Genomic DNA, 70,148 nt, shown 5'->3' on the forward strand with positions numbered 1-70,148 from the left:
TCAGGAGGATCACAATAACAGCAGCAATAGTCATGTGTTCTTCAGTGGAGAAGTAAGATCAGGGAAAACCTATGGGGTGTGTCAAGGCACATGAAGAAGCTGAGGCTCAAAGCCATCCAGATACGGGGCCTAAGCTTATGGAGCCAGCCAGGAGTCTGACTCCGGAGCAGTGTCCATCCGTTTAAGCTGCCGGAGGCCCCCCTGTGTATCCCTACCACTTCCCTGAACATAGAGGCATTCCCCAGGAGATCACATTTGACGACATCCAGGCAGGCTCCCCAAAGCCAGCTGACCTTTTCAGGCCGGGGCTGCGGGGACACCGACCCAGGAGAGTCAGGACTTGCCGGGTTAGGAAGGCTTCACGGAGGAGGAGGAGCAGACACGGAATCGTGAGGCTGTGGGAGGGAGACAGCAGAGGGCTTTCACGCTCTGGATACCTTGGGGAGGATAAAAAGGAGGGCGGTGAGCCCTGGGGAAGGCACCACTCGGAAGCCCGGCGACCAAGGGGGAGTGGTCCCCCCCCCCCCCTCCCCGCATCCTGTCCTCCCGGGTCCGCCGTGCAGCTATCAGCTCTCGCTGGTGTCTGCCTGGGCGAACGCGGCGGGCGGGGTCCCGCTCCCCACGTACCACCGCTCCCGGCCTAAGCCCTCCCCCGGGCGCCCATTGGCCTGCACCCCAGCCCAGCCTGCGGAGCGCGTGGGGGTGGGGGTGGGGGTGGGGGAGGTGGTGGTCTGTCGCCTCCCTCCAGCCCGCAGCTTGGCGGAGGCGGCGCCTCTCCCGAAGAGCAGACCGGGCTGAGCGGCGAGCGGCGCGGCGGGAGAGGGACGGCGTGGGTCACCGCGCTCGGGCGGTGACAGCGGCGGCTGTAGGCGAGTGCGGTCCCCACGCACGCACACGCACACGCCGCCGGGCAGGGACCCACGGCCCCGGGCGGCCGGCTGAGGCACGCACGCGGACACCCGCGATCGGCGCGCACTCCTCAGCGCACACGCTCCCCATCCCAGCGCGGCGGGCGCGGGCGCGGACTCGCCTCTGCGCGCCTCCCCGCGGAGTCTGCCCCGGGCCGACCCGCAGCAGCCCGCATCCCCGAAGGCCCCGCCGGGAGCAGGTAAGGCCCGCTGCCCCTGTTCCTCCACACCCTGTCCACCCTCCCAGACCCCAGAATCCTCGCCCCTGGGGACTGCGGACCCCCTCCTCCAGGGCAGCGCGGGGCCAGCCTCCGAATCTAAAATGAAGCCCCCTCCCGTCGCTGCTGCCTTCCTGCGCGACAATCTGACACCCCCACCTCTTGGGGCGACGGGTCCCTACAGCCCTTAGCGGGTGGGGTCGACCTAGCTACCTCTCGACCCTTCCCCTTCCGGTGCCAGAAGAGAGGACCTCGGGCTGGGAACGCACTGCGGCCAGAGAGACCTATAAGGACCCTAAGGACCTGCCTCTCTACTCCCAAGGCACAAGACGCGCTGCGTGAATTGGGGAGGTGACGCCGAGGGTCCCCGGGGGCTGGATGCCGCAGGTCTCAGGAGGCTTGAGGGCTGAGCAAGCGATGTGCTCGGTAGGAGGTGGGATAGGGGCCAGAATAGAATGCCCGCTTGGGGACACATTTGGGATTGTTGTCTCTCGGTTTCCCGCAGCGTGGAGGGGCTGGGTCAGGATGGGTTTGGTGGTCCCACCAGGAAAGGCCATCGGGGCCTGTGGGAGAAGGGCACCTGCCTGCCAGGCTGAAGTGGGCCTGACCCAGACCCCTGCCTGCTGCCTTAAAGGCACAGGTCCTGCGGCAGGGGTGGGAGGAGGGGGCCTCATCCTGTGAGTTGGGGCATCAGAAGGGGCCAGGGCTCCGATGGATGGAGCTAGATGCTCAGAAGGGAGCTCAGCAGAAGCTGATTCTATTTCACATGGAGCTGGGGAGTGGAGCCTGGCCCCTGGAAGGAGCTCAGGCCTCCTTGGAAGGTGCTGGAGGGGGGTACGAGGGATGGGGGGAGACTCCCGCTAATGCTCCAGGCCATGTGCATGCTTTTCATGCAAGTGCGTCAGTTCCTCTTTCTCCACCTCCCCCAGCCTCACAGTGTCCCACCAAGCCCCCCTCTAAATAAACCCACGCACGCAAAAACAAAAAACCAGGCACGCATGTGGCTTTTCCTGTGAGCAGCCCTGTGTGGTGGGGGGCTGGTGAAGGGGGCTTGGGAGGGATGGGGCCACACACATCTGTGGAGAGCTGCCTGCCTTGAGGCTGCCATTGCACCAGGCTGAGAAGCATCCTGAAGGCCAGGCTAGAGGCATTTGAGTGGCTGTGGGCTTCAGAAGGGGATGAAACACTGTTTGAGCCTGGGGGGTGGGGTGGGGGTAGCAGCAGCACCCATATTCTCCCAGGAGGCCCCAATCTGAGTTGGGTGCTGGGTGCAGGTGGGTTGTGTTGGAAGAGCTCACAGGTACAGATGAATCGGGCTCCTGATCCCCACTGACCTTGGAGAGGGCAAGCAGAGGTGCCAGTCTGGACACAAGCCGCAATTTGAACGTCTAAATTAGAGACAGGCCCTGTGCCAGATCTGCCAACCAATCCATCAACAAGTGTGTGTGGGGTGACCAGGGAGGCGGCCCATCCCTTCCTCCCCCACCATGGGCAGTTCACCCGCGGTTCTGCGTCTGGGACAAGACCTGGGAGTCTGCCCCCCTGTTCACAGTGAGGGGACATGGCTGTGGGGAGTCTCTGGAAGGACCCTTTTCTGCATTCTCAGGGCTAATCAGGCTAAAGACTGGCAGGGGGTTGACACTGGAGGAAGCTTCAGAACCCATTTTCTCTCCTGCGGCCACCCTCTCGGCCAGGCCCCTACGCTGGGATGCTCTCTCAATTTGTGTTGAATAAGCAAACACACAAAATGGGTATTTACAGTCAGCATATGGAACCAAGAGGCTAGGAAAGACAGGCGCTAAGGTGGCTTTCTTTCTGGGGATGTGGCCTCAGGTCTCCAGGTCATTGACTAAGGGCTGGCAGTGGCTAAGGGGAGGACAGACACCTGGTGCTGTCTGCCAGAGGGCAGAGCCAAGGCTCAGCGCAGTACCAGGAAGGCCACCCGGCATGACGCCTACACCTGCGCGACAGTGGGTTTCTCGTCCGGGAGGCGTGTGAACCGGAGTTCGGTGCCCCAGACGGAGCTGCCTCGGGGATTTTCTACTCTGGGAGGGTAGAGGCCCTGGAAGCCTCGGCCACGTCTGAACAGAGGAATCCGAGTCCGGAGTCTGAACGGCTGGGCCTAGTGGTCCAGCTGCCAGGCAACACGCAGGCAGCGAATCAGCTGCGATGTGTTTGTACCGAGCCCTGGATGCCGTCACAGGCACATGGTGACAGCCACCCCCACAGTGACACACAAAGAGGGGGTGACACACCGCCGGGGAAGCATAAAGGCTTCCCGTGACACCGGCCAGAGAGCCGGGACAGAACATGTGACAGCAGAAAGACAAATGGACATTGGGGCACACACCCTCAGATCTAGATGTACCTGGGACCCTGACGTTTGCCCAAGGAAGGCCACAAGAATCCTCCTAATGCAAGCCCAGGTGCACGGGAACTGAATGCAGGAAGTGCGTGTGGCATGAGACGAGGACAAGGGCTGGCGAGCTTTCTGCAAAGGGCCGATTGTCCGTATTTTAGGCTTCGCTGGCCACACACTGTCGCAGCCACTCAGTTCTGCGGTTGCAGCGTAGAAACAGTCACAGATGATATGGAAACAAATGGGCATCGCTGTGTTTGATGCGCTTATTTATGGACTGAGATTTTGAATTTCATGGCTTTCATGTGTCGTGAGATGGGAGTCTTTTCATTTTTTTTCCTGACCATTTAAAACTGTAAGCATCATGCTTGGCTCACTGGCTGTCCAAAACTGGATGAGGGGCTGGGTCTGACCCGCCGGAGGGGCTGCCAAGACCTGGGCTGGAAGGGAGAGCTGGTGTAGGAGGTTGAAGAACGGAGGGGCTGAGTGCAAAGGTCTGGAGCTGCCCTGGGGGGCCTGGGATGCCACCCTCCACTCAGCCTGGAGCTCAGAAGGCCCCTCTGTTTCGTGGGACAGTGCCCGGAGAGGCTCCCCACCTGGCCTGAGCGCCCGACCCCAGACAGGCCTCCGCTTTGTCCATGTGATGAATCTCCCACGCTGAGGACCCCTGGAGACCACATTCGGGACTGAAAACAAATCAGCATCACATCACTGGGCTTCACTGGAGCCTCCTTTCCCATTCACCCTGTGCCCAGGTTTGTGCCCGCCTCCACCAGGACCGCGACTACAGGGAAACCTGTGTGCCCCCCTGGTAGGGGAGGGTGAGGTGCTGCTCTCCCACTATGGGGGCGCCCAGGAGGCTAAAGAATGCCTGGAAAGACACACTGGAAAGATATTAGAGCTTCTCCCCGGGGACCTGGACCAGCCACTGGAGAGCGGGGAGTGTCCCATCCCAGGAGCTGAGCCCTCTGCAGCTGCGGTGCTGTAGAAAGAGTGCTGCAGGGGTTGGGGCAGTGGGGGTGGCTGGAGGGTCTCTGAGGAAAGTGGGGAACCCGGTGAGTCACCACTGGCCTGGTGTGCTGACTGATGACGCTGTTTTTGCGTCTGTCTGGCAAAGTGGCTCATCTGAGGACTCGGCTGCTCTTTTCAGTTCCCCATCCAGGTCTGTGGCTGTGCTGATGGGGCCTGAGGAGGGCAGGCCTTCCCGAATCTGGATGGGGACGCGGACTCCCTTCCAGCCCAGAAATCTGTCACACACCTGTTCCTGCCAGGCCGGGGCCACGCTCTGCACTGGGTGACTTTGGGGAGTGTCGCCCCCTCTCTAGTCTGTTTCCCCACAGGAAACTCAGTACCACTGGGAGGTGGCTTTTAAAGTCCATTTGAGGTCTGAAATGCTGTGCTTATAGTTGCAGCTTCCTAAGGAGAGAAGTATGGGCAGGGGACAGCAGAAGGGCGTGAGAAGGGTCACTCATGGGGTATCAGTGGGTTTTGAGCTGATCTTTCAGCAGTAGCAGAGGCTGGCAGAAGCATAGGGATGGAGTGCACAACCTTTGGAGCCAGGTGGCTTGGGTTCACTTCCCAGCTCTACCACATATTTGCTGTGTGACCTTAGGGAAGTTGCATAGCCTCTCTGTGCCTCAGTGACCCCAGCTATCGTGTGAGTGAGGATAATGCTAGTAACTACTTCACAGGTTTGGCTAGGTGAAATGCGTTAATGCGTATTTATTGCTTGGAAGCATGCCTGACACATACTGAATGTTTAATAAATGTTAGTCATTAGTAAAGAAAGGTGCAGCTGGCCTGCTATTTCCATTTTGAATGTTACACGGGGCTGTGGGGGGATAGAGGTGTCAGCAAGAGAGTGCAAAACCCTGAACACAAGTGGTAAGGGAATAATAATAGGTAACATATGTGTAGTCCTTACTGGGAGCCAGGCTAATACTGTATAAATTTGTTGGTGTCTCACAGCAGTATCTATGAGGTAGATATTACTATTATTCCCGTTTTACAGATAATCAAATTGAAGTGCAAAAGAGCTAAGTGGCTTGTCCCTAAGTCCACCACAGTAAACGTCAGGAGATAGGGTTTCTTGTCCTCACATCAGGTGCTAAATTGCCCCAGCAGAGCCTGGACCCAAGGGCGAGCCTGGGAAGGTCGGTGACCAGGTCATCCTGACCACTTGTGTGGCTGGGCCAAACGGCCCAGGTCCACCCTGAAGGAGGGGAGAGTCCCACCCGAGGCTGCAGTAGCCGGGCCCTGCCCTGTGAGGGGGTCGCTGGCAGCTGGGGAGAGTCAGAGGAGGGAGGCAGCCAGGACGAGGGGGGGCAGCCACTGGCAGGGCTGTGGCTGGCAGACCCAGGGTTGCATCTACAGGGCAGAAGAGCCATTTGCATGGCCCAGGGGAGTACCAGGTTTGGGGCAGGTGGTCTAATATTGTAAACTTGGAGAGCTGTCCAGCAAGGGTGCTGGGGGCGGGGGGAGGGCGCAGAGGAGGTTGCTGTCTTAGAGAGGCTGCAGGAGGTGACCCTTGAGGTCCCCAGTGGAGGTGGGGGAGTGGGAAGGCCGGGGCTTGGGAGCTTCCGGGGTCTGTCTTGCTGGTGTGTCCACATCCGGTTGGGCAGGGGTGGATGTAGTGGGGGAGGGTGGATACGTAAGGACAATGGTGGGCTAAGGGAATAAGTCATGAATGTTGGCATCACAAGGAGAAAATTGTATAACTAGGTGATGGATGTTTACCAGACTTATGTGGCCATCACTTGCAATATATAGCTATTGAATCATTATGTTGGATGCCTGAAGCTAATATAATGTTCCATATCAATTACATCTCAATAAAAGAAAGAGAGAGAGGACAATAGTGGGAATCGGGAACCTGGCCAGGCCTAGTTCCACAGGCGGCTCGTGTTGAGCGGATCCCACCCGTCCATCCTGTGTCCCTGGGCTTGGGCCACACCTGCTCCTGGATCACCTCGTGGCCTGAGCAGCCCGGTGACAAAGCACTGGGGGATAGTGGGTCAGCCCACTGCAGTGGTGGCCGCGGAGCTGCTCTGCCGGGAGCGGGGTGAGCACCTGCCTGTCCGCCTCCCCGCGTGAACATACGTGTGTGCACGCGCGCAGGCCTGGAGTGCGTATGTCTGTGTGTGTCCCTCCTGCATCAGAATCCAGACAGATCTCATTGCCTCTACCTCGCTGAGTGCCTTTGCGCAGTGAGCGTGTGTAAGTGCGTTATGATATGTGTCACTAGGCTGATAAACATACCGGTGTGACTGCATCTGCACACATCTTTGTTCTCGGTTGGGTGAGCGTGCTTCTGCATTGCTGGGCAGGAGAGTGTGTGTGTGTGTGTGTGTGTGTGTGTGTGTGTGTGGTGGTCTGTCAGCCCCTGAAGGCATCTCCTCCTCTCCTCCTTTGTGTATTCCACACAGGGCTGTTTGTATTTTGTATTGATGCTTTCAAGTGGGTGCCCTGGGGATAAATGTCTTTATGATCTTCTCTGTGGACTTGTGTCTGTGTATATGTGTGTGTGTGTGTGTGTGTGTGTGTGTGTGTGAGAGAGAGAGAGAGAGAGAGAGAGAGAGAGAGAGAGAATCGGGCATCAGCCAATCTTCAATAGACTAACCCCTTGCTTGCCGGCTGCCACCTGCTTGCCTGTAGAACAACCAGAGCCAAGGAAGCCACTGTCCTTTCGGGGCTAGCAGTCTTGGTGCTGATGGAGGTTAAACAGGTTCGTGGTTCTGCTCTACGTGAGAGTGAGAGTCGCCTGGAGAGCTTTAATCAGCCCCGAGGCCCGTCCCGGCCCTAGAGCACCCGCTCAGTTGGGCAGGGGTATTTTAAACACACCTCAGTGGTTAGGGGGAGCGTGCAGCCCAGGTTGAGCACAGGGCTAATAGGTTAGAGTGCATCTTGGGACCAGAGTCGGCCCCGGCTGCTGGCCTCTGGGCCAGAGGGACTGGCAGAGGTACTGGAGGCCTTGTCTTGGGTGGAGGCCTCCCTGACTTCGCACCTCACCATCCTTTGGCCTACGTGCCTGAGAGTCAGCTCCACATCTCAGCGACCTCTGCCTGTGGTTCTCCTCGGAGCCCCCTGCTGGTGGGGAGAGCCGGCCTCCTGCATCTGCTGAAGGTGGGCCAGGCATTCCCATGGTCCCGCCAGGCGTGTCGGACAGGGCCTGGAGCTCCCCAGGGATAGTGGAGGTGACCAAGCCTCCGGGGACTGCTCGTGCCAGGTCATCCAGAGGCAGCCTGTGACAGCAGGGATGGGAGAGCCCTGTACACAGCTGGCACCCAGAGTGCTGGCCAGGGACTGCCCAGCCCAGGTAGCTTTTCCTGAACCACAGGTCAGAGGCTGGGCCAGCATCCCCATGGCCACTGGGCTTCTCAGAGCATCTCTTAGGGGGTACAGAGGCCGCCTTCAGCATCTCTGAGTGGGCCCTAAGCAGGCAGAGCAGCAGGGGCCTAAGACGGGCCCCTTTCATGGAACCTGCCTGTGGCTCTTTTTCTTTCACTGCTTTGGTTGCTTGTTTGTCCCCCAATTTAGCTTGGAGGGGCTGAGGGCAGCTTGGAGGGGCAGAGAGAGAGGGAGGGAGGCATGATGGGCAGAGAGCCTGGGCACAATGGCCCTAGGGTAACGGCAGCTCTGCCCGCTGGTGGGGGAGTGCAAGGCTAGTGGTCTGAATGTAGTGCCCATGGGCCTCCCGAACCAGGCACCTGTGGGCTAGGGGTGACCCTGACACGGGTCTCCTCAATCACTATGTAATTGAATAGTAATAAACATACGTTTTAAATGACCGAGTCGTATTGCAGTGTATGGCTGTGCCGGGCCTGTGAACAGCGCCTGCAGGATGGGATGGAGGCCTTGTGGCCCCTGCTTTGTGTGGGTGCTGTTGAAAATGGTGCCAATTTCTGTTCAAGTGCAAAGGTTTCTCCAGGAGAGACTTCCAGGTGCGGGGTCCCTGGGTGGATGGGACTATGTGCTAACGATCAGTTTTCGAGGCGACCAGACTCATCCCCTGCGACTGTGCGGGCCTCGCCAGCCTCTCCACCGGACTCCCCACACACTGCCGGCCTCAGTCCTGGAGGACCCCGCGCCCCTGCAGCGCGGAGGCCCAGCTCCCTGGGCAGCCACTTCGTTGTGCGTGTCGGAGCTGAGGGCTCTGGCCTGGAGGCCCAGCGGGTGGAGGCCGGTGAAGGAGGCTGTGGGGTTAGGGGACCAGCTCGGCAGCTGGAACCAAGCGGCCTTCCGTGAGTGAGCAAGGTAGAGGTGCGCTCCTTTCTCACGTAGCAGCCTGGAGCTGGGGTGGCCCCACTCCACGAGCTCCCTCAGGCATCCTGGTTCCCCCCGGAGTGTTGCCCCACCGCTCAGGGGTCATCCTGGCTGCCCTGTCAGAGCGGGTGGGTCCGGCATTGGGAAGAGCGTAGGAGCAGGACAGCGTGTGATGCTGTAAGGACATGTGGCACATGTCACTGCTGCCCCTTCCATAGGTGGGCACACGTGCCCTCACCTGAGCAAGAGGGATAGGTGGGCACACGCGTGACATCTAAAACTGTCGTCGTGGAGGGAGATGGGGGAGGCAGCCTCCTGCCGCAGAGGAGAAGGCCACCCACACCACCCCAGTTGTCCACTGGGGGCCTTCCCGGTGTGCTCCCACCGTGTCCTCTGTGCCTAGCAGATGTGGGTGCTCAGCAGGTGGTTGTGGGACAGAGAATGAAGAACAGCATGGACGAAGGCATGAGGGGTTCCCTGTGGAGGCTGAGAGCCTTGCCGCCGGAAGGGGAGGCATTGGGGGGAGAGCAGGCTGTCCCGCAGGACTCATGCCTTTCTTTTCTCTCGAACCCTAGGCACCTTGGGGCTGACCAGTGGCTGCTCTGAGTGGGAGGTGAGCGGTGCTGGCCTGAGCCTCCTTGTGGCTGAGAAGCGCCATGGCCAGCATTGTATGGGCCTCCCTGGCTGCTCTCCTGCTGCTGCCTCTGGTAAGGACCCAGGTCCATACCCTGTCCCCCCTACCCCCACCAGCTGGAGCCCCCAGCTCACCTGAGCCCCCACCCCAGAGAACCCTGTCTTTGGCCTGCCCTCAGCTGGTATCTCTGCTGGCACCCTCACTGGACCATCCAGCACTTTTGTGAATTAGAAAGGGTGTCGCATCCTCAAGGCCTTCAACTGACTTGGCCAGAGATCCTTACACAGTTTAGGAATGTATCGTGATGCTGACGTGGGTAGTCTCAGCGCTGTGCATCCTGCGCCCTGCAGGGCCCCGGCCAGGCTGCAGGAGGCTCTTTGGCCCCAGGCCCCTGCTCACCAGTCTGCCAGGTCAGAGCTCAGGAGCCTGCTCTCTGCTCATGTCTCTCCCAGAGCGAGGGCGGTGGGGAGGGTTCCAGGCCCTGGCCCCCGCCCCGAGAGGGGACTTCACACCAGCAGTGGCTCTCGCTGTCTCCGAGATCTGGATCCGAGCCCTGCCTCTGCCCTGCCTCACTGTGTGGCTACAGACAGCCTGTCCCCGGCCCTGGAAGCCGTCTGCACCTCTGTGAACAGAAGGGGCTAGACCGAGCATGGGAGTCCTGGATGTGCCTGCCTCCATCTCCCGACATCCCCCTACAGAACTGCTCCTGCCCCCGAATTTTGAGTTAGTGGCGACAGCAATGCCAGGGCTTTGAAGTTACTTCTCCTGCGCTTGAATCCAGCATCTGCCACTAACCAGCTGTGGGACCTTGGGCAGGAGTTTTCTTAACTTCTCTGAGCCTCAGTTTCCTCTTCTGTAAAATGGGGCAAGAGTAAATGGGAGTGGTTCATAGGCCCACTGAATGCTGCCACTGTTCCCTCGCCTGCACCTCCTTCCCCAGCCCCCAGAGGAGAGAGACAATGAGCGATCAGCTCCTCCTCTCCCCCAGCCCCTGCTCGCTCCCCTAAAGTGTAGCAGTAGCCTCGTGGCTTCTGGGGCTACACTGTCTGGGGCCGAATCCTGGCTGTATAGTCTACTATGCTGTGTGGCTTTGAGCAAGTTACTTAACATCTCTGGGCTTAAGTTTCACATGTGTAAAATGAAAAATGCCAAAAATACTACCTACCTTGTAGTCCTCTGGATATATATGTATACACATACAGTATATGACAGAACAGTGCAGAAGGTCATAAAGTGCTATATCTGTGTTTGCTGCTGTTTTTGTAAGACTTGGAAACTGAGGCCCAGGGTCAGGGTAGGATCTACCCAAGGCCACACTTTGAGTTGGTCAAGAAGAACCTCATGGTGTCTGTGACAGAGTGGATGTCAGGGTCCCTGCTGGCCCTGAAGTTTCTGTCATCATCCTCATCCTGCTTCTGCCCCTCCCCCCCAGCCCCAGGGCTTATAGTGAGCCTTGCTGCTCCCTCCCACCATCCCTCCTGTTCCCTGCAGATGGCCGCCATGCACTCCGACTGCATGTTCAAGCAGGAGCAGGTCCTGTGCCTGGAGAAGATCCGGAAGGCCAACGAGCTGATGGGCTTGAACGCCTCCTCCCATGGTGAGTAGGCTGGCGCGGAGGACATGGTATCCCAGCACGTCCATAGCCATTAAAACTGGTGCCCCAGCCTGCGGCCACCTGGGAAGAAAGGTGGAGAGGACGGGTCTCTGGGTCCTTCAGAGAGCCCTGTGGGGTGGTGGAGTCCTGGATGTGCCCTGGGTAGCGACACTGGGTTGCCCTCGTTGGGGACAGCCTGCCCTGGATGCCTCCCTGTGGGAGGGCTGTTCTGAGTGGCTGGGTGTGGCTACCTTAGATCCCAGGGGGGCTAGAGCTGGGTCTGGCTGTCAGAGAGCTCGTTAGCAGGCAGCCTGGGCCTGGCAGCAGCAGGGACACAGCTGCTGCAGGTGCCCGAGCTGGAGAGCAGGTGGGCAGCCCCAAGCAGGAGGTGTGGGGCCCTTTCCCCCTCCTCTCCTCACTCCACCAGAAGCCAGAGACAGGCAGCAGCGGGAACACACCTCGGCCTGTCTGGGCAGTACTCCTCCCTGAGCTGCTCTTAGCCTGGGGCGGGGTGCTGCCTCCTCTGCGGGAGCGGCCACGCACTGAGGACAGTTAGCAGCCGTTATTTCCCCATCAGATGCCCTGGCTCCCCTGATCCCAGTGACACCCCGGAATGCCTCGTAGCATTTCCAAATGTTCCAGGCAGTGGCGTGGCCCTGGCTGAGAGCCAGGCGTCCTGTGTGGCCCCTTCCTCCTAACTCCCTCGCTGTGCAGAGAGGACACTGACGCCCACAGGGCAAAGGCGCCCTGGACTTCCTGACCCCCAGCAACCAGAGAGAGGGTCTGTGTGGGGAGCCAGGGACTTGGGGGTGGGGGCATCCCTGGAGGCCTGGCCGGCCTCACTTACACCTCCGTCGCTGGAGGGTGGGGCTCTCTGCCCGGATGAGAAGGATCCACCTCTCCCTCCGGATCCTCTCTGCTTATAGGGAGCTCTTCTGAGCACCATCTGCTTAAATACTCGATTAATCTGCAGCCCAGTTATGTGGAACGGTCCCTCCAGGCCAAGCTCCCTGGCCAGACAGTGAACATTAACTGCTAATAGAGCTGCTCCGGCCATGCTGGACTCGTTTGCCCTCCAGCCGAGCTCTGGCTCAGCCCTAACTGAGGCTGGAAGTGGATTCTAGGCCTCACCAGCCAGGGAAACTGAGGCAGGGGCCCCAAACAGGTGCCCAGTTGCAGGAGTCCAAACTGGTATCTGGCCCAAGGCTCTGGTCTAGGAGATGGGAAATGGGGCCATGAGGTGGACCTGGAGCCCAGCTGTCCTGCCTCCTAGCCCTGGGCCGCCGTTCCTGCATCACGGGTGTCAGGGGCATGTGGGATGGGGCATAAGAAGCATCCAGGAGGAAAGGGTAGAGGTGGGAGGCGGGCTATTGCACAGATGTTTGTGGAGCCCCAGCTGGGGGAGGACAAGCAGGCTAGCCCTCAGGGGCGACGTGAGCATGAGACAGAGGTGAGGATGGACACCCTCCCAGGAGGGGGCAGGCCAGTGCTGGGAGAGGCTGCACCCCAGGTGTGCTCAGGAGAGGAAGAGAGGAATTCTGGGAGGGTTCATGGACAAGATGGTATTTATACTAGGTCCGTGGTTCTCAAACCTGGCTGCACATCAGAATCTCCAGGAGCTTTTAGAAGAATGTGCTCACGCTACAGTCCAAACCAGAACCGCAGTCACTCACAGTCACCGTGACTTCAAAGGCTCCGGGGCGACGCTGGCGAGAAGCTGGTCTGAGAACCCCCTAGTTGGGCCCTAGGGACCAGTAGGCCCTTGACGTGAGAGCTGAGGGCGAGTGAGTGGGGAGAACATCCTTGGTGGGGGCACCATGGCAGCAAGAGCTCTGTGCCTCAGAAGCTCCACCACGAAAACAAGCAGGCGGGACGAACCTTATCAATCGCCAATGCTTACAGAGGTTTTCCATGTGCAGGCACTGTACTAGTGCTTTTCCTCCCACTGCAGCAACCTGGCGGGTAGGCTCTCCTATTACCCCTGTCTTATAGATGAGGACGCGGAGGCCCCTGCACCTCTTAAATCCTTGTCCCTCCCAGGACCTCCGCCCCCCAGAGAACACCAGGTGGTAACGTGCACTGTGGCCTCCAGAGGGAAGCTGAGGGACAGGTCGCGCTGGGGGAGGCACGGGAGCCGAGCAGGCAGGTGAAGGAGGAGGATGCGTCGGCAAGGTGCTGGAGGGCGAAAACAAGCCCTCTGCCTGGCGCTGCTGTCTGCGTCAGCCTCGGCATGTTCTCAAGATGTTTATTGGGACTGTTATTGAAGAGTTGTGTTTAGTGCTTTTGTCCCTCATTCCAAACCTCTGAATGCTAAGTGGGACTCAAGACAACACGGAGTCCAGCTCTGTCACGTGACACGCAGAGAGGCTGAGGCCAGAGGTGGCAGTCCCTGGCCAAGTTACACCGAGGGCCCGAGCCAGCTCGGGGACAGGCCCCAGGTCTGCGGCCCGGGCCAGGGGTGCCCTTTGTGCTGCAGTGCCCTATGCCAGAGAGAAGGAAAAAGGGGCCCTGGGCCTGGGAACCTGACTCTCCACTCCTGAGGGTCCCAGACCCACGCAGGTCACAGGCCCTGCCTGCTGGGCGGGCCTGTTTGCTCTCTGCTCTGCCCAGGCAGCCTGGCTGTCCTGTGTGAGTCCGGCCAGAGCCTCCCCTTCGCAGGGTTGCAGGCTTCCGTCAGCCTGGAGGCCTGGCCTGCATTTCAGCAGGGCCGGTCAGGTGTGGTCCTCGGGGGTCCCCAGACTCTGGAGGAGATGGAAGAGGGACGCCTGCAGCGGCCCTGGCAGGGGCAGAGGAAGGAAACTTGTACAGAAGACGAAAGCCTCTCATGGCTCTTCTGACCCGGCCTCTGAGGCCAGTCCAGGGTGCACAGTGCCTGGTCCCAGCCACTCCCCCCCCACCCCGCCCCCACCAGAAGAGGAGAGGCCTGGAGGAGGGAACCACTGCAGGGCTGGGCCCAGGCTCCCATCCTGGGAGCAGAATCAGCCTCTTGCCTGCACCTCCCAGCTGCTGTGAGACGAAACAGGCGCCCAGCATGGGGGAGAAATGGGGTCTGCAGGGACCCCTCGCTCCCCAAATCTGACTTGAACCTGCGTCAGAATCTTCTGGAACACTTGTTCAAACACAGATGGCTAGGCCTAGCACCAGAGTTTCTGACTCAGTGGGTCTGGAGGGGCCTGGGCATCTGCATTTCTGGCGAGTTCCCAGTGGAGTTCCTGGTCTTGGGTCCACCCTTTGAGAGTCGCTGAGCTCGAGGGGAAAAATACCTCTCAGTAAATGGACATCGTGCTTTACCCTCGAACTGGATGCTAACACGGGGCTTAGCATACGCATGCATCCTCGGCGGCTTCTCAAAGGGACGGCTGTGCCTTGTCTGAGTCCCTGCGGTGCCTCTGCTCTCGCGGCTTTGAACACGCTGTGGAACTGGACAGGATCGTCACCATGACAACCCGAGATGAGCGCCTCATTCTGTTCCAATTGAGGCTAATGGCTCCCGCGTCCTCTCTGTTCAGCCTGCCCGAGTGGTCTTTCCTCCCGCTGTTGTCACGAGGCGCTGCCCCTCCTTGCTGCTTTGTGTGGGTGGCTTAGTGGGAGCAGCCCGGGAGATGGGACCTCTCCCACCACTCAGGCATCTCCCCCACCCCCCCTTCCCGCCTGAATTCCTCTGACCAAGTTCCATAGAGGCTTGAGGGGGAGGGAAAGAGGCAGAGCCAGGAGGGCACAGTGTAGAGTTGGGCTACAGCAGGAGAGGAATAGGGAGGTGGGGTGTCCCCGTGGAGCGTCCTCCAGGGCTCAGAGCAGTTCCAATTCCCGACCTGCTCTGCAGGGGCGAGGAGAGGAGGGAACGTTCTCGGCCTCTCAGCAGTGGCTGATGCACTGGACCGTCGCCGCCTGGAAGCACGCGTTCCTGGCTGCTGTCACCAACCTCTCCTGGTTTCCTCCTGCCTCTGGCCTCCCCTCCTCAGCCTTCTCTGCCAGCTGCTCTTCTGCTGTTGGCATGCCTTCTTTTGTTGGGGCCAGGCGCTTTCTCTCTTCTTCTTCTCAAATCCAGGCCTTCTCATGAGACAGATCAGCCAGGTCCATGGCACTGACCACCCCCTCTTCTTCCTCCATTTCCGACTCCCCCCCTGCACTCCAGACCTTCATCTCACTGCCTGTTGGAAATCTTGGCAGATGTGCCTCGGGAGACACTTGTCCTGGCTGTGGGGCCAGAGAGGCGCCCCAGCTTCTGGGCATTGGCAGATCTCGAGTGAAATCTCTGTTCCTGATTGGAGCTCTAGTCGCTCAGAGTTGGGAGTACCCTCAGAGTCACCCAGCCCTCAGTGTGCACACAGGGAAACTGAGTCAGGGTGGAGGGGTAGAGACTTACCAGAGTCATGCAGTGAGCCCTGGGCTGCAGTAGACAGAACTCCAGTCTCGTGGCTGACATGCAGAGCTGAGGGACACCTGCCCTTTCCCACTCTCAGTCCTCAAATGCAAACTTCCCAAATGTTTTCTCCACGTCTGCAGCCCTGGCACATGGCAGGAGCTCAGAAAATAGCTAAGAGAATGATCGCCTGCCCTGCCTCCAGGCCTGGGACCCCCACCCTGTGAGCCCCTTCTTCCTTGTGCCATCCTCACCCGAGCCCTGTGCCCCTCACCGCCCCGTCATCCTTGTGACTGCTCGCCTCCATCTGAAGTGCCCCAGGGCCTCAGGAGTGTCAGCTGGCAGTGGCAGCTGGCTGTGCCAGGGCCTGCTGTTCCACGATAAGGGAACATCTGTTAACGGGGCACCTGGGACATGGGCTGGACGTTCGATGTGACCATACTCCGTGACTGTTCCCGGCCAGCAGGGGCCCTGCAGCCCACACTGAGCTGCTGGGTCCCCTTTCAAGTACCGGATGTCACAACCAGGCGTGTGCGGCTGGAGCCCTGCTGGGGTGGGCGGTGGGCACCATCAATGGCTGGCCTGCTGCTGTGAGGCCTGGGACACGGTTCCTCGCATGTGGCCCCCCGTGACCTTGCCATCTTGGTTTGTGGTCCTCAGAGCTTGCTTTCTTATTTTCTTTTTTAAAAAATATGCTTTTATTGATTTTAGAGAGAGAGGAAGGGAGAGGGAGAGAGAGAGAGAAACATCATGTGAGCGTGAAACGTCGATCAGCTGCCTCCTGTATGTTCCCTACCAGGGACTGAGCCAGAAACCCTGCAACTCGGGCGTATGCCCTGAATGGGAATCAAACTGGTGACCCTCTGGTGCCTGAGACAATGCCCAACCAACTGAGCCACACCAGCCAGGGCGCTCTGAGCTTTCGATGGTGTTTCCAGCTCCCAGACTTGGTCATTCCAGGAGTAGGATGCTATACGTTACTGTGATGGGGGATGAATTCCAAAATAGCCAGGTGTCAATTCTGAGAGACAGACCACTTCTGGCCCACACAGCACCCAACAGCTCATGAGGCCGGCCCAGGCCCCTCTCTGCCCAGGCTGCCTCTGTGACCTGTCGGCCCTCCGCTGGCCGTCTCCCCTTGCCTTCTCCCCTTGCCGGCCTCTCTCCAGGGAATGATTCCAGGGACACCTAATTGACATGAAGTTATTGATGATAACAGTAGGGGGCGTGCGAGGAGTGAGCTTGGTGCTCTGCTGGGTAATGAGTGTGAACTCATTACTCTTCCCAGCAGCCCCGGGGGTTGGGAGTGGGGGGTGGTGAGGGTGAAAGGTGGGGGGGTGAGGTGGGGGGGTGGGGGTGAGAGGTGGGGGAGGTGGGGGTGGGAGGTCAGTTCCACTGGCTGTACCTTACCTGGCAGAGAGGCCCTCTCTGCACCAGTGTGTATGGACCCTTCTGCAGCATGGGACCCTCTCCCGACTCTCCATGCTCTGCTGTCACTTCCCCCTCCTCCTCCATCTCTCTGTCCTGATCGGTCATGGTCATTACAGGCACTTCCTCTGCGCCCCCCCCCCCCCCCCGCCCCGAGTAAACAAAGTCCACAGGGTGCCCTCCTCCCCTCCTCCCCGTCCTTTCCTGGTGGACTGCCATCCCATCGCCTCCCCCACACCCATGATGCTGGGCCTAGGGGCCGTCCAGGGAGCTGAGGGAACCAGCCCACGGAGGTGCCCGCTGCCAGGGCCAGGCTCACATGCTCTCTTCCCCACAGGCTGCCCTGGGATGTGGGACAACATCACGTGCTGGAAGCCCGCCCGCGTGGGCGAGATCGTCCTGGTCAGCTGCCCCAAGTTCTTCCAGATCTTCGATCCAGACCAAGGTGGGTTTCGCCTCTTCAGGCCACACTCAGCCCCGCCCGCTCCCCGCAGGGGCCCCAGACCTCCCTGGGACACGAGCATCCAGGACACGGCTGCCCTACAGGCTGATAGCTGTTCCCAGGGACGCGGGGATGGACCACACGCCACCCCTACACAGGGACACACAGGCTTCCCTCGGGCGTGGCTGCCCGGTCCACGTGGGGGGTGTGACATCACGGGTGGGGCACAGCTGGGCTTTCACACACAGCCTCCATCACGCACCCCTGCTGCAGGCCTTGGGCAAGGCCCTCACCCCTGTGTCCCCTAGTCTGTCAAATAGGAATGTGGTGGGTCACTGGGGACTCCAGTGATACACGGGGGAGTCACTTAGTCCAGGGCTGGGCACGTTTTAATACTCAGTGGTAATTGTTAACGGATGTTATTGCCATCACCACTCATCTGGAGACCCTGAGGGGCCCAGGGAGACACACACAGACACACAGGGAGACACCCTCAGGCAGTGGACACAGGACGCTCCCCCACGTCCACACTTGCCGGTGTCCACACTCGCACACCACTCAGATCCAGGCACAGGGCCGGCCTCACCGTCAGGCAGGCGCACTCATGCGCATTAAGCAGAGTGTGTTCTTGGTCCTCCCTGACCTCGGGCAGCGATGCGGGCTCAGGAGAGGAGGAGCTGGGGTCCTGTCCCCCAGGAGCCCCTGGGCTGCCTGGGAGAGGACGCTGGGCACACGGGAGCTGTGTGACATGCAGAGGCCGGCTTGGGTGACCGGTGTCTGATGGCTGCCTCCCTGTGAGGAGAGGCTGGGTGGATGCAGTGTCATAAGGAGCTCAGCCTGGGGCGTGTCTGTTGAGGTGTGTGTGTGGGGACTACTGCAGTGCCCTGGAGTTACTCAGGGGCCCCAGCCGATGTGGGAGACCTTGGGGTGGGCAGTGATGGGCTTTGTGACTCAGGATATAGGGAGGCGGGGCGGGGAGAAGGCAGCAGGCTATCTGCAGGCCCCAGGCTGTGGTGACCACATCTCTGTGGGGAGCGGTCTGAGATGGCATCTCTCCTTTGGGTGTGAGATGGTTTCCGCCTTCCCTTGAGGCCTTGTGGGCTCCCAAAGAAGGTTGGTGTCTGACCAGATCACTGTGACCCAGAGAAGAGCCTAGAGCCAGGCCCTGGCCCTCCACCGCACCCCTGTGGGTGTCAGGGGTGAGCTGAGAGCACTGTTGGGGGCGGGGCTCCAGGCAGGTGGTTTACTGAGAATGATGCGGGCCGGTGCTGACCACTGAGCCCTGGGCAGGGGCCTCGTGGGTAAGAGGGTCTGAGTCACGGGTGTGGTCATGCACAGGTCACTTGCCGCCTGGGCCTCGCTTCCTCCTTCACCTGAGACTTCGGTCGAGGTCCTAGAAGTAGGGAGTTCCCAGACCCCAGGCCACTACAAAGTCCTGCCAGCCCAGCCCCTGTCCTGCCTGAGACAGAAGCAAATTCTGATTTCCCTGGAGTCCTGCCAACCTTGACTCTGCCTGGATGGCAGGTGCCTGCAGGAGACAGTGGCAGCATGTTGGGGTGCCAGGCCTGTGTCTCAGGGTTCCATCCTACGACCAGAGAAGGCAGGATGTAGCTGCAGTGCTCCCCACCTTGCCTCTCCCTTCCCCCGCTTCCCCTTCTGTAGCCTGTTAGCCACACCCCCTACCTTCAGACCTCCTGCCAGCCCAGAAAGAGGGTGGCAGACAAACTCTCCCATCCTGACACCTCGGGCCTGGGCATGACCACGTGCTGTCTAGAACGGGACAGGAGGTGAACTTTGGAAGCTGAGACGGAGGAGGGAAGTGAGTGCAGTGTGAGTGGTGGGACGTCAGGCGTGTGGCAGCCCCGTGATGCAGCCCAATCTCTAATCCCTTCCTATAGAAGCCAGGTTAATCCCATCCTCCGTTCACGGACTCCTGTCATCCGTTCATCTACTTAAAGTTTACTGAACATCTCCTCTGGGTCAGGCACCATGGCAAGACTGCTTCTTTCCAACAATGAAAATAAGGCAAAAGGAATCAGCAACAAAATAAGATCTTCTTGAGATAAACTTTCCTTCAGACGCCAGCCCTCCCCCTGGCAGTGGCACCATGAGTGTGTTATTTGCACCTGACTTATAACAGCTCATTAAGGCAGGCCCTTTAGCATCTCCATTCGCACAGCGGAATTAGTGAGACTTGCTACAAGCACTTGGAAAGTTGCGAACGGCATTTCTCTTAGCTCTGGGTTAGCTCTGGGTTCCCAGGGCTGCCCCTGGCGTTCTCATCGGGGTGGTTGCTGCTTTGCAGGCCGTGGAGCGACAGGAGAACGCTCTGTTCTCAGGCGCCTCTGCTCATTTCTCTAACTGTGTCCTGTTCCCGAGGGAGAGGTAGATGCCGCCAGTGTCTGGCCGGCCCCAGCGTGTAGTCCTCATGGCTCTGGGCCCCAGCAGACCCTCGCGCCAGCGTTTGGGGGTGAGGTGGGGAAGAGGAGGGGGAGGAATTGGGGCCCAGTGAGAGCAGACCCCACTTCAGCCCTTGCTCACCTCTGCGTTCTCTCCCTTTCTCTGTTTCAGTCTGGGAGACAGAAACCATCGGTAAGAGGAACCCCGGAGAGGACAGACTGCTGCTCATCTGTCCATCTGTCCACCCAGCTTGATAATCTGTCCATCTGTCCATCCAGCTGGAGCCCAGCTCTGACTGCTGGGAACGGGTGGGGGTGGAATGAGAGGCTTATCAGGGACCAGGTTCTCCCCTCCCCCCTTCTTGCCCCCTTGGCCATCCTCGAGGTGGGTTGGGGTGGGGAGAAGGGGAGACACAGGAAGATGGAAGATGCAGCCCTTGGCCTCAGGGTGCTCATGGGCTTGTTTGGGAGGACGAGACTCACTCATGGAGGGGTTAACAAGCCCACCACACGCATATGTGCAGGCCTGAATGTATGCGCGAGCCCACACAGATACTGACACCCCCAGTGGCTGCAGAGTTGGAATGTACAGCAAACTCCAGAACAAAAGAGACCTAAGGATGCCGCATGCGGGCAGAACAATGTAAAAGTGCAGGGAGACTTCCTGGAGGAGGTGGCATGTCAGCTGGACCTTGGGAACAGGATTTAGAGAAATAGAGGGGAAATGGAGACTCATTGCTAGTACGGGCGTCAGCATGGGTGGAGGTGGGAAGAAAGAGTCAGGAGAGGAAGAGAAAAAGGTCTGAGGATAAAGTCTTTGAAGTTCTGGGTTCCCTTTGATGAGAGCGGTTTGAAGGGGTGAGCGCCAAAGAGGAGGGGACCAAGCCCAGGACTCGTGTGGTTGTTCCTTGCCTTGTCCTTGAAAAGGCCCAACCATCCCTTTTCCTTCCTCTCCCACTCTGGGGGAGGCCCTCTCACCGTCCTGACAATGTCCCATTTCCACTTCCTGTGGTCCAGGGAGGAGAACTGAGTCATCAGCATCATTAGAGCGTAGAAATACAAAGCCAGTGGATTGCCGATGGGATGTGCAGTATGTCAGGAAGGTGTGGGTGCAGTGCTAGGCTGCCTCCTGGCTGAGACCCCACCCCTCGTTCTCCAGACCAGGGGAGCTTGGCCTTCCCGCGTGGGGGGCCTGCAGTGGGCAGCCTGGCAAGCTGATGGCCAGGTGTTCTGACTCAGGCCCGTGTCTCTGTTTTTGCAGGAGAGCTTGGTTTTGAAGACATTAAGTCCTTGGACCTCTCAGGTACGTTGGGATCAACCACCTGCTGGCTAGAGGAGGGGCGTCGGCTGACCTGTGAGCAGGGGGACCCCTCTAGCAGGCCTGGCTCTGCCTCTCTGTGGCTGTGTGGCCTCTGGCAGTTCCTTTTCCTTCTCTGAGAAGCTGTGGGTCTTCTCCGTGGAAATTTGTCCGCAAGTGCCCAGACAGAACGCCGTGCCTACAATGTTAGGGGAACACAGATCTCTCAAAGCCCCATCGTGGACTCCAAATAAAAACCTCCTGGATTAGGTGGCCCCTGACAGCTGGGAGCTCCCCTGTGTAGAATGGTGGTTCTCACACTTTCCCGGTGGCCGCGACCCCCCAGGGGGCTGGTGGAAACCCAGATTCCTGGCCCCCCCCCCCCCCCCCCCCCGCTCACTCATCCCGTGGGCCTGGGTGGGGCCTGAGAAGGTGCACGTCCAGGCAGTCTCCCAGGTGATGCTGATGGGCTGGTCTGGGGAGGCGCCCACTTGGAGAAGCCAGGCCCTGAGGTCTTATGCTCCGAGGAATCGCTGGAGGGAGAGAGCCGGTGCAGTCACCGGGGCCGTCACTGCGGTGCTGACCGTGTGGAGGGCAGTACAACAGTGGAGTGGCCAGTTCATGGAAGACTTCGGAACAGAGGCTTATGCTGTCCTGCGCCCACACAGTGTTATTAAAAGGAAATGTAAAGAAGGAGAATAAGAGGAAGGAAAGAGCGTATACCTCCAGGACACTTTTTAAAAAATTGTTATTTTGAAGCAACTTCCCTTTCTTCTTCCCACCACCCTGACGTGGACAAAGTGGAGAGGTGATGAGGCCCAGGCAGGGGAGGAATGTGGCCAAGGCCACGGTCCTCTGGACACCCGGACTCTGAAGAGGTGGTCTCGGGGGCTTGGGAGGAGCCTGCCAGTAGCAGCTGAGCTGGGTTTGCTGGAGCAGGAGCAGTTGTCCTGGAGTTGTGAGCAGAAGCGATTCTCTCCCTGGGCCTCCAGACGCCCTGCTGCCCTGGGTCACAGGACTCAGAATCCCAGGCACGTGGAGGCTAGTCTTCCCGCTGGGCCAGTCCCCACTCCCCTTGTTACGAGAGCAGCTTGCACCTCCCCCGACCCCCATGCCCTTCGTAAAGGCCCAGCCTGAGGTCATCGACAGTCACTATTCCCCGGCAGACAGTGGAGGATTTCAGGAACCTGAGTGGCCATGCTCCCCAGGAACCCCAAGTATGGAGTGACTTTCGAATAAGAATTTCAGGGCCTCTTAGATCATCTCTGTGCCTGTGTCTCCTTCCGCCGCAGGCATGAGGGTGGTGAGCCGGAACTGCACGAGGGACGGCTGGTCGGAGACCTTCCCTCACTATTTAGATGCTTGTGGGTTTGATGAATATAATGAATCTGAGTCTGGGGACCAGGTGAGTGTGTGCCCCCCGGCGCCCAGAGGCAGTGGGGGTGGAGTTGAGGAGGCGGGTGGAAGGGTGTTCCCAGCAGCGGCTGTGACTCCTGGTGGGACGATAGGCATCTCAGGTCCCCAGGCAGCATGTGTGAGCACCCACCGTGTCCAGATGCTCGGAGGGTAGGACTCTCATTCACGCATTCTGGACCGAGAAGCAGCCGGTTTGCTGCCTGAGCTCCTGCAGGGCTCACCATGTGCCCCCACCTCCCCGGCTACTCCTCTGGGACACCCAGCCTTCCTGTGGCCCAGCAGCAGGAGGGTCATTGCTGGGCCCAGCAGGGGGCCTCCTGGACCCTTGTCCAGGCTAAGGGGTGACTGGATTGCTCAGAGCTCCTGTGGTCAACAAGCATTTATGGAGCATCTGATGAGAGCAGACACACTACCGAGGGGAGGAAGCCACTCAGTGGGGGGTGGGGGCTTGGGGAGGTCCCAGAGGTAGAGGCACTGAGCGGGGAGGAGGTGAGATCAGCAAGAGGAGGGAGGAAGGAGGGGCTGGGCGGCGGGCCCAGAGGGGGGAGACTGGGAGACGGGGCTGGGGCCGGCAGACCCTACATGGAGCCCCGCCCTCCTGTGCCCTGCCCCAGAATTACTACTACATGTCGGTGAAGGCCCTGTACACAGTTGGCTACAGCACGTCCCTCGCCTCCCTCACCACTGCCATGGTCATCTTGTGTCGCTTCCGGTAAGATCTCCAGCAGTGATCCAGTGAGCGTGCCCACTCCAGCTCAGAGTCCTCGCCATGCCCCATGGACGTCAGCCCTGGAGCTGGTGGGCGGGGCTTCCCCCACTCCCAGGATAAGGGCTGGGAAACCTGACCCCAGAGAGGGCAGCTGGCCTGTCCAGGGAGGAGGCCTGCTTGCCTCGCTTGTGCCTTCCTGATCTACACAGAGGGTCATGGGCTGGGTGATGGGGGCCTGCAACTTAGAAAGCAGGAGGGTAGGGGTGGTCAGGGTGGGAGCCCATAGCAGCCCTGAGTGCGCCACCGCCATCCTGTGGGTCACCCGCCTCAAGGCCTCTCCCTCGCTGGGCAGGAAGCTGCATTGCACCCGCAACTTCATCCACATGAACCTGTTCGCGTCCTTCATGCTGAGGGCCATCTCTGTCTTCATCAAGGACTGGATCCTGTATGAGGAGCAGGACAACAACCACTGCTTCATCTCCACCGTGAGTGCCCGGCCAGGGACACCCGGGACGTCCGAGGTCCAGGGCTTTCCCGCAGGTTAACACAGTCCCAGCGAACAGGGAAACCCAGGAGAGATCACCAGGCCACCGGTAGCCAGGGACTCCCCTGCCTGAGGCCATGGCCTGGCCCTCGGCACCTGCGTGCACTCGGCAGAGCAGTTGGAGGTCAGGTGGAAAGGCCGGGTCCCACTTGGCTAGGATGCACACAGGCTCACCGAGGGCTGGCCTGGGCTGGTTACCGACCGCCCATGACCGAGCCCAAGGCCTGTGGGCTGGCATCTTCCTAGACCACCTCCCCAGACCTCAGACCTCAGGTCAGCAGAGAAGATGGGTTTGGATGGGGCAGGAGGGCAAAATCTGCTGAGAGCACAGGGCCTTGGCCTGGAGGCACACTTAGAGCCTGCGTTCTCTGTGAGATTTCTGGGGTGCCCGGGGTACCTCCTCTACCCCTGTGATGTCTAAAGCCCTCATTTGACGAAGGGGCCTCACATAGGGACCTGCCTACTCACCTAGCCTGTGGGACCTGGGAAGGGGCAGGAACATGGGGAGAATGAGCCTGGGGAGGGGGCTCAATGCTCACCCCCACCCCGTCCTTTGCTGACATGGGCAGTGTTGTCTCCGTGGGTAGCTTCGACTCTGAATCATGGGCAACTTTAAAGTTTTCGCAGCCAGGAATATTGAATGTTTCCGACCCATGGGGTGTGAACCTGAGCAGGCCAGAGCTGAAGGGCCCTCGGAATTCTCCCCGCTCCCGGGGCTGGTTCTCAGGGCTCGGCGGGGCAGGGGATGGGGGCTCATGTCGCCCTCCCTCTCTGGCCCCCTCGGCAGGTGGAGTGCAAGGCCATAATGGTTTTCTTCCACTACTGCGTCGTGTCCAACTACTTCTGGCTGTTCATCGAGGGCCTGTACCTCTTCACCCTGCTGGTGGAGACCTTCTTCCCCGAGAGGAGATACTTCTACTGGTACACCATGGTTGGCTGGGGTAGGTCTGGCTGTGGCCTCGGGGCCAGGCATGTCCTCAGGGCCCCGTGGGGGAGCGTCAGACCAGAGGAGGAACTTCCCTGTCCCCACCCCCTTGCCCCAATGCCACACACCTGCTGCTTGCACTCTTCCCTCTCTTCCTGCCCGCAGAAAGCCCACCTCTGAGGGGACATACTCTGTAAGGCGAGCCAGCCCATGGTCTGGGGGAGACATGGACCTCTTGCTATAAGGGACAGTTAGGGTCCCCAAACTCCAGGTCTGAGAGGGAGCCATGCCTGTGGGTCAGAACCCCATGTCTGAGTGGGGATGATAGCCACAGGGAGCCCCAAGTCTGAGGGGGACATGGCCTGTTGGCGTTCCTGTTACCAGGGGCTCCTTTGTTGCTCCTGCAGGGTCCCCAACCATCTGTGTGTCGGTGTGGGCTGCGCTGAGGCTCTACTTTGACAACACAGGGTGAGTGCGTGCCCGAGCGCCGGGCTGGTTTTCTGTGTGGTTTCTCCATGGGGGACCCTGCTTTACCGGCCCCAGACAGACGATACCAGGCTGGGCACCCACTGCGCCCTGAGCCGCCCACAGGTGGGTCCACCCAGCCACACCTCAGCCAGAAGGCAGTGGGAAGGAGCGTGGCTCAGAGCCCCGCTCTGCTCCTGGGCCGGAGCGGAGCATCCGCTTCCTTTCAGGGATGGGAGGACGCGTGCAGGGGAAACTCGCCCCCCAAGAGTCCTAGGTGTGAAGGGGAAGGCGGCCCTTGCCCAGGAGCCCTGTGGTGACCCTGACTCTTGGGCTGCAATCCCTGCTGAGGGAAGGCCCGCGGCACCTGAGACCTCTCCTTCCAGCCGCCCCTCCTCAGGGAGCTGCAGGGGAAGCACCAGCCAGGGCCAGAGACACGGTCCTGCAGGGGCCCTGTCCCTGAGCATAACCTCGCTTCTCTCTCTCTCTCTGTCTCTCAGCTGCTGGGATATGAATGACAGCACTCCTCTCTGGTGGGTGATCAAAGGCCCCGTGGTTGGTTCCATAATGGTGAGTGCCCTTAGGACAAGGAGCAGGGAAGAGGTGGCGGCAGCTTGGGCACAAAGGCACGACGGGAGAGGAAACCTACACCAGCCTCCTCCTTCTCATGGCTGCATTGTACTCTGCAGCATGGATGTGCACATGCTGCACTATCCTGAGAGCGTTCGCCATTTATATGCTCCCATTTTTCCTCATCGCAAAAGATACCACTAGAGAGGGTTCTGTGCATAACTGTGGGCAGTCTTTTGGGGCAGGGGGTAATGGTTGCTCGATGCTTTTATAGGCATTTTTCCATGTTGCTAGTGCCTCAGGGCATTTCCCAGATATTTGTTGACAATTTGTTTTTATTCTGGTAATTACCTTTTTATTTTTTGATGCTTGTCTAGCCCCGTTGTTGTCTCTCTTACTGTTTGAAGGATAGTAACACTACATTCGGTACACGTGTTGTAAGTGTGTTTCCAAGACGGCATAACTCTTATGCAGTCAAACCTTCAGGCTTCCTCTTTTCACATTCCGAGCCTTGTTTCTTGCTTAAGGAGGATTTTCCTGACCTATGACAGAAAGATATGCTTCTTAATTGTTTTGTCACATTTTTGTCGATTGGGTTATTACATGGTTTAGTCCGGCTGAAATTTTATTTCCTTGATCTGAAATGATACCTAATTTTATTTTTTTTCCCCCTAGTGGATAGATGTTCCAGTCTCTGAATTATTGCTATTGAATAGATTATCCTTTCTCCATTATGTTGAAATGTCATTGTATCTTAAACACTCACTGTATTTTATTTGGTTCCAGATTTTCAGTTTGATGTTACTAATCTACTAGCTTCTTCCATGGTCAGTACCCCACTGGGCTAGTTACTATGACACTGTAGCATGGTTTCATATCTGGTATGCTAATTTTCCCTTCTTTATTCTTTTTTCTTTAAAAATCTTCTTGTAGATTTTCTTTTTCAAGTGATTTCAAATCTTTTGGCAAGTTGCAAGAAAATAGTCTAATTGCAATTTTTATAGGAATTAAACTGAATTTATAAACGAATTTGGAAGATACCGTCCCACCTTTCCCCCAGTTATCCACTGTTTTGCTTTCTAAGTTTTTAGCTCCCTACAGTCAACCGTGGTGTGGAAACAATTTTTTTTAAAAAATATATTTTTATTGATTTCAGAGAGGAAGGGAGAGGGAGAGAGAGAGAGAAACATCAATAATGAGAGAGAATCAGTGATCAGCTGCCTCCGGCCTGTCGCACACTGGGGATTGAGCCTGCAACCCAGGCATGTGCCCTGACTGGGAATCAAACTGTGACCTCCTGGCTTATAGGTCGACACTCAACCACTGAGCAACACTGGCCAGACTGGAAAAAAAATTCTAAAAGAAAAATTCCAGAAATACACAATTCATAAATTTTAAATTGGACGCTATTATGAGAAGCATGAAGAAATCTCGCCCTGGGTCACGCTGTCCTACCCCAGCATGGACCGTCTCTTTGTCCAGTGTATCCTCACTGTATAGGCTACACACCTGTTAGTCAAAGCAGCCATTTTGGCCAGTGATCAGACTGATTATCATATTTTGAGGGAGAAAAAGACCACATTCACATTTACTACAGTGTATTGTTGCAATTGGTCTATTTTATTATTAGGTATGGCTAATCTCTTACTATGCCTAATTTATAAATTAAACTTTATCACAGATACGTTTGTATAGGAAAAAACATGGATATGTAGGGTTTGGAATTCTCCACGGTCTTAAGCATCCGCTCAGGGTGAGGAAGGAGGGATGACTGTAACTGATATAAAGACTTAAAATATTGAGTCTTTCTCTCTAAGAACATGCATGAATCTCCATTTATTCAGTCTTTCTCATAGAGACGTTTTGTACAGTTTTTTTTCAGTTGTCTTTGTAATTTACCTACAAGATAAATCCAGCCAGTCTGGATTTATTCTTTCATTACATGTTTTAGTAGATTACTATTGATAGACAGGGAAGCTTTTAGTGTTATTGTTTTTCTGATTACATTTCCCCCTTTGAATGGACTTACGCAGTTAGCAGTGTTTACTGAGCTAAAGTCCAGGTACCGATGAGGGCGGTAGAGTACCTGATGAGCAGCACCCTGCCCTCACATGGCATGCTGTATAATCCCACAGCTCTGTGGAAACAAACGAACAAGACCTAAAATGGAAATGTATTTTTATTGACCCGGTCTACCTTATTTCCCTGTTTTTGTTTTTTTTTAATAATGAATTTTGGTCTTTCTTAATTTTCTTATATACATTACCTTTGTGGTACTCTTTCCCTAGCCTTCGATTTGAATGCTTAATTATTTTATCTTCAGCATTTATCATTTTTTACTAAGTGTTGGGCTATTATTTTCCTCGGAGCGCTGCTTTGGCTGCATCCGATGTTGCCGTGTGCTCCTCTTGTGGTGCCTCGTTTCTATTTATTTGCTCGCCTCCCTCCTTCCTCACCATACACACTGCTCCCCACTTTGATTGGAGTGCCCTGATCTGTACCTGCAGGTAAATGCTGCTGTCACCATTCCCAGGCCTTGGATGGATAAGGGGTATGGTTGTCCATTCTGGCCCCCCATATTCAGTGACTGTGACCTTGGCGTTCCCAGTGGCCAGCTCTCACCTCTGCAGCAGCCTCTTCTCTTTCTGTCTGGCATCGGAATGATTCCATCACCTCAACCCTGTCTGCTCTCTCTCTCTGCCAGAAATTACTCACTTTCCTGGCTCACTAATGATATATTTCCCATTTCTCGGTACTCCTGTGGAATTCTTCTGTGTCTGTCTCTTCTGTCATTTCAACCGAATGAACGCCGTTCCGAATTCTGGGTCTAGCTGGGATCTCGGCTGGATGGGGCTGGGGGGCCCTGTTGGAGGGATAGTGGCGTATGCAGAGGCAGGGGTGTGGACAGGCTCTGCCGAGCATTATTTCTATCGGCTTTTCCTTTGCTCCTCAGGTGAACTTCGGGCTCTTCGTGGGCATCATCTTCATCCTCGTGCAGAAACTTCAGTCTCCGGACATGGGAGGCAACGAGTCCAGCATCTACTTGTAAGTACCACCATGTGAACGCCATCGTCCCCTCCGCCAGCTGAGGGGGCCCTGACGCAGGCCACCGGAGGACAGGCCTGGGTTTGGGGGACAGGGTAGCCTAGCGTGGGCTTTTGCAAGATTCCTTTCTGATTAAAGTGCCTTTGGAATCTAGTTGCCCATCTCTCCTCAGCCAAGCCAGCAGCTCCTAATCCACATGGCGATGACATGGAAGGGAAAGGAGATTGGAGGAGACTGGCCGATGACATGTCACCCTAGGAAATCAAGACGGAAATTGCCAGGTTCCCGAGGGTAGTTAGGGTCTGGGTTGCTCAGAAGTCAGATTTCCTTTGGGGATCTCGGTTCTCTGGGAAGCTCATGAGCGCCACTGGCTGCCTGCTGGCCCCATCCCGGCCCTTGTGTGCAAGTTGCTTCAGCCCCACCAGCAGGTCACGTGGACGTTCTCGCTGCTGGGTAATGGAAGGAGGGAGTCTTTTTCTTCTCCTCCCCTCAGAGAGGAGCTGTACTTTGGGGTCTGGTCCTCCCCCTGGAACTCCCTCTTCCCTGAGCAAAGGAGCATCTGATGCATTTTGGACTGATGGGGTTCACAGGCCGCCTCTTAGCATTGAGTGTAGGGTTTTCTTCATTCACCTCCACTGCTTTATGGTTTGTTCCTACAAGTGTTCCTGCAGTCATGTCCCCAGCAGCGTATCCCTGCTTGCTGTGGCCCACCCTGTCCCACCCCGTCCCAGCCTGTCCCAGCCCTTGACCCACCCTGAGTCAGACTGAGTACCTTCTACCTGACTCTTCTTGCCTCGTGATCAGAAGCATGACCATGACCAGCTAGGTGTGTGGGGAGTGGAGACACTTCTGATGCTGGGGCGAAGGCCAGTCCCCTGTGGGTGGCCGGAGGGGCCAGATGGGCACAGAGAATCTGGGGGCAGTCTCTGGGGTCTGTCCGTGGGCGGGGGATGAGCCACAGGTGTTGCTTCCTTGGCTTTTTAAGAGGAGAGCAGGTTAGATGGAGCTGAGGTATTCTCATTGCATCTGTGGGGAGCTTTGTCCTGCCTTCATCAGAGACCCCAGAATTTTAATAGCTGCTCAGTGGACAAGTGGGGCAGCAGGCAGACCCCAGCAGAGGGCTCCCCGACCCAACCATTCTCCTGAAGAGAAAGAGAGAGAGAAAGAGAGAGAGAGAGAGAGAGGCAGAGACTGCTCAGAGAGCCACCCTAGGTCCTTCCCTCAGACTCCTCGGGGCTTCCCTTGTCTGTCTGTGCAGCCCAGGCACCACCCCTTGTGGAGCCCTTCCCCTGGGGTGGGGACCAGCTCAGGCCTGGTGGGGTGAGCTTTGTTTCGTCTGCATAGAGGACGATTCCATTACGTTGGGAAGGAACCCCCTCCTGTTTTGTTATTCATTTACTGTTTTTTCCTTTTTTTCATACTTTTGCAAGTTCCTACCAACCTCTGCTTATACGTATATGTCATGCAGTAAAAAAATTATTCACCCATAATGTCATTCAGTCTCCCAGGCCTGTCCTCTGCAACGAACTAAGTGTCCTATTGAGGCCATTCCTGCCTGTCCCCAGGTCTGGCCAGCAGGGCCCTGCTGCTCTCCTCCCCCTTCCCTGTCTGGTGGTGTCAGGATCTGTGTCCTTGTGTCTGGTCCCAGTTTCCTGCTCAAGGGTGGATTGGCTCCCACCGAACTAATCTCAGATCCCTGACGCCATTGTGTAGCCGAGTCAGCCTCATCGCTCCTTTGGGCTCTGGCAGCTTCGGCTGCCCGGCCCCGGGTCCTGGTAGAATCCGTCTCTTCTTCTGAGGTCCCGGGACCCCTTCTCTGGGCTTCTCCCCGCGCCCCCTCACTCTGCCTGTGCAGAGACACACAGGCCCAGCCACAGCCCGAGTAAGGACACGTCCATGTTGCTGTGTCTCGGGGAACAGGGGCCCGAGGAGAGGGAGAAAGACTGGGGAACGGGCAGTCGCTGCAGCAGTCAGAACACTCAACATCTGTCGATTGTTTGTCTTCTGAGGGCCTGGCGTGTGGGCTCCGAAACAACTACCATGGTCACATCAAAGGTCACTGACCACAGGTCACCACAACCAATGCAGTGATAACGACAAAGTTGAAATATTGCAGGAATTACCAAAAGTGACAGACACGGAGTGAGCAAATGGTACCAATAGACTTGCTCAACTGAAATCAATAAAAATATATTAAACAAACAAACAAGCAAGCAAACAAAAAACCTTTTAATCTGTAAAAAAAACCCACATCATCTGTGAAGTGTACATGTGAGCATATATGTTTAAAGAACCCGCGAAGGGCTTGCTTCTCTCATGTAAAAAGTCTCCAAGTCCTTTTTATAGAGAAAGCGAAGCATGGGCTCATCTTAAGGCCTAAAGGTTAAACCCTTGGATGGATGTGGTCTGCACACGGGGGGCGGGGGTGTGTGTGTGGGGGGTGCGTGGGGGGGAGGTAAGACCCACGCAGGACAAGGGTCAGCTTGATCCTATTCAATTCAGCGAGGGTCTGAGTCAAGGAGGCCCTGCTGCGGGACTGAGGGGTCATGAAGGGGACGGTGCCTCAGAGGGTCTGGCGAGATGGGCGCAGAAATGTCTGCATGCGCATGTAACCCCCGCGTCGCAACCGAGGGAGCTGCTTATCGGTGAAGGGCAGGGAGTCCAGTGGGAAAGTGTGAAGGCATAGCTGCGCTGCAGGCAGGCAGGCCCTGCACCCCAGGCTCCACTGTACCCCCATTCCCGGCCTCAGGGACGTCCCAGGCAGAGGAGGGTGGTAAGCAAGTCTATAAACAAGGCTTCCTGGAAGAAGAGGCCCCGGGGTTCCAGCCTTGTGTGAAACTGCCCACCGGAGGGCATTGAGCTGCAAGGGGTCTGCTGTGGGCAGGGAGACGGTGGGGGATTGGAAGGAGCAGGGCCCGTGGGAGAGGGTTTGAGGGTGGTGCCCCTGTCCCCTTGGGCCACCAAGTTTGTGTTGGGCTGAGAAGCCCTTCAGACCTACCTATAGCTTTTTGGTTTTTTCCTCTGTTTCCAGAACAAATATAAGCCTGGGAGTCCCCAAGAAAGCCCGAGAGGACCCCCTGCCTGTGCCCTCAGACCAGCATTCACCCCCTTTCCTGTAGGTTGGTGCCAGCGGCTCAGCTGATAAGGGTGTGTCCTCCGTAGACCAAGACGGCGCTCTCGGCCCAGCCTCTCACGGACCTGGGGGCCGGGGTGGGGCACTGAGCCCCCCACACTCTCTCCCTGGTGCTCCTCGTACAGTGAGCATCCGGGGCCAGGACTTGGGCGTGGAGTGCGGGCCTGGGTCAGGGCTCGCCCTGGTCTTGGGCAGGGGTTAGGGCTCAGCCCGCCCGGGGTCAGGGTTAGCCTGCCTTTCCCTGGGACCAGCGTTTACCTCTGTGAGAAGCAGGGCTCTGAAGCGGGAGGGGGAGGCTGCAGGGCAGACAGGATTGCGCTGAGCGGCTCAGGCCAGGCCCTGAAGGAGAGCTTTATCCCCGTTGGGCTTCCCACGGCACGGTGGGCATCGGGAGCTGCCTCTTGGGTCTGGTGTGGGGGAGGGAAACCCCATCTGCGTCCCCCCCAGGGACCCCACAGAGGGTCTCCACGGTCCCCGGGTAAAGGAAGGAGCAGAGAACAGACACGGTGATGTCCTGGGTGGCTCAGCAGGGCCGTCATGTACCCAGGGTCAGGAGGATGACATTCATCTCTGCAGACAGGCCTTTCCGGGCTGGGCGGAGTACAGGCAGGATGCTTCCAGTCGGGGACTCAGGCACCCCGCACGGTGCCCGGTTCTCATGGGCTCCATCTTCCACTACTAAAGCACCCGCTCCCCTGTCTCGGAGCACCCCAGCATCCCAACTTCTGTTAGGGATTGGCAGCAGGGAGTGGTTACCCCCATTTTGCAGAGAGAAAAACAGGCCCAGAGAAGGAAAATGGCCCCACCCAAGGTCACAGCTGGGCTTCTGGTAGTGGTACCAGTGTGGGGTGGAAAGCCCCCCTAGGGACTGGGTTGGGTTCTGGGGGTTCCCAGCATCTTAGCATCAGGGGGAGCCTCTAGTTCAGACCACGACATCCTGCGGGCTGGGCATATCCAGTGCCACACTGGTCACTAGGATGAGGGTGCACAGACGGGGCTGCCCACGGAGGTCTCCCTGCAGGGGTCTCGGCTGTATCCGGTCAGGTGTTGCCTAGGCCCACAGCCCGGCGGCCCCGCCCTCGAAAGGCACTGAAGCATCCTGGAGTCTGGCCTGAGACCAAAGCAGGGGCCCAAGGAACCAGGTGCTGCATTGCTGGTTATAGATGGGAGAGCCCAGACCTGGAAATGGCTTTGACCTTCCTGTGGACAGACAGCAAAGCCTGGCAGGACCGGGCCGGGAGCGGGCTCTCTGCCTTCCTGCCACGGGGTCTCCCTCGGAGACTGGCTGGTGCTGGTCGCCAAGAAGCCCCACCCAGCACCCTTGTCTGAGTTTCTTATCTTCCCTCGGATCCAAATCGGAACTGAGTGCGTGCGTCGGCCTGGGCTTCTCTCTCCCTCGTGGTTATAATTCCTTTTCCCTCCTTCGCTAGTTGCTGTGGCTGGCAGGGAATCTGACGTCTTTCTCACGCCTGTCTCTGGCTTCCTGCCGCGCTCTCGTGTTTCTTGTCCGTGGGTCCCTGTGGGCAGTCGTTGAGGATTTGGGGGAGGGGTGTGTTTGGGAAGAATAGCCCTTCCCTTTGTCCCTAGATCCTTCTGAGAGCCCTCCCCAATGCCAGCGCCCCCCCCCATTGCTCTCTGCACCCCACTCCCCATCAGAGGCACAGGTCTCCCGGGGGCTGAGTTCCGGCCTCCAGCCCAGGAAGGGGGAACGTGTGGGAGCGCCAGGAGAAGAGACCTCAAAGGGGAGCAGCTGAGACTTTAGAATTCTGTGTGCAGCTGTGTCGGAGGCTCAGGCTCTCGGGCTCCAGGACCCTGGTTTCTGTGCCACACGTAGGCCAAGGTTGAGGGGCCAGGCCACTGACCTTAGGGGAGAGTCGCCACCCTTTCAACTTGGGGGAGGCAGCAAATCCACGTGAAGAGTGGGATGGCTTCCATTCCTGAAAGCCCAACCAACCTTTTACAATTACACTTCCATGTGCATGTGATGAGAGGAACAGCAGCGTACGTGCGTCCATCTGTCCCTTAGTGTGCATACGAAGCAGACCTTTGATGTTCATTGAGGACACAGGAGGAACCGTCTCCAATGCAGGACTTGACTTGGGCCACCGGGGGATCGTGTGAAAGTGCCGGTTCAGAGCCGAGGTGTGGGTGGCACCCGAGATTCTGCTTCTCAGGAGCACTGGGCGGGGGGGGGCTGCTGCTGGTTTGGGGACCCCACCCTGGGTAGCCGAGCATCGTGTCCCACATCCTCATCTATAACATGGGCTGTTCCGCCCACCTCACAGCGCGGTGGGGATTGAGAGATGCTGTTTATTGAGAACCCCACCCCCACACTGGGGCACGGACGCTGGGGGACCTCGGTTGGCTCCATCTTAGGAATGTATGATTCGAAGGTTTGCCTCAGTAGAATGAATGATATGTCCCCCAGGCCAAGGACCCGCAGACTTGCTCTCAGAGAGCTGGACTCACAAATGACGAAGCTGTGATCCCGTCCTGCATTTCTCTTACTGTATCAGGCCCCTCAGAGCGGCAGCCACGGGCAGGTTCCCGGGCTCAGGCCACGTGGTGCCAGAGGAGGGTGTGTGAAGCGGGCGTGTCTATTGCAGTCTTAATCCCCCACGTACGTGTTTGTCCGAGGGGGAAGAGAAGTGTCCAGGTGTGTGCCACCCCAAGCACCCACAGGGCAGAGAAGGGCTGGAAGAGATGGGCGTTCCGCGTGAGCCTCTGCAGAGGGAGGCTCGGCCTCGCCCACTGGCATGTCCAGCTAGACTGGACCCCGGGCCCACACGTAGATGCCCCCGCAGATGACTTGTTTCTGCAGGCAGAGGGACAGTGCCCAAAAGACGCCCTCAGCCTCGGCCCCTGCCCATCAGACTTCCCTCAGGAGGTTGAGCCCGACCAGTGCTGTGCGCTGGGACTCAGTGGCGGCGGATGCCCACGGTCTGTGCTAACCCCGTGGCACCCACTAGTACATGTGGCTGTCGAGTCCTTGCCGTGTGGCGAGGGCCTGCGAGGAGGTGGCTTTTTTATTTGTTTAATTTAAACTCAGCCACAGATGGGTAGTGGCTGTCACCATGGATAGGTCGGGTCTGGACTAAGTCTGTTCTGTCCAGGCCACCTCTGTGCCCCCGTATGCCCGCCCCGAAGTGCCTGGGGGCTCAGGAAGGGTCGGGTGGAAGAAGAGAGATGTAGAGGGGAGACGGCCATCGAGTCAGGCTCCGTAATGAGCCACAGCTTGCCCGGGTCCAGGCTCAGTCCACCAGGGCTGGGCACCTCGAGTCCATGGTGTTTCCAGTTGCTCAGCTCTCTGGGTGACCTCGGACAAGGCCGCGCCCTGAGCCCAGAGCTGCCCATGGCGACAGCTTCTGGCTCAGAGACCCAGCCGAGCCCCACCTTCTGAACACGTGTTCTCTTTGAGCCTCACCCCCCACGTCGGTGGTCCCAGTGTGAGTGCTCATGTGTGTGTGCATGTCCATGCACAGACGTGTACATGTATGGGTGTGTGTTTCCCTGTCCTGAGCTGACCCTGTCTTGGCCCTCGGCTTCCTCATTCTCCATGTCACTGCCCGGTCCTGTCTCCACAACCCCGGCTCCTCTCCCCGCCCCTCCCCGCCCTCCCCGTGGACTCTGTGGCTCTAAGTCCCACCTCAGTTTCTCCATGGCCCGGTGCCCCGGCTGACACCAGTGCTGATCTTGTCGCACCAGCAGCTGCGTGCAGAAATGCTACTGCAGGCCAGAGCGGGCTCAGCAGCACTCTTGCAAGATGTCAGAACTGTCCACCATTACTCTGTAAGTGTGCGTGGCTGTGGCCCGTGTCCTGGAGGGGAGGGGGGCGCATGCCGCCACCGCCTGGAGCCCGCGTCCTGCCGCTGGATGGGGAGAGCAGAGCACAGTGCCCCAGCCCCGAGCACCCCTGGCTGTTGCATGTTGACCTCTGTGTGTCTTGTGAGTTCTCTGCACTCTTGGGGGCGGGGGTGTGGCCTGGGAAAGGAGGCCGTGGGGATGGAGCCGCTGGGGCTTGGCTGCTGCCTTGATGTGTGGTCTTTCCCAAATGTCTTACTTCTCTTGGCCGAGTCTTTGGAACTGCTAAATGATTTCTGCTAGTCTTAGAGCTCGAGTTCATAGGGTTGGTTCCCCACCCGGGACAGGGACTCTCACTGCAGCAAACCTCACTTACACTCACGTGCCCGGTCTGTGTTCACTCTCTGAGTTCCCACCACAACCTTATGAGGTGGGTACTTGTTTATCCCCATTTTGCAGATGTGTAACTGAGGCAGAGAGAAGTGAAGTGACCCACTCCAGGTCACATAATTGGCAGGGTGAGGACTTGAACCCAGGGAGTCCTGTCACCTGGCCCCAGGGTGTCTCTGGCCGGAGCAACCACCTCGTTGGACGTCCTTTTAAGTGGGATGAGCATCAGTGACTGTGGGAAGCTGTTTTGGGTATTTTTCTGCCATGGATGCCCCTTAGGGGCAGGGGACAGACGCCAAGGGCCCATGTCACTGTCTCTGGGTTAATCAGATCAGATGGTGATTCTGTGACTGTCCTCAGAGGGGCGCTGTGAGGCTCACACCGTATGTCCCCATTCCAAGGCCTCTGGCCAGCTCTGAAGGGCAGAGGCCCCAGAACTCTGGGCCCAGAGATCTCCCCACCTGCCTCTACTTCCCCATCTGCCAGAGGGTCCCTGGGATGTGCTGGGTCCCCAGCAGACTCCCCGCCTGTTCCGGGCAGCCTTAGGGCTGCCAGAGGGAAGGTGCTGTCCCTGGCTGTGCAGCGGGCACCTGATACCAGTCGCCACACTGGCAGCCCATGCCTGAAAGGTCACTGTGTCTCACACACTGACCCCTGGTCATCCACTGACACCACAAAGGCTGGAGAGGGTGGCCCTGTGGTGTCCAGGGTGCTTTTCAAACTGCAGGGAAAAGTCCCTGGGAACGGGCCCATTTGTGGGAGAAGAGCTGGAGGGAGGAAGGCAGGGACCACAGGCACGTCCCAGGGCACCTTCCCTCCTGAGCCCCCCAATTAAGCTGCTCTTGCAAAGTAGCCCCTGTAAGGAGTGTCACCGAGGGGCCGCCTAGATAAACACATGTCTACAACCCGGGCATGTGCCCTGACTGGGAATCAAACCGTGACTTCCTGGTTCATAGGTTGATGCTCAACCACGGAGCCACACCAGCTGGGTTTAAATTTTCATTCTTTAGCTAGCACTCCCTGCTGTCTTTGGTGCCAGGCCCCGGGTGCCAGCAGAGGACCGAGTGCCCAGGTCACCGTCAGTGTCAGGACTGAGGCTTTCAGACCGGCTGTGCGGCCATCTGTTCCTCCATGGACAGGCCCGGGGGGTGGGCGCTGTGCCAGCACGTGCTGCCCCGAGGCTAGTGGGGATAGTGAGGTGCCAGCCACCTTCAGGAGCCGCAGCCTGAGAGGGGGAGCAGACGATGGAGGGATAGACCCTGCAGCACCGTGCCTGGGCCCAGATGGGTGCCTGCTCAGATCCTGCTGGCACCAGCCCAGGTCTGAGGATGCCAGGCCTTGCAGAATGGGCTTCCCGCAGGGGGAGAGGGGTGGGCACCCAGCCCTCGAGGGGCTTCATCTCCCCAGGTTCTCCTTTTCTCCTTCCCTCCGTCTTTTTCTTCCCTTCCCTCCTTCCTTCCTACTGGGAAGCCAAGGGTCTTATTCTGGCTCCAGGGATTTGCTTCTGAGATCCGGAGCCCAGTATCCACAGAACATTCTGCCCCAGAAAAGCTGGGTTGGGGAAGAGGAAGGGATGCACGGTGTCAGTGCCCCAAATCCCATGTCAGCTCCCATGCCCAGCTGCCCACCGTGTGGACCCAGCCTCCCACTTGCCCCCTGACTCAGCCAGTATGCTGGGGTGGGTGGAGATGGAGTCCCATGCTTGGAGACCCTCTGGGAGCCCCTTTTTCACAGAGCAGAGCCTACAAGGGCACCACTGTGCATACCCTTGATGTCTCACGGAGCTTCTGTGCCCCACCCCTCAGAACAGAGCCCCTCCCACAGGGCCAGGAGCCAGGGGCAGGCAGAGGAACCCAGAATTGCTGGCTTCTGGGCAAGAGGTCTCCACCCCCACGCAGACAGCTTTCTCTCCCGGGTGGCAGGCTTCTCCTGCTTGAATGGGAATTGTTCATGCCCGCAGTCAGTAGGTCCTTCCGCCCAAGTCTCTCCTTCTGTGGCCACTCCCCCCACCCCCCACCCACCTCCCTCCCTGTCCTCAGCACCTCCCTGTCACTCTCCATGACTAGCCCCAGACTCTTTCAGGCCCAGGAGCTCCCTTTGTAGCAGGAGACTGTGGGCTTTGCCGAGGGCCCATCACGTCGTCACTCAAGCCTTCCACATCCCACCCTCGTATTTGCCCTGCCTTCGCTTTCCCTGTGAGGGGTGTCTGTAAATCACATACGCACATGCGCACGTTTAGTGGGTCTGCAGGATGTGGCCTACAGGGACAGGAGCCTTGCAGACTGGGGTCTGTCCCCCCACCCCCAGAGCCTCCCAGGGAGCTCTGGGTGCAGGCTCCGTCGGCCACCTCCCCTCCTAGGCCCTGTGTACGTGGGGAGAACCTTGAAGGAGGGTCCATGGACAGGGCTCTGGGGAGAATAAAGGGCTGGGACTGGGGTTCTCTGCCCTCCACGGCTCTGGCCCAAGCGCTGGTGGCCCCCAGAGCGGACGTCCTCCTCTCTCCCAACAGGCGGCTGGCGCGGTCCACCCTGCTGCTCATCCCGCTGTTTGGGATCCACTACACGATCTTCGCCTTCTCCCCCGAGTATGTCAGCAAGAGGGAGAGGCTGGTGTTCGAGCTGGGCCTGGGCTCCTTCCAGGTACGTGCAGGGGAAGGGGGGGGGGGAGCTCACAGGTATCCAGGGCCCTGGCCCTAACCTGCTGGTGGTTCTAGAAGCTTCCTTAACCTGAACTGGGCCTCCAGGATTCCATCTCTGTGTGAGAGCACTAGACTAGCTGGGGCTGGGAGAGCCCTGCTGCTGCTGCACTCTGGCTTCTGTGAGACCCGGTGTCTCCTGTCACTGTGGCCGGGTGCCCTGAGCTCTCAGGAGCTCTAAGACGGTGGCTCCCCATCCCTCAGCCGTGCTCCAGGTGCCGACAGGGTGGCCTCCAGAGACCTCTGTGTCCCCGTCCTGACTCCAGTCTGTGGACCGGGCACCCCGTGAGCGCTGGGGCTCTGCGTTGCCCAAGTCAGGGCCCTAGGACAGGACCTGGCCACAGAGTGCCAGGCAAGCGGAACTGGTGGGAGAGCACACGGGCATATAAATAAATGACCCACGGGGGGCGGGGGTGGGGGAGAGAGAGAGAGGGAGAGACACACACACACACACACACACACACACACACACACACTAGGGACTCCATCTGTGAAGGAGTAGGAAGGTGGGCTGTAAACAAGTGAGCAACGGGGAGGTGGTGTGACAATGCAGAGTGAGCAGCTGAGCAGATGGGCGCACGAGCGGGCCGTGCAGGCTGGGCTGGCTCCCCGAGTGTCCCCAGGTTACAGCAGAGAATCTGTCCTGACCCCACGTGTTTAAACATGTATTTGACTTGGAGGGTCTGAAAGGTCCTCTGTGTAACTGCCTTGAGTGTCTCCCTCCCCCATCCTAATTCTTATGCTGATGAAACTGCCAGTTAGAAAGACCAGGCCTTAGCTTGGGAGTCAGAGGCTGGGTCCTGTCTCAGCACAAGAAATCTGAAGGCAGAGAATTCCGTAAAGAGCACAGCAGGGCACCGGAGCCTGCTGTGCGCAAGCACGTGCTCACGGTGTCTGGGTGCGTGCGCAGAGCGTGTGCACTGGGTGTGCGTGCGCAGAGCGTGTGCATTGGGTGTGCGTGTGCAGAGCATGTGGCCTAGGGAGGGGTGCATATAACACAGGGCCGGGCTGTCGTGCTGGGTCTGCCCTTGGGGGGCCTGCAGGCTGCCTGGGGAGCCCAGAGGACATTCTGGGGTATTCAGGGGAGGCCTCGTGGAGGAGGAGGGATCCATCGAGCTGGCCTTTGGGAAAGGGAAGGACTTGGCCAAGGTGTGAGCTCGGAAGCCAGGTGTGTCCATGGGAGGGGCTCCCTCCTCAGCCAGGTGGCTCCATGGCTGTGGCCGTCTTGGTGGAGCAGAACTTTCTCATCCCAGCTTCCCGGGCGGCAGGTGGCCCCATCCGAGTGACCGTGTTATTCTGCTCCCTGGTAGCTCCTGCCCCGTCCCGCGCACCCTGCGCGGAGGTCCTGGCGGGCACGCTCAGGTGTCCTTGCTCTCTCTCCCCAGGGCTTCGTGGTGGCTGTTCTCTACTGCTTTCTGAACGGGGAGGTAAGACCCTGCCCTCTGGCTTCTCAGCAGTGGAGGTGGGCTCGCTGGGGAGCAGACCGGGTGCCACCTGCTGGCACACAGGGCCCGTAATCCAGACCGGGCTCTGCCAGGCTCCCAGACCGGACTGGGGGTGAGGGGTGGGGATGGGATGGCATGGCGCCAGGGTGTCCTGAGAGCCTCCTCCCCCCACCCCTGCTCCTGTGCCAGACTTTCTCCCACTTCGCTGCACAGCTGAGGCCCAGCCTCTGGAGCAGACCACCCCCTCCCCCCCGCCCTAAAGGCATCAGCTGCAGAGGCAAACCCGCCGGGAGGGCTCTCATAGGATGTGCCTTAGTAAAGAAGAACGGAAAGTGAGGAAGGGCAAGGCAGAGGAGTGGTGCCCTCCACTCAGGACGCTGTGATGGGCAGGGGTGCTGAGCGGAGAGCTGGACAAAGTTCAGCGCTGCTCCCAGCAGGCAGCCGGCCCAAACCCGCCCCTGTAGGGAGGGGACTGTGGGGACTTGGCAGAGACCACGCGGAGAGGCCTGGCACCTTCTAGTGATGCTCACATCCAGTGCTCTGCTCTTGGGGTCCCCAGATCTAACCTCTTAGGGTGATGCTTTGAGCGGAGCCCAGACCAGAGGTGCTGAGGAGGTGGGGCTGGGGGTGGATGGGAACTTGTGGCACCAGGCTTGGTCTTGGCTGGCAGACTCGGCGGGCTTCCCCACTCTGCATATAAGAAAGAAGATTTGGTTCAGTGGTCGCCGATGCCCTACAGCAAGGCCAGACCAGGCCAGACCCCGAGAGGCAGAGGGGAGACAGGGAGGACACGGGCTTGCCCGGGGCTGCTGTGGACGGGGAGCTGGGCTGGAGAGGTGCCAGTACCATTTCCAGTTGTGCAGTCTGTGCACCCCACCCCACCAAGGTTCTAGACGGGAGGTGCACAAAGACAGGAATGGGGAGTGCCCCCCCAAACACCATGCTAAGATCAAAGGGGGGGTGTCCGCCCAGGGGGTGCATTATTTGTGGTTCTCAGCCCGGACTGCATCCTGGAGTCCCTGGGAGTTTTCAGACAGGCGCAGGACTTCCTCAGAGATGTTGACGTGCTTATTGGGGGTCGGGTCCGAGCGTCTGGGTTTTTAAAGCTCTCCACTCGAGTCTAACGTGCAGCCCATGTTGATGGTCAGCAAGAGGGCGCCTTGCCCCGATCCGTCCGCCCAGGGCCAGTGCTGCAAAGCTTCCTGAAGGCCCCTGGCGGCTGGTCACTGGCCGTGGACACTAGAGGCCACGGACCCCAGGAAGCCACTCGTGGGCCTGGCTCAGCAGTGACGTGGGCTCGGGGCTCGGTCCGATCCTCACAGGCCTTCCTTTCGCACTGGGGGCCGGGCTGCCAGCTGCCGTTTGGGGGTGGACGGGGCGTGGCTGGAGGTGGCCAGGCCAGTCGGGGCGGCCCCAGGGCAGGAGGCAGGCGGACAAGGGAGGTCGGAGAGGATGTTGCTGGGAGGTGACGGCCCTGTTGCTCCCTGCAGGTGCAGGCGGAGATCAAGCGTAAGTGGCGGAGCTGGAAGGTGAACCGCTACTTCGCCGTGGACTTCAAGCACCGGCACCCGTCCCTGGCCAGCAGCGGGGTGAACGGAGGCACCCAGCTCTCCATCCTGAGCAAGAGCAGCTCCCAGATCCGCATGTCCGGCCTCCCGGCTGACAACCTGGCCACCTGAGCCCCCTCCGCCCTCCTCTCCTCACGCCAGGCTGGGCTGCCAGTGGGCGCCGGCCACGCATGTTGCCTCTTTTCTCCCTTCGGGCAGGCTCTGGGCCAGAAGCCGGGCTCCCCGAGGGGGGAGGAGGATGCAGGTGCAGAGGGTATTTCGCCCCCCTTCCAATTTGGCGCTGGCCCCACCCACCACAGACCCCTGGGCCCTGACCCCAGACGTGTAAATACTCATCAGATGTGGGAAAGTTGTACCATCCGGTCCCTTCGTCTAGTGTCCCTGCCCACCTCCAGCAGGTCCCAGCTCCACCGCCCCCGTCCCCCCCAGCCTCAGCGAGCGCCTGACCTGGTCCTGAGGCCGACACCCTTGCTTTGGGGGTTCGGGTGGGGCCAGCCGGACAGCCTCTCAGAGTATCTGACTCTCGAGGGGACTCCTCACCAGCCGGGGGCCCTTCTCAGGCCTGCCCGTCGCCGAGGCCATCCAGGGTCCCACGTGGATGCCGGAGCGGCCTTCAGCGCAGGCCAGACGTGAGGGCCCTCCTGCTCGCCCAACCTCTCGGTGTCTGGGTGCCCAGCTCCTGGGTTTCGGGCGGTGGGACCGCTCCAGGGCGCTTCCTTTCTGAGACTGCAGTCTGGGTACGGGGTTAAAGGTCGGGGAACGTTCTGGTGCTTTTCATTTGGCCCATGGACGACGGCCAAGAGCTGGAAATGCGCATCTGATGGGAAGGAGATGGACGGGGAAGGACCCATGGAAGTCTTCACCATCTCCGTGATTCACCCGGACGCACGCGGGCAGGGAGTCACCCGGTAGCCTCCCTTCTGCCCCCCCCACCCCCCCTCGCCCAGGCATCAGCTGTGGAAGGAGAGATGGATGCCTGGGAATAACTGCTCCCCAGCCACGTCCACCACATAGAACCCCCAAGTCCTCCCCAGCTCCCTTCCCCTCAGTCAAAGCCATGACTAGGATGAAGCACCTTAGCCCTCCGTGGGCCCGATTCCAGGCCCAGGACCCCCCCACCCCCCCTTACTTCCCCCCTTGCCCCTCGCCACCCCGAGGAGCCCCAGCCACTAGCTCCTGGGGCTGGGCCTCAGCTAGGAAGTCCCTCTGAGACCGGGGCAAAGACCCCCGTGTGCTCTTGCCCTTGAGTCACAGGAAGGATGCTGGGGTGTCCTCGATGCTGAAGGGGAAGCCCCACCCCCCATGCCTCTTAGGAGAAGCTGCAGATGGAAGGAGTTGGGTACCCCAGCCCAGTCCTGGCCCCCCACAGTGTGAGGAGGAAATGGGCCAGACCCAGGTTTGGGGTGGGGTGGGGTGGAGGATGGCGTTGGAGCGCCATGCATACCTCGAGTGTGGCGACACCCGCGTGTGGGCCTGGCGTCGTGCTGTGTCAGCTCTGATGTCCCGGCTGAGTGTCTGTGGACTGGCTTCGTGGTCGTGGCCTGGGATGCTGGTGGAGCTGGGGTGGACGGTGGGGGTGGCTTTGTCTGGTTTGAGAAGGAGGAAGGGGCCTGGCTTGTGAGCTGCTCGTTACTGGAGAGGCCGTCCGAGTGACCGGGTAAGGCTGAGCTGTGTGGGTTGGAGAACAGGAGGCCCTGGGTCTTCGGCAAAATCAGAGGGCAAGGAGCTGCCTCCACTTCCTGGGCACATTGGCGACGCAGGCTGGCCGTGGGCTGTGCCGCGGTCCTTCCGTCTGGCCTCTGACCTCGAGACCCCCCTCCCCTGCTCTGCGAGACAAGTGCGTTACCCAAAGGCGTGTCCACGGGCCACCTTGCACTCCGAGGGGCCTGAGCGGCTTGGAAGGGGCCACAGGCTGGGATTCAGAGACAGGGGGCCTGCCGCCAGGCTCAGACCACTGGGCCTGTGGACAGAGCGCTCCCTGTCTGGGCCTCAGTTTACCCGTTTGGGAGATGAGGGGACTAATGGGTCTCCAGGCTCTGTGCTTCCGTAATCCTCCAGTCCAGGTGGAAAGCGGGTAAAGGGCGTCACCCAAGGTCTGGATGTGTACGTTCGAGTAGGTATGTGGGCGGTGCTGCTTACTCTGAGGAATGGAACAGCCGCCTCTTCCACGTGGACACCACAGCGGAAGCTGGTGGGCTGGAGGGAGGCGTCAGGCCAGGGACAACTAGACCAGTGCCTTGGGCATGGTGTGCAGACCCAGCCCTGACCTTGGCCGGGACAGTGGTCACCTCCAGATTGTGGGGTGGGGGAGGTGTCCCCCAAGCATGGCCCTTGTTCCTTACCCTGCCCCATCAGTAGGCCTGCTTCACTGTGAGAGAGAGGCTGTGACTTTCTATGGAGACCACAGATCAGCAAAAACAAAACCAGCCCCGAATTCCCCGTGCTGCCGCCTGAGCCCTGGGCCTGGGTCCTCGTGGGCCCCAGGTTCCCGCTGGTTTGTCACTTTGTTTTTCTCTCTGAACCAACGATTGCCCGTCGTGTCAGCTGAGGTCCCTGCCGCGTTTGGGATGTTCCAGGAGGCTAGGCAGCTGGCCTTCAGGGTCACAGGCGTGTGGGCGAGAGCATGAGGTCCGGGGAAAGCCTCGCCCTCTGGTTCTTCGTTTTCAAGTCTGTAAAATGGACAGTACGACTAGATGGTTTGTCCCGTCCAATGTACCTCTGGATTCTCCGTCTAAACACCAGTCATCTGCTGGGAATGGGCCCTGGCCAGGATCTCAGGGTCTGCCTGGTGTGGGAAGGATAAGAAGCCGCATTGAGTGAGGAGGGGGAGGACGTGGGGAGTGGGGAGGCTGGGGAGGGGCAGAGTTCCCGACTCCGTGTTTCTACAAGGTCATCGCCAGGAAGGGGGCGATTCTTGCTCCATGCAACCTGCGGGACAGAGCTCACCAGGGGAGGCTGAGCCCTCCTGGGGATGAGACAGTGTTGGAAAGGCCCAGCCCTGGGGCAGCGGGACTCAGGCAGGGAGCCTGTGAGGGGTCAGAGTGTGAGATTTGGGGGTTCAGAGGCTCTGGTGGCCCCCAGGACTGAGCTTTGTGACTGTCCCTATGCCTGAGGCCCGGCCACATCCTCTGTCTAGTGGGCAGCTCTCTGACCCACCCAGGGGCCTGTCCTTCTTGGACCCCTCCCCTCCCTGAACTGGCTACTCTGGGGGCCTGACATTCCAGGCCACCCCCGACCCAGGGTGATCTCACCTCCCCCTGACCCTGTCCCTTCCGGAAGGAAAGCTGGGAGAGGCTTCCTGTCATTCTGTGAGTCCCCTTGACCCCCTCAAGGCCACTCCAAAGTGAAAGCAGTGAGTGCTTTGTCACCATAGATTCCTGCCTGAGCCTGGTGACCAGGGCACAGGGACCTGGGTTTCTCCCGGCTTTGCCGCCGGCCTGCTGTTCGGCCCTGACTCCTCTGTGCATCATCAGGGTGACTCACAAAGTACTAGAGGTCCAACCTCCCCCTTGGGCTGATGACAAAATGCAGGTGGGCCTACCCTGGCCCTGCACCTGCTGGGATCCCGTGCAAATATGCGTGAGGACAGGGCCCTGCACGGGGCCCCCCATGAGACCCTCAGGGAAGCATCTGTTCAGAACACGTTCTGCCTGGCGCCGGGCAGGGCTCTGGACACAGAAGTTGTTAGGACTCCGGAGTGCAGGAGGGGTGGCGGGGTCACCGTGATGTGGGGGACCTGTGTGCCACCCTGGGCTGTCCCTCCTGGCTGAACCTCTCTGGGCCGCTGCTTCCTGACTCACAAAGCGGGAGGACATGCTGTGCGTCTGTCCGCGGGCCAGGGAAGGGGCGGCAGTGAGACCCCTGTGAGAAAGGGCTTTGGTGACCACACGCGTGTGCGGATGGTTATTGGGGGAAGACCCCCGAAAGGCTCCCTGTGCTCTTTGTCAACGGCCCCGAGCCCTCCTGGGGTAACCTTTGTCCCGCCTGTAGAAACCTACCAGCACCAGGGAGAGGCGAGGCCAGGCCCCGATGGACACCCTGCCAGGGGTATCTCCATCGTGAGTCAGGTGGTTCTTGGGTTAGGACGTGGGTGCTGTCAGCGTCCCCTGCCACCCACGGGGATCCTCCAGAGATCTGGGACGTCCCTCGAGTGGGCCGCGTGCCCATGCCCTCTCCTTCCCTGAACTCCAGTCCTGGGGTATGTGTGCTTGGCCACGTGTGTCTTGTGCTGTGTCCGTCTGCCGTCGCTTTGCCCTGTGAGGACCAGTGTGGGGCCACCCTGGCATCCCAGACACGGCTCCAGGACCCCTTGTGGGAGCCGGGTCAGCCTGGGCTCCATCTCGCTCGGTAAAGACCAGCCACACAGACCCGCTCCCGCTGCCACTATTAATGCTGTGCTCACCCCTCGTCCGGGATGTTGAGGATGTCAAACTGCTGTAGACGACTCAATAAATGTCTTCTCATTTTTCCTGGTGGCTCAGACTTGGCGACTGTCTTACAAAGCCCTGAATAATGACTGTCCGCTGCAGGCCGGGCAAGGGCAGTGCCAGGCCCTCCGGGGATGGGCGGGCCACTCTGAAGATGACGCGTCAATGGGGAGTTAGCCGGTGGCCCTGCAACGGGAAAGGCCATTGGCCAAATGCGCCTCGTGGGGCTGGGAGGCTGGGAGGCTGGGAGGCTGGGAGGCTGGTGGGTTCTGTTTCAGACACAGGCCCAGGGAGAGTGAGGGAGGCCGATGAGCTCTTTCTGGCCCAGTCATTTCTCTTTAAAGAAGCCTCACATCAGCTCACGTCTCATTGGCCAACAGGTGATCACATGGCCACACGTCACTGCACCCCATAACATTGGAAGGAGAGAATGGGTTCTGGCCGGCAATCAGTAGTTTGTGCCATAGCCTCAAACCCCCAGATCTTTAGGGGTGTAGGTGGTGGTCCCTACGCCACTGGGAACAAACCAGGGGTGCAGTCTCCATCCTGGATCAGAGAGCCCGTCTGGGGGTCCTCAGTCAGAACTGAGGGAGCGGCGATGCCCACCCGCAGGAACCACTGTGGGGGAGGTGTGAGGGCACGCTCGCACCCCCGCTGGCTGCCTCCATCCCTGCTCCCTCGCGACTGCGTTTCCTGGGTGCCTTCTGCTCCCTCATGGCTTCTACAAATTAATCTCGCTTTCACTTGGGAGATTATCGGAATAATGATGTCGTTCACCTTATTTTTTTGGTCTTTTAATTTCTGTCCCTTGCCTTCCAGGGAACTCAATTTCGATGAGTCTGAGCCTTCAACTTGGTTAGACTGCCCCCTGGTGGACGCCCACTGCAGCGTCCTTCTGGTCTGAGAATAGAGCCGGCTTCCCTGCCCTGTTCTGGAGGCAAAGATGATGATTGCACGTGTGAAATTCAGGCACCAAGACCTCTCCTAACTTCCAGGATGCCGTGTTGTAAGAGGCTAATGTAGAGATAATTTTTCTTGGACTCGGAAAAAGTTGTTTCCTAAATTTCTATAAAGGAGAGGCTTAGCGATATCAACTTTATTAGAAGGAGGATGGTGGCAAGAAGGCATGTGGCTTTCATTTATTTAGTCAACACCTGCCTGCTGAGCATCTAACTCTTCATTTATCAAGCATTTCTTGAGCACCTACTGTGTGCTGGGAGCTGCTGTGTCACTGGTGAGCCTCAGGGACCAGGGCCCCGCTGTCAGGAGCTTACCTTCTACATAAAGAAATGAGGTTGATTTCAGGTAGAGAAAAGTGTCAGGAAGACAGTAAAGCCATTGATAAATAGTACTGGGAGTGGGTGGGTAGGCTGAGACAGGGCAGCCAGGAAGGCCTATCCAAGATGCAGGCATTTAAGCATCTGGGTGTTCTGCTCCTGCCTCATTGGCCCATCCTGGGGGGATCCCTGCAAATACTTGGGGAAGAGCATTCCATGTAGAGGTACCGGCAGGAACAAATGCACTGCGTATGAAATAATGACCATGTCCAAGGAAGGGTGTGCCACTTCCTGGGGCCATAACAAATCACCATGAACTGGGCGGCTTAACACAACAGAAATCAATTCTCTCAGTTCTGGGAAGTGCAGAAGCAAGGTGTTGGCAGGGTGGAGCTCTCGGAAGGCCCAAGGGACACTCTGCCCCGTGCCTTTCTCTTGGCTGCTAGTGTTGCTGCGCACCTGGCATTCCTTGGCTTGTGGACGCATCCCTCCAGTCTTCCCTCAGTCACCGCCCGGCCTTCTCCCTCTGTCTCTCTGTGCCTCCCTGTCTGCTCCTCTTATAGGGATGTGGGACCCACCCCAGTCCAGTATGACCTCATAATTAATAAGATCTGCAAAGACCCTGTTTCCAAATAAGATCACCTTGACAGGGAGTTAGGATTTCAACGTGTCTTTGGGTGGGGTGGGGGGGGACGGGGGGATGCGGGGGGAGCATCTCAACACAAAACAAAGGGCGATTACATCAGAAGGTCCGCTGGCTGAGCTGACACACACTTTGCCTTAGCTCATTTGGAAGAGGTGAGGGTTGATGATACATTGCAGTGCAAAAGGGGATGAGAGCCTCCTGTCACCCACAGTCACCCCTCAGCCCCACCAGTGTGTTCCAGTAAAAAGACATGTGTCAGCCCTGCCCCTGCTATGGTCCCTGCTTTTCTCGTGTTTCTCATGGAAATTGACTCCTAAGACTCCATTGCCTGCTACATCCTTCGGGGGCCCAGCCTCACCCCTGTGAAGCTGGATGAAAGTCATTCATGGGGCCTGGACCCTGGCCTTCTCTCACTGTCCAAACACCCCCAACTTCCCAAGAAACTGAGCGCCGCCCTCAAAGCAGAGACAAGATTCTGACAGTCAGCCACACATCCTCACGGACGCCGGAAGCCTGTATAGAACCATCACTTACATCAATTCTGACTCAGAGAGGCTCTCCCATGGGGATGTGGGGGTGACGTCTCAGCTTAGTCAGCGTGTCCTCCCCAAGCTCAATGGGAAGGGCCTGTGTTCTGCCCCAGGGCTTCCTCTCAGGCCCCCCCGCCCCCCCAGTCATTCTTCTCTCTTTCCTGCAGACAGCCCCCACCCCAGTGTAGCCTGTTCTTGCTACGTCCCCCTCCTCACCAGGTCCCTCCTCTCTACCCTTGGCCTCGACTCAGGCATGGCTTGGTGGTCAATGTTTTGTTTTTTTTTTTTTTTTTTTTTTTTTTTTTTTTGAAATTTACCAATCTTTTATTATTTTTTTTTTTTTGGTTTTATCTTTTTTTTTTAATTTTTTAATTAAATCTTTATTGTTCAGATTATTACATTTGTTCCTCTTTTTTCCCCCCATAACTCCCCTCCTCCCAGTTCCCGCCCCACCATCCGCCCTCACTCCCCACCCACTGTCCTCATCCATAGGTGCACGATTTTTGTCCAGTCTCTTCCCGCATCTCCCACACCCCTTTCCCCCCCAAGAATAGTCAGTCCATTCCCTTTCTATGTCCCTGATTCTATTATAATCACCAGTTCATTCTGTTCATCGGATTATTTATTCACTTGATTCTTAGATTCACTTGTTGATAGATGCATATTTGTTGTTCATAATTTGTATCTTTACCTTTTTCTTCCTCTTCCTCTTCTTAAAGGATACCTTTCAGCATTTCATATAATCCTGGTTTGGTGGTGATGAACTCCTTTAGCTTTTCCTTATCTGTGAAGCTCTTTATCTGACCTTCAATTCTGAATGATAGCTTTGCTGGATAAAGTAATCTTGGTTGTAGGTTCTTGGTATTCATCACTTTGAATATTTCTTGCCACTCCCTTCTGGCCTGCAAAGTTTCTGTTGAGAAATCAGCTGACAGTCGTATGGGTATTCCCTTGTAGGTAACTGAGTTTCTTTCTCTTGCTGTTTTTAAGATTCTCTCTTTATCTTTTGCTCTTGGCATTTTAATTATGATGTGTCTTGGTGTGGTCCTCTTTGGATTCCTTTTGTTTGGGGTTCTCCGCGCTTCTTGGACCTGTAAGTCCATTTCTTTCACCAGGTGAGGGAAGTTTTCTGTCATTATTTCTTCAAATAGGTTTTCAATATCTTGCTCTCTCTCATCTTCTGGCACCCCTATAATTCTGATGTTGGTACGCCTGAAGCTGTCCCAGAGGCTCCTTACACTATCCTCGCATTTTTGGATTCTTTTTTCATTTTGCTTTTCCGGTTGGGTGTTTTTTGCTTCCTCGCATTTCAAATCATTGACTTGATTCTTGCGCTCCTCTGTTCTGCTGTCGGGAGTCTGTATAATATTCTTTATTTCAGTCAGTGTATGCTTAATTTCTAGTTGGTTCCCCAATATAACATCGAGGGTCTCATTAGTTTTCTTGTAGATCTCATTAAGTTTATCGGCGGCTTCTAAACAGTTCTTGAGAGACCTTAAAAGTGTGGTTCTGAACTCTAGATCTTCCATTGACAATTTTGTCCTGTTTCTTTGTCTCCGCATTTTGTTATGCTTCCTTGGTGCACCCCCTAGTGGTCTTTGTTTGTGGTTTTATAGTTAAATCTTGATGTAGCTAATTCCAGGGAGGGTTTGACCTCCAGGCCAAGTGGCTATGAGAATCAGCTGTGTCAGCAGTGAGAGAACTTCTGTCCTCTAGGGAGGTGCTAATCTGGCGTTTGCCTGAGGCTATCCGGCAAATGCCTCTGTGCAGGGCTTGGGCGGGGCGGGTCGCACAGGATCAACAGGGTGGGCCGGAGAGAGCAGTTATGGCAGCTCTCAGTCCTGTCCCCAGGGGCTCTGCCTCTCTGAGTCCCAGCAACGGCTGCAAAGCTCGGAGAGAAAGCTGCACTCGCTCTGACCGAAGCCAGACAGACCCGCTTCTCCCGTTTGAGTCTGGGTCCCTAAAGACTCTCCCGGATCTGGAGCTCAGAGTCTGCGACTCCCTCCCGATTGAAAATGCCCACCGCGCCCTCCGCGCCAGCCCGCTCCGCGCACTCCGCACCTCAGAATTTGACTTCAGCGCTGTGCCTCCTCTGAGTGTCCGTATGCGTTTCTCTTTCCTCCTAGTTGTAGGACTTCCATTCAGCCAGCGTTCCAGTGGTTTTGGGTGATGTCCGTTCTGTCTTTTAGTTTCACTTTTGAAGTAGTTGTTCAGAGCAGCAAACTCCGGCGTTAACCTATGCCGCCATCTTGGTTCTCCGGTGGTCAATGTTTTTCTCTAGCTGATACTCTTTGGTGCCCCTGTCATGTGGGTTTCCCTGACTCTCGGGAGTCATCTGTGGTTTTCTCTTCAACTCTCTTCTCTTTTTATATTAAATGGGCCAAGCATCCATTTCTATGCATGAACCATGACCCCAGTGTAAAGTCCCGACTCTTCGTCTCTGGGCACAATTTATTGGCATAGACAAGCTTCCTCAGGAGGCACCATGGAGAGAGGCCAGTGAACTTGGGCTCCAGCACCACAGACAGTTCCAAGACACCCTGCCCAGTAGAGCCTGGGCTCTGTGGTTGCTGCATCTGATGTGAACAACGGCAGATCTAGGTTTCATTGGTTCCTGAAACTCATGATTTTGGGGGTGTCCTCTTTAATAAAAAAAATGCAAACATTTACATTCAAAATTGGTATACTAATGAGGGTTTTTTAAGAATGAGAAAAGTTGACAACCACTGTAAGTATTATAAAACCCAGATAAATAACATCATATTTGTATTAATTACTTTGATACTTTTTGCCTGGCTCCATACATGGCAAACTTTGTCTCTCTATCACTGCTCTGACATCACAGGACATTTCCATGTGATGACATGATCCCTGGCCCTCTGCGTTTGTATGCCATGCTGCGTACATACAGGAGTATTCCTGGATGGATGGTAATCATCTAACAATATAATGAAGCAACAGTACAGTACTGATTTGTAACCCCAACTGAATGTATCTCTAGCTTAACTTCCCCTCAGCTGGGTCCCCAAAGCGCTCACGGTCCGTTCAGCACTCCCCGACATGTGAGATGGTGTTGGGGTCTGTTTTTTGCAAGGTATTGTATCTTGACTGCTGGAAGCATCTGGTATACCTGGGGGTGGGGGCCGGTAAGGAAAGTTTGCTTTCCTTTCTCTTGAGCCTGATTATTAATGAATAAAAAGGATAAGAAAAGAGTAAAGAAGTAACATTAGAAGCAGGGAAAGTAGCATTAGCAAAGACTTCTTCACTTTTTTTTCTGAAAAGCTTGCCATAGGCCCAAAGCTGGTTAAATGCCTCTGATGTTTTCTTATAAAATTCTGTACTGAGGCCACCCTGAGTTTTGGGCACTCATACAAGAAAGGTTAATGGCACATCTACTAAGTTCTATGTGCTTCAGATGCCTGGGACTAAAACCATCAGTTAAGGATAAGATATTTTTTTTTTCTGGAAAGAAGTCCTTCCACTGGAGTGAGAGGGGTATGCAGAAGGGATGAGGTTGAAGATGGAATGAGTTATATCTTCAGGGATGTTTAAGGAAACTGTGTTTTACATGACTCACTCCAGCCGTCAAAATGTCAGAGCCAGCCGTGGACCCAGACTGGCTGGAGCCCCACGCCTGAGGGGGCCACACGCTGAATTCTGAGGAGCCTGCGTGAGACCTAGGCTACCCTGAGCCTCCAGGTGACAGCCAGGCCACAGGCCAGGCCACCTGCAAGCCCCAAGTGCAGAAGGTAGGTCTTCTGGGCTCTGCAACTGGCCTGGCCAGGGGTCCAGCCTCCTCATTCATTTGCATCACAAAAAGAGAAATATAAGACAGGTCATGACACAACCGGCCATTTAACCGGAACCTCCAGCTACGGAGACAGCAGCAAATGTAAACAGCCTCAGGAGCTGAGAGCAGACTCTCTCCCCAGTCCAAACGTGAAGGCACGCTCCAGGTCCTGACTTCATTGGGCGGGAAATGAGTGCGTGGGTCTGCACTGCCCTCTGCTGGTCACTGGCTCACCAGCCAGGGCAGCCTAGCGCTCAGCTCTGGAAACCACGGGAGCTCTTTGTTTCCACACAAGGACTCATAAATGAGATAAGGAGGGGCGAGAGCAAGTTACAGGATTTCCTATAATTAACACCAGGGGGGAACCTTACATCTTACATTGTTTGTGGAAAGAATGCGGCCTAGACAGGATTTCAGTGGATGTAACCCTTTGCATTTCCTGTAGATGAAAAAAACACACTTACCCCCCACCCCCATCCCCCAGATTGCAAGTAAGAGTGTCCAAACCTGTAGACAATTTTATAAGATTTTATTTGAGCCAAACCGACCACATGCCCAGGAGCAAGACCTCAAATGCTTCAGAGAGTGACAGTGTCGCAGTTTCTTTCACACATTAGGAATGAAGGGGGGATAAGGAAGAGGACAGGAAAGTGGGAGAAGCAGGGTGGGGATTGGATTACAGGGTAATTAACAAGATTATGTGCTTCTATGAGGGTAATTACACTTAGAGGGGTCTGGAAAGAGGGTTATTTGTGGTATTCCAAAGGTGTGTGCTAACCTGGATGCACAAGAACAGTGGACAAGGCTGGCTTACAATGTTACTGCCCTGGCCGGTGGCTCAGCTAGTTAGAGTGTCATCTTATGCTAAACAAACACAACACAACAAAACAGGCTTCTGGTTTGATTTCTACTCAAGGCACAGACTTAGGTGGCAGATTGGAGCCCCGGTTGGTTGGGGCGCATATGGTAGGTAACCAATTGATGTTTCTCTCTTCTCTCTCTCTCTCTCTCTCTCTCTCTCTCTCTCTCTCTTTCTCTCTCTCTCCCTAAAATAAAGAAACTAAAACCAAAAAAAAAAAGCACAAGAAATCCTTTTACTAAAGAAGTTATAGGCCAGAGGTGTGAGTGCCCACCAGGTATGAGTGTCCAGTTAGGAATTTATAATCAACTCCTTGAAACCGTGGGCCATGGGGGGACCTGTGAGGTTCCTTTCACTCACTGAACTTGTACATATCTCCCCTTTCACCCACGCTGATCAAAAACGGTTTCTGAAGGCCGCATACATGTAAGAAACATGTTTGGAACGTGTGTGTAAGGACTTTCACGCTCCATTGCGAACACGAGTGCACTCATGGGGCCGTTCACCCATCCCTCAGAGTTCCAAGGACAGGTGCTCCACGTCCTCCCGCCCCTGCTTTGGGAGACATGGTCAGGCTCTTGATCACAAGCAGTGTGTTGTTTGTAGGGAAGAAAATAAATCGCTAACAGACAGCAAACGGGGATGTGTCCCAGCAGATGCTGTTGTGTCCGCCGGGGCTGCTTCACCGGTCCAGCCGCTGCAGGGGTGGCTGCTCATGGCGTACACCTGCCCCCTTGTCCGGACAGTCACTGAGTGGTGCCTGAGGGACACCACCCTCCCTCCACAGGTCCCACCCAGCCTGGCCTGGGGACGTCAGACAGGCCAGCCCCTTGCCTCTGGCTGGGACAACCCCTGTGGGGCAGTGCACAGGCCAGAGCTCCCTGAGGGCGGGAGAAGGCAGATTCTGCTGCGAAGACCTTCGCCACTCCCTCCTCTCCTCTCCCTGCTCCCCTCGCTCCCCTATGGTGTCTCCCCAGGGCACGCCCCCCTCCCCCCCCTCAAGCAGCTTGCTCAGAGTCTCCTTTTCAGGCTCTGCTTCCAGGAATCCGGATGGGAACCTGTGCCATGTAAGAGGCCCGGGAAAGATGATGTCTAGTTTCAGGTGAAGGGAAACGTACCTTGAGGTCAGGGTTAGATGTGAGCACATGAGAGAAATTCATTCATTCCGCACACGCGTTGTTGACAAGTACCTCCTGTGACCGGGCACACTCCCAGGCCCTGGGAACACAGCAGCAAATAGGACAGCCTTGTTATGACTGTTACCCACTGTGTTTTACTGGACAAAATGAGCCAGCCCCGACGCAAGGAGCACACACGGGGAAAGAAAGAAATGTGCCCATTTTTATAAACAATCAACTTCCGGGGCTATTCTATAGCCTGACCTAAGGTCATTTGGTGACATTCCTTGGAAAGAAAAAATCTTAGGACCCTTCTGGGAGTTGATGGTGAAAGGCTTATTTTAAAAAAATATATCTTTATTGATTTCAGAGAGGAAGGGAGAGGGAGAGAGAGAGATAGAAACATCAACGATGACAGAGAATCACTGACTGGCCGCCTCCTGCACGCCCCCCGCTGGGGATCAAGCCCACAACCCAGGCATGTGCCCCTGACCGGAATCGAACCCGGGACCCTTCAGTCTCCAGGCTGATGATGCTCTATCCACTGAGCCAAACCAGCTAGGGCGAAAGGCTTATTTCTAAGACACACTTGTATGAGATTCATTATCGTTGGATCTGGGGCCCTTAAAATTGGCCCAGAATCACCATCTAAAGTGAGGTCAGCATGAAAGTGAGTCAATATAAATGCAATTGTATAAAACTAATAATTGTTCATTGGGATCCCAACTCTTGTTATTTGCCTCCCACAAGGATAAGAAAACAGACCCATTATTAAGAGCTGCCCTTTGCTGCAAGTATTAGCTGACGGCGGTTGGCCCTCTCTGGGAATTTCCACTTAGTGATCTGCTGGAAGCCGTTCCCGTAATTTCCAACGTGCTGTTATCCAGGAGATTATCTTTCTTGTAGCTGTGCTGGGTTTTCAGAGGCATTAATACAGCTGAGTATCTCTTCCTGTTGCTTCTCTAATTAAAAGCTTGTTGGATTTCCAAATAAGAAAAACGCTATCCAGGCACTGGTAATAAGACTGCTAATAATCAGGACGAAAACCTCAGCCAGGGATGGCATTAAGGACCTAGGATCTTCTCATCAGGCAAAGGAGAGGGCCAGGGGTCCGGGGTTCCCGAGGTCTGAGATGCCAGCCTCCCTGGGGCGGGGGCGCTGCAGACCCAGCACCGCCAATGGGCAGCCAGGTGCCCCATTTCAAGCTGAATGCACGCATCCTGGGTCCCAGAAGAACGGCTCACGCCTGGCTTTCCAACCATTACCTCCCTCCTCCCTTGCTTCCTTAAACTCCCAGATCCGCCCCTGTGGCGGCCTTGGCCTGCTTTGGTCTCCACAGCAGGTAGCAATTCCACCAGTTACAAGAGGCAGCCACTAGGTGGCACCAGGCGTTCAGAGGAAAGTGCTTGACTGCATGGCTGCGCAGGGCCTTCCTGGGTGAGTGAAGGCAGGGCCTTCTCGTTCCCCCACCTTCCTCTCCACGCCCTCACTCCATCTCCACCCCCTTTAAAAGTTAGGTTGCTTTCACAGCAGCTTTTACGCAATTCTGAAGGTCGAGGAAACGTGTGTGTGTGTGTGTGTGTGTGTGTGTGTGTGTGTGTGTGTGTGTGATTTGTGGGATGTGCAGGAACTTTGAAACTCTAAGGCACAGAGTGAACTCTGGGCAAAAAAGGACAGCAGCTGTTTCCTATTCTCTCTTGCGCCCTCACCTCTCCGAGCATCGCCACGGGCTGTTCCACAGGCACCTCAAACTGCCTTTTCAAAGATAACTCACTCCTTCTCTCCATCCTCTCCCGGCCCAGTCCACTCTTGGTTGGGTAGTTCCCTCCTCATCTCCTACACTCTTTTAAACAGGCAGTTCCGGCACCTAAAAACCATCCTGTTTTCCTACACGCGCACCCTCCTAGCTCACCTGCTCCAGCTCACCTGCCTCTAGCATCCCTCCTTCCTCTCATTCCTCCTTCCTCTCCGTGTGCACTGCACTGAGCAGCACGCCCTTTGTCCCATCACCTGGTGTTTTGAATAGAGTGGAGGTGTGGATGCTGGGGATGCAGCAGTGACCTTGAACCTGAAGTTTTCAGGATGAGCTGAAGTTAGCCAGGCAAATGGGAGTGAGTATTCTCTGTGGAGCAGTGATGTGTGTGGGTGAATAGGCACAATTTCAGTCACTGGCCTTCCTGTCTAGAAAAAATATTGGTATCCTATGATCGTTCTGATTTTGTTGTTGTTGCTTGTCTAAAGGAATACAATTAATTTGTGCACGAAACAATTTTGCTTCATGTATTTATTAACCATTATAAATTATCTGTAAATTTTTAAACTTTCTACAGGCAATCATGTCATCTTCAAATGCTGACTTGTTAAAACGGAACATAAATTAGTACTTTTACCATTTCTGTTAATGCAGACTCTGGAATGCTTACTATATATTTGATTTTGTCTACCGATTAATCCCTATGAACAATTATTAGTTTTATACAATTACATTTATTTTGACTCACTCTCATAGACCTTTATTTTGATTTTTATTCTTTTCTGAATCTTCCCTTCATCAATCTGGGATCATTTTCCTTAGGTACTTTAGTATTCCATTTATTGTATATCTGCTGCTGATGAATTCCCTCAGCTTTTTATGGTCTGAAATATCTTTTTGTTTTTTGAAGGACTTTTTTTTTTCTGGGAAAAATTTAAGTTTACGTTATTTTTATTCAGTACTTTGAACATGTTATTCCATTATTGGCTGGGTTCTGTAATTTTCATTGACAAGTAAGTGTTATTTCTTATCTTGCTTTATTGAAGGAAATGTTTCCTTTTCCCCACTAGTTATTTTCAATGCACTTTTCTTGTTTATATTTATTTTTCAGGAGTTTTACTGTGATAAATCTAGGTGTGTTTTTTCTTTATATTTTCCTGCTTGGAGTTTATAGTGTTTCTTAAACCTGTGGCTTGATGTCTTTCATCAGTTTAAAGCATTTCTATCTAGTATCACTTAAAAAATGGCTTCAGTCCCATTTATGTGTTACATTCTCTCCTAGAATACAATTATACATATTAAAATTTTGGGTATGTCTCTTACTCCACCCTTCCTTTTTTTTTCATGCTTCATTTTTAATATTTTCTCTCTCTATCTCTACCTATATCCATATGTATTTATAATCCCTAATTACATAATATATAGACACATACTGCTGTTAGACATAGCTGGGTTTTTTTGTCACATTAACCCAATTATTATAGGTTGGCAATATTCAGATTGTGGAGCTTCTACTAGTCTTTCAATTCTTCAGCCTTCTGATGACAGAAGTGGTGATGTAGGTCCAGGCACATCTGTTTTCAATTTCTGTTTTACATTTTATTTTTTATTTTATTGTAAAATTTTCTAATTCAATCTACCATCTTGTCATCTAATTTCTTGAACAGCAATAGTCACTTATTTTAAAGACCATGTCTGATAAAACCGTTATTGAATTACCTGTGGCTCTATTTCTGTCCTTTGTTCCCCCCCCATGATTTAAGCCATCTGGTTTTATTTCCTGATGTAACCATTTTTGACGAAATCCCCATATTAAGTATATCTGTAGAGATGCCCTGAAGGGTGTTACCTATGCCTACAGATGGTTTCTTTTTGCCTCTGGTAAGCAGTCAGGGTAGGAGATAGTCATTTCCATACAATCGTTTTAGTTCAATCACATATTGAATTAACTTAAAGCTGGGCTTCAGGCTTTGTAAGGGATGGTCTATTTCTGGTTCATTCCTGTTACCACAGCGTCATTCCTTTAGGGCTCTCAATGCAAATCCTGGGGTGTTTGCTAGGACACTTCCTCTAATTATCGCCCCCAAGTCTTCTAAGAATGTAGGAGATCCTTGCGCAGCCCGCCTCTTGGCCACCACTCGTGAATCATCAGAGGCCTTAACCAGGAAAGCAGTAGGAAGGTAACGTCAAGCTCACCTTTTTGTAAATGTCCTTTCCCCAGGACTTTGCTTCCTCAAGTCCTCACTGCCTTTGTAGTTCTCCAGTATCCCCAAGTACATATTTAAAAGACACATTCTCAAGCACTTCTAGTTGATTTTAGTGGGAGAGTTGGTCTGAAACCAGCTGCTCTCTGATGATCAGAATCGTAAATCTGTGATTACAAATCTTTAAAGGACATACAACGAGCTTTTAACCAGTGGTTTATGTAGAAGAATATTAAAGGCTCTGTGTAAAGGGAGGTAAGGCTTTTTTTTTAATTTTATAAACCAGGGTTTAGTATATAAGTTCATTTAACCTTTGTTTCTTTTCTATGAACTGGATAGACATATGTGGGATTTTTTTTTCTTTTTTGCTACAAAGAAAACGTTTGTGGTTTCTGTGCTTATATTTTCAATTGTTTTTTTTTTTTAATTTACAAAGATTTCCAGGGAAATAAAGGGGAAAATTTTAGCTTTATAATGCCATCTTTAAATCAGAAGTCTGATCTCATTTTCATTTTAAATGTATCACCTTGGCTATTGCCTGGAACATTATTTCAAATAGCAAAAGGCTGTAATGAACCTAAATGTACATGAATACAGGATGGTTAAATAAATTATGATAAATTCATATAATAAAACATCATAACCATTAAAAATAATTAGGTAGCTTTCTGTGTAATGACATGGAATTATTCCAAGAGATATTGACTGAGAATAGCGAGGCGTGGAACAATGTGTGTGCTATTACTGCCACCATTTATATGAAAAAAAATACATGTAAATATATATTTTTATAAATTCATAAACTGTCTTTAGAACAACATACAAAAACTAGCAAAAACTTGTACTTTCTACAAGGAGATGGAACAAGGTCGCGGGGGTGGGGGAGAGGGGGACAGGCCAAAGGTGAACATTAACTTTTCAATGCGTATCTTTCTGTATCTTTTGGATGTGTTACCTATTCAAAAATGTAAGTAGGCTCTGGCCAATGTTGCTTAGTGGTAGAGTGTTGGCCCATGCACCCTAGGGTGTGGTTTTGACTCAAGGTCAAGGGCACATACTGGGTTGCAGGTTTGATCCCTGGCTTCAGTCAGGGCAGGTGCAGGAGGCAACCAATCAATGTGTCTCTCTCACATCTGATGTTTCTCTCTGTCTGTCTGTCTGTCTCTCTCCTCCCCCACCCTTCTACTCTCTCTAGAAAATATAATCAATGGAAAAAGTATCCTTGGGTGAGGATTAACAACAATAACAAAAATTAAAATAAGAAAACAAGCATTTTACTGGATCCTAGTGAAATAATTTTCATTTCTGGGCATTACTAAACCTTTCCCTTCCATTATGAGTCAAGTAACATACACATTTTATATAATTATAATCAGAGAATTTTATCTTCTTTTTCTTAATTTGATAACTTTTCACATTTTTATAATCTTCAGGATTATTTAAACATTTTTTATAATATTTTGTTTCGTGCATGTACCATAATTTATGTATCCTTTCCCCAAGGCTGGTTATTGATATATTTACATGTTTCCTTATTATGTGTGACATGATGATAAGTATCTTTGTGAATGTATATTTGTTTGGTGTCTATAATGAGCTCTAAACTTTTATGGTTATTTGGTAAGGCTGAATGACAATAAAGCAAGCACTCTATGGAGTAGGAGAAAGGTCAGCTATGATTATAGATGATCCTTCGAGATCCCCACGGTAAGCCAGGCGGCCTTCATTCATTCTAACATTTGTCTACATGGGTAAAACAGAGTTGTTGCTCTTTAAGTAGGCACACAGTGAAAATGGAACTCGTAGGAAAGAATGCACTTAAAGAATCATTAATTATTACCTAATTACTTGCACCACTGTGGCATGGACAGAAAAGTGCTCTGTGATGATGAAGTTGTCAATTACAGTTCATAATTAAGGGGCCAGGTGCATGTTTAACTTAACAAGATAAATATCTGCCCAGATGTTGTTTGTCTGCTGCTTCATTACCAGGTAGGTTAGAAGATTTCCATAAACCAGAAAGCCTATTAGATGCAAAACCTTCCTATGTGAAGAAATCTTTAACAAACTTGTTACTGTAGCTAATATTCATTCAAGAAGGCTGCTCGCCAGGCCTCCAAGGGAGCGGAAGAAGGAAGTACGTGTATATAATACCATGTTTGCACGTTCTCAGTGAAGTGGCCATTTGAACGTAAAATAGGGCAAAAATACGAGAGCATGGAAACCGGAGAAGACGCCTCCCAGTGCCAGGGCATGGAGGGGTTCTCTGCAAGATGGAAAAGGCCAGATCATAAGAAGACAACAGAGAATCAGCCCATGTGTGGACCAGTCCACGGAACCCAGGATCCTCGGGTGAAAGAGATGGAGACGCCGGCAGGGTTATAGGTAGTAAGATATCCCTAAGTCGAAGGGGCGAGACTGGGAAGAAAGGACTGGTTGGAGGGAAAATGAAGTCGGACCATGTCACACCTTGTATTCGTTTCTGGGGCTGCCCTAACGACATACCAAAGAGCGGGTGGCTCCAACAGCAGAGTTGTGTGTTCTCAGAGTTCTGGAGGCTGGATGTTCAAGAATCAGGTGGCAGCCGGATCCGTTCCCCCTGGGAGCCCTCCCCATGACTTGCCATGGCTGCCCCTCACTATGTCCTCACACAGCCTTTCCTCTGTGCGTGCGTCTCTGGTCTCTCTTCCTCTTCTGACCAGGACATCAGTCATAGTGGCTTAGGGGGTCAGTGGGGGGCTTAAGGGAGGCATCTGTAATACCCTCACCCCTCAAAAAATAAAATAAATTTCATCACTTCTGCTAAAGTGGTCCATGTATAAAAACTATCTGGGAGCTACTACTTATTTAATCATTTGCATTTGCTAAAAAATAAGAATAAGGTCTGCACCAACACGTTTGTAAGGCACACCGTATTGCCCCTCTTTTGATAGTCAAGCACAGAGAGGCAGGTAGCTAAGTAAACCACCGGGGACCACGTGTGAATGTGTGATAGGAAGCGAAGTTGACATCAGGCCTGGCTGCATCCAAGTCCCACTCTTTCCACTGTGGAACACAGGGTATTTGGGGAATTACTGTTTAAAAATCTCTAACGGCCTGAATGAGTCACATGGGCTGCTGTGTGCTGGTGGAGGCGAACAGCTGTTTTCTGCAGCTCTGGTCCTCCTGGCTGGGCACAGGCTCCTCATCACATCCAGTTCATGGGTGTCAGGAAAGAGAACATGCCTGACCCGGGAAATCACCGTGTAGAATGTCTCCATGCAGTGCGACCTTCCGTGCTCTGCCCTTGCGCGGCAGGCCTGGGGTTTCCCCTCTCAGCATCTGCCCACGGCAGGCTCTGGGTATGGCAGATGCCCACGCCAGGGTGCAGGGTCCCCGCACACCTGGGTCCACTTCAAGTCATGGTGCTGAGTGGGTGGGTGCCTCCGCCCACAGCCTGGCCTCTGGGAAGAAGGAGTTGGCTTTGGAGAATTCTGTCCTCGTTTTGGGGATCAGCGTTTCATCTATAGGCTTCTGTATTTTCTGTTTGATCAGCTTTATTGAGGATTAATTTGCTTGCTTCTTTGTATTTTGGTAGGCCCCTTCCTTCCTTTTTTCTGATGATCATAATACATATTTATTGTAAAACTGCAAATAATACAGAAATATACGGCAGAAAGTAAAAGTTTCTTTTACTTTTAAAAACAATCACCGCTTGCTGGGTACTTACCATATCCCACATACTGTATATACATACTCTCTTTCGTTTCTTGCAACAACTCTATAAATGGGCATTATTATGCCTATTTTGCAAAGATTCTGAAGATGAGACACACAGATGAGATCATCCCTCCAGAAGGTCTCCCAGGTAACATTGCACTGGGCTGCGTTCAGCTCTCGCTTAGCGGATGGTAAGCTGTCTCACTTCAGCTCTGTAAAGCGTCGTCTTTGCTCCACGTGATCTTTATTAGAACAATCTTTCCTCCTCTTTGACTTCAGTTATGTCTCTTTCTGATATGATGTGCTATGGAGAGCTCACCAGCGAACAAGCTTTTTAAGAGCAGGAAGTAGTTACGTGAACTTACACGGCTGCACTGGCTATAGCACGGGATCCGACTTGGCATTGCTGAGCAGTAAAGGTTCATAGAATGAATGAATGAATGAATGAATGAATGAATGAATGAATGGAGTTTTAACTAACATGCTTTTTGCAAGCGTCATCTCATTTGGTCCCATTGAAGTAAATTCGTGTTCATTGAAAGGGACAATGCTTTCCACACTGAACGTAAGTCATGAGTTTTATATCACCAATGGTTTACTCAGGATTTAATAAGAAGAATGATAGTAAGAGTTTAGGATGCTTTTTAAAAAAATATATTTCATTTTATTGACTTTTTTTACAGAGAGGAAGGGAGAGAGATAGAGAGTTAGAAACATCGATCAACTGCCTCCTGTACACTCCCTAATGGATATGTGCCCGCAACCAAGGTACATGCCCTTGGCCCGAATCGAGCCTGGGACCCCTAAGACTGCAGGCTGACGCTCTATCCACTGAGCCAAACCGGTTAGGGCGAGTTTAGGATTCTTGATGTGTTCTCTAAGGTAGCCAGATGTTCTTCCTTTCTTATATGCTCATGTTGATTATCTTTTGTTGTATTCTGTGTTTACCGTTTCATGTGGGCCCTTTTCTCTCTTGCTCCATGCAGAGTATTTTGCCAAAAATGTGTCCTCAATTGTCATGGGAAGTGCGCTGCCTCAGGCCAGGAGCCGCCTTGCTGACACTGTAAATGCACCTGCACATCTGATCTCGCTCGCCACTTCCCAGCCTCCTTTCCCTCCCAGACTCAAGACTTTCTAGGGAAAGAGATGACACACCACCTAAATTCCCTTCTGTTTTTCACTCAGATTCCCCAGGGCTGCACCCAGGTTTCTCCTGGGTTTGCAAACTGTGTAAGTGGGAATAAACTGTGCATTTGAGGTACTTCAGTAGTTTTTCCCTCCCAGTGGCCAGACTCTTCTTGTGCCTCAGATCCCCAGTGGCCCCACAGAGGGTCACCCTTGCCACACCCCTAACGCAGCCACAACCACCCAGAGGCAGCCTGACTTCAAATCTCCCCCAGGTGTGTGGAGTGACCTTGAAGAAGTGGGCAGACCTTCCTTGATCACCTGGGGAGTGGAACTTCAGAAGGAGGTGAGTGAATTGAGAGTTGTGGAATCAAGGTCTCAAAAAACAGCAGCAGCTACAGGAGATCATTATGTGGGTGTTTCTCCACCCACTTGGTTGATGAAAGAGCTTCCACATCATGACCTGTCAATCTGATCCTTCAGATGAAAGACTCTCCCCTTGAAAAGAGGCATCATATGGAAATCCGAGAGCCAGTATCAATATTTATTAGGTGACGCCCGCCTCCTGTCCTGTTGTATCGTGGATTTAGAGTACAGCCAGTACCCTGGGCTCCCTACGCTCCTCCAAGGCCTGTGCTGAAATTGAACCTGTTGGCTGTTGCTTTGGAGGAACACAGTTTCAGACATTTGTGTAACTGACTTGCCTGCAGAAGGATGAAGGCAGTGTTTTGCTTTTTAAAATCTCTGCTTAGTGCCCGGCTTAGTGTGACTCCGTGATTGAGTGTCGATCCATAAACCAGAAGGTCATGGTTCGATTCCTTGTCTGGGCACATGTCTGGGTATGGGCTCTGTCCTTAGTGTGTGTGTGTGTGTGTGTGTGTGTGTGTGTGTGTGTGTATGTGTGTCTGTGGTGGGTGGGAGGCAGCCAAATAATGATTCTCTGTCATCATTGATGTTTCTATCCCTCTCTCCCTCTCTAAAATCAATAAAATATATTTAAAAAAAACACACACCCAAACCACCATCAATTGAAGTTATTAAACCAATTAATCCCAATTGTAGGAACCATCTAGAGCAGTGATGGCGAACCTATGACACGCATGTCATGGGTGAGACGCGAACTCATGTTTTGGTTGATTTTTATTTGTTAAATGGCATTTAAATATATAAAAAAATATGAAAAATATAAGTCTTTGTTTTACTATGGTTGCAAATATCAAAAAATTTCTATATGTGACACAGCACCAGAGTTAAGTTAGGGTTTTTCAAAATGCTGACACGCCGGGCTCAAAAGGTTCACCATCACTGGCCTAGAGTCAAGCTTTTGGGATTTGCTGTACAAAGAGTTTCAGACTCAGGGAGGAGGAGGCTTTTAGCGGATGTTCCTTTGTCCCTAAAGGAAGTTTCGGACGTGGGAAGAGCACCGGCCCAGCCTCAGATGGGGGAACGAAGATTACTCAGTGGGGTCCCTGGGCGAACATTTTGTTTCCACAAAACTTTATTTCTCCCACCTTTGATCTTCCCCTAACACCACCGAGCATCACACGGCATCGGAAACATAGTCAACAAAATGAGAACCCTGTAGATCAAAAGCAATCAGATTTCCAGTAGCCAACTCAGGCCTGTTTCTGAGCACCCACAACGCTCTCGCCATTCCTGCCGGATGCTCTGGGCCCAGGTTTCTGCAGGAGACGTCTCCTTGCCTGGTAACCACACGTCTGCTTTTGTTGAGATTGTTCTGTGGGAGAAAACTTTTATAAAAGCTATGAGGAGAGGTGAGGGTTTGGTTTTGTTAACTAGTCCTAAATTAAGCATTTAGTGATTACATTTCCATATTTCTATTAACACTACGTAAAATTCCAATGCCACTTTGCTTTTTTATTAACAACAGCCCATTCTCTTGCCAGAAATGACCCAGAAAAAAAATCAAATCAAATACTTTCATCTAAAAGATCACTTCCGTTCTGACTCTGCTTTCTTTTTTCCTTCTTTGCTAAGTCTCATGGCTCCTTTGGAAGGTGGGGCCCCTTTGCCTGAGTGTCTCCCCCCCACCCCGCCCCTACTTACCGTTGCTGAAATCTTCCTTCTGAGACCTGCTTTGGGCTTCCCGGCACGGCTTTTGCCAACTGAGCTTTCTTAGCTGTTATCAGCAATAGTTCTTGATTTGTTAGCCAAAGGGCTGTGGATCAGTGGACATTGGTTCTGTTGATGACATCAAGGGGCTAATAAGGTAGAATAATATAACTAATATATGTACAATTTATCGCAGTTTATAAATTGCTTTCATATTCAGATCTCTTCTTATCCTAATGAAACATGCCTGTGCTTAGAAAAAAATTATATTTTCTCAGCAAAATATTGCATTAGGTGGTTGTCTTGTAAAAATGTGCAAAAGTGACTCTATATGTCTATATCTACTGTACATCTATATATCTATATCTATATCTATATCTATATCTAGATGATATAATCTATATCATCTATATATCATCTATATCTATATTATCTATGTTTATTCCAGTTAATTGGTTCTATTTCTCTGGAGAACCCTGCCTAATGCGTTATCTCCGTCTGTCTGTACCTCCACCTCTATCTCTACCTGTCTCCTAGCCCCTCTCCTTGGGAGTGCAACTCCCTCACTACTAGTGCAGTAAAGTAGCTGGGACCACTTCTGCATTGAGAAGAGATTCACACACAGGGATCCCACAAGGGAACGTCAACTGCATTTTTATATCCCAGGGGCTTCTCTTTCTCTTGTCCACTTCTGTTTTTAGCTCCTTTCCTCTGGGGTCACTGTGGAATCAGAATGACTGGTGAGGGCAGCAAAAAATGCAGACAGAAGAGTGGGGATGCCCCGATTGTGACTGTGACTTCAGGCCCAAATGCTACTCTGATGGAAACTTTCAAACCTAGCCGTCCGATGAATTTACACCGCGGGGCTGTGCAAAGTGCCAGAGTTCACACTCTTGGGAGTGAACGTCTTTGAAACTAGGAGAAAAGCGTTGCAGAATTCAGATCATATGCTATTGCTTGGCTTCAGTTACAAGTGAGTGAACAAAAACAAAGTTTAAAGTTCCCAACTGAGCATTTAAAATAAAAATAGAGTTTTGTAGGTGCATAACACCTTTTATTGCAGGAAGGGATAAGCTAGCAATGAGCCTTCCCTAAAAATGGCCTGACACAACAACCCAAAGTGCCTGGAAGTGTGTGTGGCTACAAACATCTCTGAAGTTCGAATGCATCTGAGTGGAAGGGACTTCTTTAGTAGTGGCTGTTTTAGCTCCACATCCTGAAAGTTTATTTCTTTATACTTTTGTAAGTTAAAAGGCTCGATCCCTGGTAGGGGGCATGCAGGGGAAGAGCTGATCAATGTTTCACTCTCACGTCAATGTTTCTCTCTCTCTAAAAATCAATAAAAACATCTTTAAAAAATTAAATTATTCACCTAACATAGTGTTAGAGAAACTATATGCTTGGCCCATAGGAATTGTCAAAAAATGTTAGTTGCTTTTAAAATTATTATATTCATGATCAGACATCATTTCTGCCCAAATGTATGTGTCACCATACCCTTTACAAGTACATGGCCCGTGTTCATCTGCATGGTTCACTGTTTCTTACAGTGTATCCTGATGTACCCACCTCTGCACCTGAACACTTGTAGGTCCTTTCACCTGGCTCCTAATTTATCCCAGGTTAGATCAGTCATTCATAAAAAATAATTATGGGAAATTTCATATGTATACACAAAAATGGAGAGAATAGTGACATGACCCCTCATGTACCTATTACCCAGCTTCAACAATGACCAACAGTACATGGCCAGCTTGCTTCATTTTACCCATGAATAGATCATTTTGAAGCAGATCCCAGGCATCATGCTGTTTTATACATAAGAACTTCAGTAAGTATCTCTAAAAGTTAAGGGCCCCTTTAAAAACATAACCACAATACCACGATCACATCTAAAAAATGAACAGTCATTCTTTAATGTTAAGTGTCTAGTCATGTTTAAATGTCCACAATTATCTCCTAAATGTTTGTTAAATATGTATTTTTTTATAGTTGATTATTTAAATCAGGATTCAAACAAATCCATCCATTGTATTTGGTGGGTAATGTCTGTTAAATCTCTTTTAATTTATACATTCTCTCCCCCCACCCCTTATAATTTGTTAAAAAGACTGGATCATCTCTCCTGTAGAGTTTTGCACATTCTGCATTTTGCTGATTGCATCCCTGTAGCACCCCTTCTTGTCTTCTTGTTACTCATAAATTGGTAGTTTGGCTACAGGCTTGGTCAGGTTTCACATTTTGGGCAAGAATCTTTTGTTTGGTGATGTCAAGAACCATTTCTTAGCCACTGAGCGCTGGGCGTGGTTCTGGTGTCCAGGGGGGTGAGTCACATTCCCCATCTTAGGCCTAACGCTCCTCCTGCAGGCTCCACCTCACTCTCTTGCCTGGCATCAGAGCTTTTTAAGTATGAATCTCCCTTCCCTTCTCTGTAGTGGGCTTCCCAAGGGAACCCTGCATGTGGAAATCAACTTCATACCCGTCCTTTTCTCCACCACCCTGAGCCTGCACAGCCAAGTTTCAGTGAGAACCGATGACAACCACAGGGAACACTCAGGTACCGTTGCTGAGAGCTAACCCTGCACCAGGCACTGTGCTAGGCCCTAAACATGGATCATCTCACATAATTTCACAAGAGCCTTATGACGAAGGTATTTCAGTATTCCCATTCTAGAGGGGAGGAAACTGAGGGCAAGAACGTAGGAACCTCATGCAAAGGACCTTTAAGTGATGCCCCATACACTGGACTTGGTCTCCAGTATTGAATCCTTGTCCATGTCAGTGACTCAGCCCTATAGATCCACACTCTTCCTTTCCTTCTTTATGAGAAACCCTTGACCTTGTGAACTGAGGGGTGCAGCGTAGCCCAACTAAGTGTTAACACAACTTGGCTATTAATGGATAAAGTTGTTGAGTGTAAATTCCGGTTTGAAAAATGCCTTGAGAGCTGCAGCTTAGAAGGAATCTGCAACTGCCAGCTGTGTGACGTTGGGCAAGTCACGTAACCTCTCTGCGCCTTAGCTGCCTCGTAATAAAATGTGAATGACATGCCACAGACTTAGAAGAGTGCCTAGCAAATAGTGAGCGCTCAGTAAACGCTCCCTGCTACTCTTGCTATTACTGACTTCATTCTCCAAAGTGTTTGAACAGTTAGCAGAATGAAGTAAATAAAAGGCTTAAAAATAACTTATTTTGTTTCTCCTGCTGTGAAAAGGCGATCTCCCCATTCCTTTAACGATTTCTTTTCTTTCTCATAGAGGTGTTAAAAGTACGGAGGTCTCTTCCCCCCACCACTCCCCACCACAAACATTTTAATTAAGGTATCTTTTGAGAACGAATACTATAATCCAAAATGATCACTTTGATACTCAAAGAGACACATTTGGAGGCTCTTTGACGAGGGGGAATTAAAGACGGAGAAGCTGAATAAATATCAAGCAAAATGTTAATGTTTTGGCTTTGTGGTGTCTGCATCTGAGAGAGCTCCTGGCAGATTTTTCTCCGGCTCCAGCTGGAAGCTCCCGCTCCTTTTGTGTGCCCGGAGCTGGGCTGCGCATTGCCGCGCTGCCCCTAGGGGTCAGTCTGATCCAGGGATTGTCCCCATCCCTGCCGCTCTGGCGGGGAGGAGAGCTGGGTGCCCGGGGCCTCGCGGCTTCCAAGGGCGCTGGATGGCGAGGGTCTGAGCTGCCCTGAGCGCGCACCGGCCTGTTCCAGCTGTGGTGCCGCCTGCGGGGCATCAGCCGTTTTCCCGCTGGGCATTGGCGCCCTCCCGCGATTCTCTTCCTGAACATGGACTTTGCCAAAGTCAGGAGAGGTCAAATGACTAGGGTTAGCCTCACTTCCTAATGGTAACAGGAGAAACAGTAACACAAAGAAAACATGGATGTAGATGGCTCAGTAATATTTTCTAATAAACGTAGTTTTTGCTTGTGACACACTCAACCTTTGACACCCAGGAGACGTAAACATGTTGGGGCTGTGAGAGGCCTGGGGACCCTTTCCATCACCCCTTCTTCATCTTACAAAGAAACTGAGGCCTGGAGAAGAAACACACAGCCCTGGTTATCACATGAAGTCTCCACTGAGAGGTAGCGCCCGTTTGCATAAGCTTACTCATGATTTAAAAAAAAAAATCTTATGAAAGCTTATTAGCTTTAAAGGCCAGGAATCAATGTACAAAGTAGTTGTTAGGTGGTTAGGTGGCAAATAGCATAGTGGTTAAGTGGACAGACTGCGGAGGTAGATTATCTGCTTGCAGATGAAGAGGGGAGGGAGGCAAAGGGCTTGCTGACGTTGCTATTTGCGAGGTCCTAGTTCCTTAACCTCCCTGTGCCTCAGTTTACTCATCTGTGACATGAGGGTAAATTGGAAAGATTCGTTTTTTAAAAACACTTCAGAATAATTCAGTAAATGCCCAGTGCGTGTTGGCTGACATTGATTATGAAGATTAGTAGTATTACAAGGGAAATCCTTGAACTTGAAGAAAGGGGTGTGAATGCCCTGGTTCATCTTGGGGAGCCCAATTTTACTCCTCCCAGTTTGTCCCCCACATGTCTGTCAGGGTGATCTTCTTTAACACGTTTTGTGAGTCCGTTCCCCTATCTCAGACAAAAACTCAGTGTGGGACTAAAGCAGGACTGCCCCTTGGGAATCTGGTGATGGAGTCAGGAGTGGGTGGTAACAATGAGGGTGGCAGGTGTTGGACAGTCTGCCCCAGGAGACATTGCCAAGGAAGAATTCCCAGGAGTTAGCAACTCCCTCAAGTTCAAATCCCAAAGGAACACGACCTTCACAGGGACTTTGGGTATGTTGTTACTTGCTCTGTGGTTCAGTTAGCTTCACGGTGTTCACACCCAACCTTAGCTTCCTAGGAGATGGAGATTCTACCCACCCTTGGCTTTGTGTGCTTATGAAAATGCTTCCCTCTGGTGTGGATTGCTGGATAAGATGCTCACTGCAGTCTCCTCCTCACAGACTATATTGGGTACCATTCTATCAATGCAGACACTCTCTATAAGATTAGTAAAAAAAATCAAT

The 70,148-nt window shown here is 54.3% G+C and overlaps 1 protein-coding gene across 1 annotated transcript; it reads left to right on the forward strand.

Moving 5' to 3' along the window:
* The first annotated feature begins 704 nt into the window (after positions 1-704).
* ADCYAP1R1 (ADCYAP receptor type I) lies at positions 705-41,963 on the forward strand. Its single transcript, XM_081101950.1, has 17 exons — positions 705-1,108; positions 9,323-9,454; positions 10,873-10,978; positions 17,104-17,211; positions 19,780-19,800; positions 20,869-20,910; positions 22,197-22,309; positions 22,935-23,032; positions 23,382-23,514; positions 24,361-24,514; positions 24,906-24,966; positions 25,464-25,533; positions 28,487-28,578; positions 35,417-35,500; positions 38,412-38,541; positions 39,983-40,024; positions 41,533-41,963. Exons 2-17 carry the CDS (start codon positions 9,404-9,406, stop codon positions 41,719-41,721), a joined length of 1,494 nt encoding a protein of 497 aa, XP_080958076.1. The 5' UTR covers positions 705-1,108; positions 9,323-9,403; the 3' UTR covers positions 41,722-41,963.
* Positions 41,964-70,148: the final 28,185 nt, after the last annotated feature.

Source organism: Myotis nattereri, assembly GCF_964212035.1.
Source record: "Myotis nattereri genome assembly, chromosome: 11".
NCBI classification, from domain to species: domain Eukaryota; kingdom Metazoa; phylum Chordata; class Mammalia; order Chiroptera; family Vespertilionidae; genus Myotis; species Myotis nattereri.

Coding starts and splice junctions, on each gene's coding strand:
- ADCYAP1R1 (XM_081101950.1), top strand. CDS start 9,404: ATGGCCAGCATTGTATGGGCCTCCCTGGCTGCTCTCCTGCTGCTGCCT. Junction 35,501..38,411: donor GAACTGTCCACCATTACTCT/GTAAGTGTGCGT, acceptor CTCTCCCAACAG/GCGGCTGGCGCGGTCCACCC. Junction 38,542..39,982: donor TGGGCCTGGGCTCCTTCCAG/GTACGTGCAGGG, acceptor CTCTCTCCCCAG/GGCTTCGTGGTGGCTGTTCT.